Source organism: Boleophthalmus pectinirostris, unplaced genomic scaffold, assembly GCF_026225935.1.
Source record: "Boleophthalmus pectinirostris isolate CB_2022bp ecotype Guang Dong unplaced genomic scaffold, ASM2622593v1 HiC_scaffold_14, whole genome shotgun sequence".
NCBI lineage: Eukaryota > Metazoa > Chordata > Actinopteri > Gobiiformes > Gobiidae > Boleophthalmus > Boleophthalmus pectinirostris.
This window is the reverse complement of record NW_026571047.1, coordinates 11,555,092-11,624,111: the sequence shown is the minus strand read 5'-3', so window position 1 is coordinate 11,624,111 and position 69,020 is coordinate 11,555,092. Positions and strand designations below refer to the sequence as shown.

Below are 69,020 nucleotides of genomic sequence, written 5' to 3'. Positions count from 1 at the left end.
TTATACTTTACAAACACAATTGTTAAAAATCCAAGCATGCACGTATTTATAACAACACATGTATCATGGTTACTCCAGTAAATCAATCACGTCAAACTCCTCATTCTCCACATTCCAGATCCTACTACTGCTTACCAACTGAGATTTAATTAGTGCTACATTAAGGGCACTATAACTCCATGCCAACATACAGTGCAACCACATGTCTGACTTTCAGCTGAGTAGATGATGATTAAAATATAACATTCTCATTTTAGACTGTAGAAACAAGAGTGGTCTCATATATTGAGCAAGAAAAAATTCTCACCAGACAACTTCCTCATCAGGACAGAGTTAATTGCCAGGTATGTAGCTTGAGACAGGTAACCAGTGTCAGCCCCAGACTCTCCAGACAGCTAATTAGAAAAACACAAGTGCTGCTGGGCCACTAGAGTGTATGCACATTGACCAAAGCATATGCACAAACTGCTATCATCTGAATTTAGTGCAGAATTCTCTTGCTCTATTCAAAGATAGAAAAAATGGCATTGTAATTATTACTTGTTTGATGGATTGGGAGTCAGGGAGTCCTCTTGATCTAGGCTCTGTAATTTCATCGAGATGGTCACCATTTTTGGAAACTGGTTTCTTCAAAGTATATGTTTATATACAAGTGCATATCTGGCATATTTTGACAGGCACACATCATATATTAAAGGTGTCACTTCATGCACCAAAAGACTTGCATATCATTTTACAGTGCATAAAACGCTGCATTCATCAATAAGTAAAAACTCCTGGACAAGTGAACCTATACATTATATAATAACAACATGGCAGGGTATCTCATGTGTCGAAATAGGCTTTACATAAAAATCTAAAAGCAAAAATTTAAACATTGTGTTAGGACAAGGGCCTGTTTACATATGGTACCATATTTCCTGATCAATCACACCTTGTGTATATGACAAGACCATTCATTTCACTAAAACATGGTTTACACTGTTATATATAAGGTTTGACTAACTTGCCGAGTTTTATCTAGTTTTTAAATCTTGGTGAAGTTCATAACTTTACTTCCTGGTTGGACATGGGTAGCAGATGACATATGTAGAGGAAATTCCATAACTGTTACCTAGTAAACAATATTTTAACAAAGGCCAAAACCTTTCTAAATTGCACAATAGTTACAATATGACTAATAAAAATAAATTATAACTCTTAAACACTGGAACGACATTTTAACCCGCCAATGTGTTCATTGTGCATAATTTGGCTCTGCATTAAGGATGGAATTTTCCATTTTGATGACACAGGTGGAGGAATTCTGATTTAGAATTCAGCGTTACTTCCTGTATTTTTGCCCTTTTCCTTTCACATTTTTTCAAGAAACTGCCACTTAACTGAAGTAAAACTTTGATGGGTATTGACCACAGTTACTATCCCACCAAACCAAGTACTAATTAGAAAAACATGAAAATCTGTCATATGCAATTTAACTATTAACAATAAATGATCAACAGAGTTATGCAACACAAACTGAACACTGAGGAACCCTTAAGACAGACCTGTTACAACACTAGCCTTATTGCCTCACATACAAGTTTCTATGTCCTTGTCCACTGGCTGGTCTGGACTTGAAGATGATGACACCACCGCGACAAGGTTAAAGATGCGTATGAGTGAATATTTTAGAGATGACTGCTTCACAGGACGAAGGTGGACCTGACGAACACTCCCGTGGGAAAATGAGCATTTAAGTGTATTTGTCGACAAGTGGAGCATGGAACGCGATGTCATCATCAGGGATTTCATCATCTGACATTCAACTTTCCCCATACAACATATTATTGCTGTCTTATGGTATGATGGTCTTGGTGAACTTTTGCTCTTCTGATCTCATTATTGCTCATGAATTCCAGTTATAGTGAGTCCAGGGAATGAGGGTTCTAACTGCACTCATGGTTTTTATAGAATCTTCAATGAACCAACAAGAAAATCAGATTATGTTAGGGAGTGAGAGGAGAAATTTATATTAATTAAGTGTACTACATAATGACTGTAAGGGTAATAAAATGTTTAGGATACTATAACTACTACTACTGACACATGTAATACAACTTCTAATAACACTATTGTTATGACAGTCAGTTTCCACTCTAAGCAAGCAACATTACATGTGTACCTACCTATCACAACATCCACCACCACTATTAACTGTCACTTAGCCATCCAGCCAGTACAGTACATGACACTTTTAAACATAGATTAAACATTTTTACTTAATGGTGAAGTATTGGTTTTACAATTGACCATAATTTTGTTATTTGTAGGCTCTTATTACTATGACATTACGTTGGGGATGTTCTACATGCATTTCTATTGGCGGAAAGTTCAGAAATTAATGTGGTGACACAATCCACATCTTAGCAAACACAGACAAAAAAACGTTTAAGATAGTCTGAAAACTCAAGAAAAAATACAAAAGGGATTTAAACGACACATTTTCAGGAACCTGTGATTAATATGGGTGTTCACCAAAAAACATGCACCAGGGACTAGACGTGGAAATTAGCTCTAGTGCTACAACCTGGCACAAGGCATCTCTCCTGTTAAGGTTAATGTATATTGTGCACTGTCCCTGTCTCATAAATAAACAAATACATAAATAAAACTTGTTGGCTAATGCTAGCTATCTTGTGACTGTAATTTAATGTGTGAGAGACTTGTTTAACAGCACAAATCAGCTCATCTGTTGTAGTTCCAACTAATTCAGTTCTTTATGGTTTATTGTAAAAATTAAATTCAGATTAAATCATTCTAATTTGAAGTCTAATTTGAGTAACAACAGAGCTTCTAACAGAGCAGTGCTTTCAGTTAGCTTCACACCCCCAGGGACTGTTGATGACATCGGCTGCAAAGTATCAAATGTAGAGTTGTAATGTTTCTTTTACATAACCGAGTCAAAATCTCCCTTTCTATCTTCATCTATTTGAACTGGTGGGTGTGACCTCCCTCCGTCCTCTGGCACGTAGAACATTTGGCTGGGTTGTTTTTACAAGCCTAACGTTAAGCTGTCCATCAAATGCCAGGAAAACACCCAGGATCCATTGCGCCCTCTTCCCCGTATCACACACACACGTTGGCATACGGAGTCATCGATTCTCCGGAAACCTCAGCCTCTGCCGCCCCGTCCTGTGCCAAAGCTCTTAAACGCGTCGAAACCAGCCCTCCTCTCTCTTTACGGCCTCTGTTCTACACGATCCTTCTCATTTTACCACCAGTGTCCTATCCTCCTCCGATCAGTCATTACTCTTTATATAGCTCCCTAAATATCCTCTCTGCTTAGATACAGGCCATGTCAAAAGGGCCGGGGAACTGCGGGGTAGATGAGCGTATAGAGCGGGCAGGGCTCAGCTGGACTTGGCTTATCCGGAAATCTGCTTGTAAATGTAAAATGCAGCTTGACATGAGAATGGGCATGTTCCTGCAGTTCAATTTAGGAGTGACACAATAGGCTTTTGGAAAATATAATGTAACAAACCCATAAAAAATCTTATTACAAACTTTTTAGACCAATGCAGTTTAATAGGTAACTGAAGGAAAGTAATTTGAGTGGCTCATCTGGTTAGGAGCATGCCAATGAAAGCACACTGACCCGAGCTTGATTTGAGCTATTAGAACAATTTCCTCCATGTTCAATAGACCGAGAATCTTTATAGCACAATAATTACACGTCACATGGTACTTTTCATGTAGCCTAAACATAGAGTGTATAAAAAAGTGGACAAGGAGTACGGCGTCACCCATAGCGTCAAATGAAGCTCACGGAGGCTAGTAGTTATGGGGAAAATTTGGACCTGAGTTCCATATCAGGAATAGGAATGTATTTACAGACAAGAAAAAAAGCTAAATAAAAACACCAGGATCATGTAGAGTGGAATAGAACATTTTAAGACCAAAATGAGGAGACTGACAGCAACAGTTACAGAGAGAGCGGTGTCGTTTTTTCAATACAACGTGAACTGAAGCCGAAGTCGATGGAAGCGGAAGCGCGTCCATCCTCACTTCCTATTTGGAACACGACGGCTAGCGGGTCACAGTCTATGATGTTAATAAAGTAATGTTCCTTTTTTTGTACTCTGATGGGCTGTTAGCATGCTAGTTGTTAGAATTATGGCAAAACTCCACTCTGGCCTCTGAATAAATAGGATGCATTGCCAAACTGAGGATTAAGTTTGCGCATTTTTAAGAGCATTAAAAGTACAGCCCCTTCAAGTAAAACTACATTATTGTTCCCATATGGTAACTGACCATCTTAGTAAGTCATAACAAACAAATAAAACAAAAGTCAGGCTAATACAAGAGGATTTAAATGCCATAAAAATAATACAGAGAAGGGAGCACAGAGATATTACTTCATATTGTCTACTTGTGAAGGTATAAAGCAATAAAGGGCACAGTAAAAAAGAATTGAATGTTGGTAAATGGCTCCCAATCCTGAAACACTAATTAAATAAAATCATCAGTGCCCTCTAGCTTGTCATTAGCATGTTGTTTGGTTAGAATACACATGATTCTGAACTGGCAAAAGCTACACTGGTAAAGGTCATTTAGGAATAACTGCACCCACCTACTATACTTACTCTAGTCATACATTTAGACACGGGAGGGCTGTTTTCGGCATTCATTTACGGTATGCTTTTTTTTTTTATACTGCTATTTTACCAAAATGCTAAGAGTGGTAGGTATTGACATGCTGCGGTCGCCATCAACACTTCTTGGCGAATATCAGCGTTCTCAATAGAAAAGGCCCCAGTATACCTATATGTGCTCGTACATGAGAGGAGGCGGTATACCTGGGGAGCGCACACTACAGAGGGCCTTTGAGAAATGAAAGGTGGGAGACAAAGAGGAGAGCTAAAAGGAGAGGGAGCGCATCACAGGGGCCACGGAGGAGAGGAAAAACATCAATACGCCGTGCATTTAGACCAGCGAGGAGAGGGACGGAGCTCTGTTGAGTGAGGGAGAGAGAGAGACGGAGAGAGGGGGGGAGGGTGAAAGAGAGCACAATCAAGAGGGAAGTCTAAATGAGATTATCTAAAAAGACGTCGAAGACAATGAAAGCAGGACGTGGTGAAAAGGAGAGAGACAAAGAGGAGAGCGGAAGGCTTTCGATGGACTAAGCAGGAGAGATCCGGGCTCGATCGTCCCCGCTGTAGGTTTCACTCAGCTGCAGATTGGAATTTGGGATGCACAAGAGTCAAGGAAAAATGGAACCAGTTTTGTTCCAATATGGTTTTAATAAGGATCTACATGCATTCATTGTGTACCAGTTATTGAGTAGAAGATGAGACTCAATACAGACAACAGACAACCCAAACTACTACTACTACGATTACCACTACTATTACTTAATTTTGAAACTAAGAAACAGACTCAATACTCAGTACTGATTCCAATACTACAATGATAATAAAACACTAACTTAAACAATAGACAGCATATTTTATTTTCAACATTTAATTAAAGTACTTTCTTTTATATTACCATGTGGTCTTATATATTCTCTTTCAGTCTTCTAGGTAGGTTCCATAGTGGTCATGGGCGTCTATGTGGTCTTATACTTGTTCTGATAAGGCTCAAGTTCATTCTAAAGCTATTCAGAAAAGGTTAATTTCTGTCCTGTAAATGTGAGTTTGTTTTTTTTCGATATTGGTGCTTGCGCAAATGAGTATCTAGTTTCAATGCTAGTTTTAGTCTTGATTAGTATCTGATTGTGAATACTTTTGACAAGCCAAATAAATAAATAAATAATCCAAACTTTTTTATTTAGATTTACCATGCAAGCTTGTATTGATCACAAAATAAACAGTAAACATTGTTCCTCAAAAACCCATTTGAACAAAATAGAATCCGATGTGTGTTAGGAGACTCTAAACAGTAAATGATTTGTTAATTAAGGAGCACATTTTCTGGGATTCGCCAACCCCATTTCAGCTGAATGGTTACAATTGGTTCAGCACAAGTTTATACAACTGTGAAAAGATGGAATTCCAGACCCACTCTATATATGCAGAATGAATGGCTTTAATTTCCCCAAGATTGCTGCATTACAGCATGCTTAGGTATTGAGAGCATCATTCAAACATGTTCACGTATTTCAAACATTTTTGATTTGTTATTATTTGATCATGGCATATTGTTCTGGAGACTCCATGTTGCCATATTATAATACATCATTTAGCTGCCAGTTGTGGTTTGTATTTTCGAGTCGTGCCATTTAACAGCAGACCAACCAACAGTGCACAAATACAAAACTCTTGCGGGTACAAGGTAATGGCTGCAATCAGAAACATAAAAGCAAATCAAAGCTGTCAACATTGTTCGCTAAATAAATTGTGCCCATCATAATCTTCATATGCAAACAGAAAAGTATTTTGAACTCATTTGAAAGAGAAGGGCAATCTGTTGCAATTAATCAGCATCCCAGGTACCAAAATAATCACATCATTTTTATATTTATGCGCGTGTGTCGCAGAGTGTGTGTGTGTGTGTGTGAGGTTTCCAAGAGGTCACGTCAACACACTTTCACAGATATAATTGCACCTCATTAAGTCGTACAGATTGGCGCCTTCCACTCCCTCTCCATTTTGCTCGCTCCGGACGACCCCATAGGACAGCTGCCACTCACAAGAAAGTCATTAACCAATCACAGCATGGCATTTGTCACTAAGGAGGAAAAAATAATGATAATCGTAATCTTCGGGATCTCCTAGATAACTCATTTATTTCATTTAAAAGCCAAATGACGGTGTTTCAGGAGCGGCGTGGGGGCTAGCGGTGGTGGCACTCCAAAGCGGCGTGTGTCGGAGAGCGGTGTGACGCGTCTTCATTAACGCGGCGAAGTGGGAACCAAAGACTCGGCACGCAATTAATGCAACATCACAGCACCGGCGTTTGTCCCTCGCCCCCGTGGATAGACACAACAGTGCAGTGCTCATTACTGCACGGAGGCCCGGTCTCCACGCTCTGTAGAGGAGATGGGGCTGGAGATGAGGATACAGGTAAAAAGGAAGCAGAACACGCTGATTATGACCGCGGTTTAAAACTGTAAATGCCATATTCAGATCAGGGTTTAGTCATTTAAATTTTAATCTGGCAAAGATGGCAAATGCTTCACTTGCCGTTTGTCTTCTGTGTTTTTCTGCCTGATGCCTGTTATTTATCCAGGCATGGGACTGGCACAAGCTGTACACCTACACTACCTGTTGGTAATGGCTTAATTAGTCTGTGCTCATAGAGTAAAGAAATGGCAGTTTATGGTCTCTGAGAGGGAGAAGACTGTTTTTCCCCACTCCAATCCCTTCCAGTCCCTGAAACAAGCCAACCACCAGTCGCCAGCGCTGAGGTAGATGGCTGGTGGTTCAATTCAGAAGAATTGTCAAAAGATAAACATATTAAAGAATTAACCAACTTCGTCCAGTTTGTGATGACTAGTGATGGTCGCAAACCAGGATAAATAAGCACAGTTAAAAATATTACAAATATTGTACTGTATATAGAGTCAAGTATAGCTCTAAAGACAGAATGCTCCTCTGGTACATTCTCATCTGACCCATCATAGCTAACCCAGCACCATCATTTCATATCAGATCAGTAATTTCTTTGTGTGCCAATTTCTGATTGGAAGACCTGGACATGTCTTTAAGCCCAGTGTCTTGAAAATGTTATTCTAACAAACCAGTACCAGATGACTTTCTAAAAAGAATACAATAATGCGTTAGTCATATAAAGCGCTTTTCCAGACGTTCAAAGTCACTTTACAGTTTTGTGCTTTATTCAAGGAGAAGAGGGAAAGTTGGGTTGCTAGCCAAGCACATGTAAAACACACAATAAGAAATCTTACTTTGATAATCTATAATGAAGATATGAGCACGTAAAGTATTCTGCAGACCACAGGGGCTACACAGTAATGAGCAGAGTCGCTTTAAATGCACATGTGACGGGGTGGCGACAGGCACAGACATGGATACACCTAGCCTCACCTGCTATAGGGGATGGGGGTCTCTGATTCACTGGCTTTTATCTGCACGCACACACACGCACACACACGCATACACGGGGAGAGGGAGCATCATATCTTGATTAGGCGGCTTACGTGGTCACGGGGAAATACACTCGTCTCTGTCTGTCTCTCTCTGGCATGTTGCTATCTCCAGGGCCCAACTGTTTGGAGATATCTTCACACACACCTGATGACAAACAGCCCCAGTCGTGCTGCCGGCCTGTCCATCTTCTAACATGGCCCAGACCCACAGCCTGTTTACAAAGGGTCGCTCCCCACACACTATTTACCCTGTTTGTCAAAGGCCTTGGACAGAAAGGTAACAGCACAGGGGAAGCTCTACACTTTTAAATCCTCGTCCGGAAAATTGAATTCCAGGACTAAGCTAGGGAAGGTAGCTCATTTGCATTCAGTTTAAAATTGGAATGTATTGTATTGAATTGTGACCTACTGTTCGTTATGCTGATATATAAAATTTATTCAAATCACCAACAGCATTTGTGGAGGATTATAATTTTTTCTACTTTACTTTTCTTTTTTTTTTTTTTTTTTTACACATTTTAGTGGCCAAAAGACTTAAGTTTAATTATTCAAACCAGTTTACAAAATGCTATGTGCACACACTAACATACAGCTCAGCATTTATGTGTTAGCAAACCGTAACTGGATAAGTTTTTTAAGGAACACTTTTTGGCCCATTGTCAGTTTGTTCATTAATTACATACATGACTACAAAGATACATTTTTCTGGTCAGTCATGCAGACAGTAAAATATAATGTAAATGTAATCCAAGCTTTATGCAAAAGCAGTCCAACAGGTGCAGTGGAGTGTAACAGATAAAACATGAAAAGCCATGAAGGTTTTTTGTGAGATGTAGACAACAAAAGCATCATTAAATATAAGCCACTAAGGATTAAATGAAATATATGATTGATGAACAAACTAAATTCATAAATTATAGTTACAGAAAGACAAATTGACCATTTAAAGAAACAATATGACATAAATGATTTTTTTCTATATACCCCAAGGCCGTAAAAATAACAGTTTCTATATAATATGGAGAATCGCAACCTATAGCCACCCAGCAGTTTCCAGTCATTTTTGTCTGTAGTATGTATCACAGTGATTGGTTGAGGTCCCAAGTACTTTTACAAAATTACCAGTACACATATACAGTATATCACAATTTTAAGGAATAGGGATGTCAAATCAAAAGTATAAAAAATCTGATACTAAACTAGTATCGAAACTAGATATTTGAGCAAGTATCAATACTTAAAAAGTTATATTCATAGGACAGAAATAAACTTTCCTAAATAGCTTACAAATGATCTTGAGCTGTATCAGAACAAGTATAAGACCACAAAGACAGACCACAGACCACTTTGGAACCTACCTGGACGATTGAAGGATTACAAAGAGGGATTACAAGGCCACATGGTTATTTAAAAGAAAGTACTACGATTTAATGTTGAAAATTACTTTCTATAGTCTAAATAAAGTGTTTTTAATCTTCACTGTGGTAACGGAATCGGTATTGAGTATTAAGTCTATTCGCTAGTATCAAAATCAAGTCTTTTGTATCGTGACAACACTAGTAGGGAAGAATAGCCAACACTGAAGATGCCATATTACAATCTGTAAAGTCTGCCAGAAAAAACAAACCCCACATCTGAACAGTTGAAGCGACTGCAGTGATGCTACATAACACCTGATGAGGAAATTCCTGCGGTGTCCCGGGGAGGCAGTGGCAGGCGCAGTGATTGACACGAGAACAGCAGTCAGATAAAGGCAGATAAAAACACATTTGCTCTTTCTGTGTCTCACACTCACTCACACTGCGCTGCGACGTGCTTGAGTGCGCTCTGCTCACTATGTAATGACTGCGCTATGTGCTTTTTATTTTTCTTTCTCCCTTAAAGTTGACTCATGCTCCACTGCCTGGTCTGCGTGTGTGTAAACGCTAACAGCTCACTCGCACATTCACAATAGCTGACGATGGGCCGTGATCAGTGACTGGAGCCGAAACTATTGCACACACGTTTCAAAAATGAGCTTGAAAAGACACGGTTCAATTTTTCAACTGTCTCGTAGCTGAAAGCCGCAGTCGCCTGTCTAAATAGCACAGACAAACAACACACTTGATAAAAAAGCAACGCTAAGATAATTCACTTTGTCATCCACAATCTTAGTTAAGCTTTTTTCTCCTTTTGGCTCACACACACTAGCCCCAGCACTCGTGGGGACAGGTATATCATGCATTCTGGGCCTACAGTGCCGGGGCGTTCAGTAATTGAAAACAGGCCGAATAATCGAGGAGAATGACAGCGCTGAAAGATTATGTGAACTCAAACATTAACACAATTAAGTGTGTGAGCAGTGGAGGATGTCGCGGCATTAGACACTGTCTTAATAGTCCCCCAGCACAAAGGCAGAGGAGAGAGGGAGAGAGGGGAGAGAGGGAGAGAAAGAGAGGGGGAGAGAGAGGGGGAGAGTGACAGGCCGTGTCAGCCATGAAGAAACACCAGGAGCAGAGCGGCACATGAGCCAAGAGTACTACTGATGGTTCACACAAAGAACTGCTCTTCTCATACAAGTCATTTTCTCTTTCTGTCGGTAAAAAATGTGCTTTGACAAACTGGCAATATACATGATTACTCATCCATTTAAGCACAATCAAATGCAAATGTAGGTCCAACAACTGTACAAACTATGCAGCTTACCTCAACAGACATATTCACACACTATATCATATCATCGTCATTTTAAACAAAAATTAATATCGGTATCGATTATCAGCCAAAACAGCACAGGATATCTGTATTCAACAGCACTGATCAGTATCGGCTTAAAAAAATAAATAAATAAAAATCACACCATATCACACCATCACTAATAAAAAGCATAAGCAATTATTCTGTACTGGTCTCATGTGGTGCAGTTCGTGAGCATGGTTAAAAGGCGGAAATAACATGAGTAGATTTACAATGCACACACGACAGTCACCCAGATCCAAGCAGTAGGCTTACTGCACTTCTACCTGGTAGTCAGATTTAGCCAGTCTGGAGTTCTCTACACTGTATCTCAATCTGGTCATCACACCTTTCCTCATGTCTCAAACCAAACTCAAACAGAGCTGTGCATTCAGGTTTATTTATGTCTGTGATACATGGGAAAACAAACGAGGTCATAGGTCATCGCTTACAGGCAAGTCATCAAGTTTGTTCTGACATGAGCAGACCATGCATTTCTCTTACCAGTTAATCTGGTCAATTACAAGATTCGAAAAAATGTGTCTTGACTGACCAGACAATCCACCTAAAGGGAAGACATCTTGCATAATGTCAATTACAAATGTATCTCCAGCCATTGCCATAAGCTGTGAGGAACACATAATGTAGCCTTTGATTAAAATACTAAATATTAGAGAAGGGAACTGCTGGTCCTACTCCTTTATTTTCAGTGAAATATGTTGCCGTTATTCTATGCTGTCGCTGCGAGAGTGACTAAACAACAGTAAATAACTGTGATGTATATTTAAATCTAAGTCTTTTTATTACTAAATACATAAATGATTTCCTCCTTTAAACGTAATGAGAATGCCCATAACAAACACAGTGGTGATCCCAGCGAGTAGACAGACCCTTTATCAGAGCCTGAACAAATGCAGTGATTGTCTCCCGGTGGTGCACGCCTTAGCAACAGCCGGTGGGTCGGCGTGGCCACGGCCCAGTTCTGATTTATCTGGCGGGCAGCACTCAGGTGCTGTTTTGTTAACAGGATTGCAGCCATTTATAACTGTGTTTCATTACTGTACTAACAGCCGATAAGATGATCACTCACGCACATACACACATACAGCACAGCAACACACAGAAACTGAGGCGCTAATTCAATCCGCTGACAGGGAAACACGGCAAACAACATCCATTATGGCCTCAGAGCTAATTGGTAATGTGGAGGGGGAGAACAGGGGCGGGACTGCAGGGGGTGGAGGGGGTTTGAATTTTCACACATTTACAAATATCTTTTTTTTTTTTTACTCTTTAGCGATAGGTTAGTATAATACAAATAAAAACAGTGCACATGATCAGAGACATAGATAGAGGCTGCATTAACAGCATGCAAAATATTTACAGCCCAAATAAAAAGGGCCCGGTGTCTTCTTGATCACTGCGCTGTAGTGTTTTCCTCATGACAACACGGCAGCTTTTATGAATTTGTCTGGTTATGCTATATTAAGAACTGAAGTGTTATGCTTTCATTTATCTGTGGGCCTTATTTACAGTCTTTTCTCAGTGCATGATCTTTTGTAAGTAAAAATCCAAACTCAAAGCTTCAAATGCTTTATATCTAGTTCTTTATAAGTCTAAGTTGGAAGAAATTTCAAAAATTAAAAAAAATATTAAAAGTGTTTTTTGTGTGTGTGTGTGTTTTTTTTTTCCATTTCTCTGCTTTTGTCAGTTTGCATGTACAACCATTTAATAGCAATAGCAGTATCTCCCAATGGTAGACTCAAACAAATGCCACCTATGTCATTTCATTCTATCATTCTAGGTAGGTCAATCAGTAAAAATAGGTAGTCTATTACATGATGCCACATAAAACATTGTGTTTTACAATGAACATCAACAGGACTTTGTTTTTAAAGCAGCCGCAGCACCAATACAAACCACACAGAGGACTGGCCAATAACATGGACTTCAGCTGAATCAACAGGTGATGGGAAAAAAAGCACTGAACAGTTATTCCGAGGTAGGAATTAAGTTAGTTTGAAGAGGAGGCCATCTATGCAAAATCTGAAAAAGAAAACTGCTGGTGCAAGTGCAAATCTTGAACTGTAGACAGACAAAAAAAGACATAAAATTGGAGAACTTGACATTTCCCCTTCACCACTAAGCACGGTCGAAGCTATTGTTTTTAGCCTTATTTAAACTGGTTAACGTCAGTTCATGGACCCTCTGCTAGAATCAATTAAGTCATGTGGGCACAGAGCTCCATTACTTCATCCCGCTTACCACAGAAATACATTATTCGAAATTATAAAACATGATTTGAATACCAATTCTTTAAGATGTCACAATAGTTAACCTTTAAACCAAACTCAAATATCCCACTATCACGTTTTTTGATCCAAGGTCAAGCGAGATCTCCGTCAATAATGCAAACATCTGTGCCTGACCAGAAGCAAACAGCAAAGTCTAACACAAAGACTGCATCACAACCTCGGCTCATGTCAAACCAGCTGCGACATTTAATAATTCTTCCGCATGGCCCCTCCCTTCCTCCAATCACCTGACTCCTTATTACAATTACCCATCAATCTTCCCCCTTATGCCGAAAGATACGTTTGTGATGAATTACCACGGTTCATGCAAAGACAAGATCTTTTAGGATTCTTGGCTGGGCTTTGTTTATTTACTTCCGCCATCGCAGCACATCAGCCGCACAAGTGACGCTGGATGAATGGCCCAACGCAGACCGCCAGACAGATGGAGTCGCGGGCAGAAATAAATAAAGCTAGTGAAGGTGTTGAAAAGGGGAGCAGAGGAAAAATGACAATGAAGAGGGAGAAGAGTGGAAGAGAGAGATGCCCGGGGATGAGAGAGCGGAGCGCAGACGGAGGCAGAGCGATGGATGAGCAGATTAACAGGGCAACCGATAAGAGCTCAGATAAAAGCAGTGAGCAGGGAGGGGCTTTATGTTTACATGCAGCAATATGTTGTTGAACATGTTGGTGTACTTATGTTGTTAGCTTGAGCGCTAACACGGGGGATGGCGCGAGCAGGTACGGTGTGAAAACATGTGAAACCACTGTGTGACATCTGCAGCTTATAGAAAGGTGTTTTTTTTTATCATCCGCGAACCAGGAAGTAACCAGAGTGTGCAGTTAGCATGACAGTCGACAATGCTCTTGGAAAGTTGTCAAATGCGCTTATAAAGTCACTGCTGAGAATAAATAGCATGTTAGGAATGAGTTAGCAAAGTGAAAAATATAATTGGACTGGATAGGGATGGCATTCTTCAGATTACAAAAAGATCCACAGAAAAAGCAGTGGGCCTCTCTGGGCAGTTTTAGCATATCTGCAAATTTAGTTTCACAGATAAATAAAAATATTTGAAATCTCTAAGTCAGGATGTGCTTTTGAACTTTTGTAATATGGACTGGACTGAACTTAAGACTTTCTTTGAGAGTGACAATACTTGGATATTCTCATGTCTCCATAGACTTAAAATAAAATTAACTAACTTCTCTACATTTTGAATTAATTGTAAATCGTTCAGGAAATGATAATTAGAACAAAAACACTAAGTCCTGATAATCACAAAGGCCTCAGAACTCAATTTAGATATAGAAAAAGATAAACTAAAAATAATTAGACTTCTCCTAATTCCATGCTTTGATGGAGAGATGTAATGGATGACATGAAAACGAAACGAAAATGTTAATTGTCAGTTTTGTGGTTCACCTTGTCTATACAGAGTAAAGTTTTAAAATGTCCAAATGCCAAAGGTTTTCTCTCAACAGTGTTATAGTAACTTCTTTAGTATGCCACATGAATGCCTTGAAATAAGAACGTTGCCCACCAAAATGGCCCCATATTTTTCCACCGCTAAAGTCATACAAAAGATTGGTTGGACCCAGTGGACTCTTGTGACACCTACGAGCAAAGATGAAGATAGCTCATTATATCCTCTTACTTTTGTCCAGAGTTCGGGGCACGTCTTGTACAGTCATCACGCAAACCGTCTTTGTGCGCCTGCCTTGTCAACACTCCCTTTCTAAATGGCAGTTCTTTGAATACCAGCGTTTTGATACTTGCGGAGTCTGTTGGTATGGGGTCAAAGAAGGGTTAAGAGGTTGATTAAAATCCACAGTTATTTTTGACTCTGTATTTCAAAAATGTTTTGATTGAATTTTCTTTAGCAGTAAATGTTTGCTTATCACAATCGCTGAGCTTTGGCTTGAAACCACTTAAAATCCTGCCCCCTGCATCCATTAAACTGCAGCATGAAAGAATTTGGTGTTATTTGGGAGAAATGTGTTTTGGAATTTTTACTTATTCCATAAAAATCACCAAAACATCAACAAGTCCTTCAGCTCAACTACTATTGGTCTGTAACATGGTACTAGCCAACACAGCCAAAGTAAAGTTACAGGAACTAAAAAAATTAAATTTGTGTATTGTATTTTATCTTTTTTTTATTTATTTTTTTATTTATCATTATGGAGTCATTTCTAAAATTGTCCTTTAGAGTAACTATGTACTTTTTAATTCCTTCATACAAAATAATAATACAATTTGACTTAAAACAATTGAAAAATAGGGAAAAAACATACATTATTTTTTAGTGCTTGTGGTGTAAAAATGAAAAATGATCACCCTTCTCCATTGTGCTCAAATAACCATACCTGCCTTGCTAGGAAATTAAGATTAATCCAAATCTTGATTCAGAGTTTTCCTAACACACAAACCACAGATAGAATGGTGAATTAATTTGGTCTTGGGGCCATGGAGACAGTTCAGAGAAAATGGAACTAACACCAGCCATTATTGAGAGCAGGAGTAAAAACATCTGGTTTGTATTTATATCTGTGTGCATGTAATTTGTAGATGATAGGGGCACTGTGTAAACACATTTTAATACAAAGAAGGATCAGTTCTGAAGAGTGGCATGCTGAAAGGACTCAGGTTTTTTTATCCTTTCTTCATGACTAAGACGTACAAAACAGCAAACTCAGCATTATTTCTAGATATCTAAACCCCTTTAACGGCAAACCAAGAAGGCTACTGTTGACAAATGTGCATGGAGTCGAACGTAGAATCTGAAATGAGCTCACAAACCCCCCGAAGTACAAAACAAACTTGGCTGGAGCATATGACCATAACCATAAGAATGGGTACGTCGCACATCGATGCATGCTTGCACACACAAACATGCATGCATGGCCCTCTGAGGAGCCCCAGGCCAAGAGGGAATAATGGTTAGCAACCTGAAAAATGCCCTCATCACAAAAGGCTGCCGACAGTAATAAATGAAATGGTTGAGCCAAACACATTAATCCACACCAGCTCCATTGTGCTAGTGGTGTGTAGTTATGCTTTCCGCTGGTTTGTGTGATATACGCATAACAAGGCATACACTGTAAATGTTGTTACAGGCCATAAACCAACTGGAATTTTGATGAGAGAATAATTGATTGGTGTGACATATTACATTCTTACTTTACATTTATTTTTTATTGGTGGGCAACAGTAATTTTTATTCTACTGCTGAACACCATTTTCCTTCTCATGCTCTATAGTCAAAATATGAAGACTATTTTCAGGGGTTGTAAAAATGCACACCAATGTCAATGTCAAAATTAACTTCAGAAAGGAATGGTTTTGACCATCGGGGCAATTCCTTTATCTCACAAAATGTAGAAATCTTTAGGTTTGGGGACAATGCAAAAAAATTGTTAACCTTGAAGAAAAGCAAGGAAACCTAATAAGATGCCTACAGTGCTGAATTGTAGTATCACAAATAGTTAAATAGTTAAGTACAAAAACTTAACTTATCAAATGCTCTGTTATGAACAGAATGTGCAAAAAGAATTCAAAACTACAAACAATCTGTCTTCTGGTCATTATTTTACCAAAGTACCCACTTTTTTTTTTCAATAGCAGTATTTTAAGAGCTTACATTAGCTCCTCTGTCGTGTTAATGCATGTTCTGCCTCCTATTCTGCTGCCACTCCTGTCCATTAATTCCTAAACTGTATAATCCTTCCCTGTCTTTGTGTCTAAACTGTGTATTTTTAGTCACTCACCTTGTTCATTTCCTCATTCTCTTTACCTTGGCCCTGTCTCTCTCTCCAAACTGTGTATATTTGGGTCTGTCTGTGGGGAGTCAGGGGTCATTATTAATCTTGCGAGCTCTCCTGGCTCCAGGCGTAGCAGCGGGGCAGCATCTGTGTGTGTGTGGAAGTGAGAGAGAGCGAACGCTCACCAATGAGTCAGTTATGTCCATTCAACTGAAGGTGTGAGAACAGGCTTCTTTCTAGAGAACATTGTCGACGTACCGGTGTTTAGCTGTGCGTATGGTAAAGCAAACGTTTGGCTGTGATAGATCATGAGAGACCCACATTGTTAATGCATAGTCGCACAAGACAGACACCCATGAGAAATGAGAGGGGCAGTGTGAGAGGGGGCTCAGGGGGAGGGGACAGAGAAAGGGGTGACAGGGAAACTGAGCGAAGCAGAGAGAGTCCCTTTTCCTCCTGAACTCATTAACCGTTGTCCTCTCTGCCCTCCCTCCCTCACTCCCACAATGCCGAGCAGCGGCGTGCATCAATAACACCGTGACAGCACGAGGGGGACGGGTCAGACAAGCAACCGCCATCTCCCTGGCAACCATCGCTGCAGCCACCATCGCCACGACAACAATTGGCGAGCACACACAGGGGGTATCCCCCTTCCCCGCCGGCCGCGCTCCCTCCTGCAGCCAGCGCACAGCAAGGGCCGCCCTGCCCGCTGCTGCTGGATCACAAGCAGGCTAAATCCACAGCACGACGCCGGCACGGGATGAGGCGAGAAAAAGCTGACTGATCTGGATTCTGGGATGAAGTGAATGGACAGGGGCTTCTTTCTGAGCAGCATTACTGCGATTCAGCGAAGGAGGGGTTAGGGACATTCTCAGGCAGGATCACACAAAACTGGCATTAGTTTGCAAAACAAAAAATTACTCAAGCAGTGCCTGACAAGTCAGGATAACCTAAAACCACACACACAAACGCAAAAAAGAAACTTTTAATTAAAATAACATTTAAGATAAACATAAAAGTATTGAATCTGAGTCCTTGTCATCAGTTTAAGTACATTTTTCCATTTCATTCTTATTGATCCAAAGCAAATATTTGCATTTTAAGTTGATGCATTGGAAATGTATAATAAGCTCAAATATTCAAACTTAAAAATATCAACATTTATTTTTGAGGGTATTCTGAAATTATTGCTAAATCTGAGTCACTCTTCCGTATTTCTCTTGAAAAAGATTGGATCTGCTTTGCGTTAGTCTTACCCGTGTGTGTGTCTGAGTGTGCAAGAGAGGGAGAGAGCGAGAGCGAGAGAGATAGAGCAAGAGAAAGAGAGAGTGAGAGATGCACGGGTATTCCACACATTGTGGGGACTAAAATCTGTATACACATTCTATTCATCTGGACATGCCTCCCTTATGGGGACAAAAATCATGTCCTAAAGAGGTAAATCCTTAGCATTAGATTAACATCATAATTTTAAATTAAAATGTGTATTAAAGTAAGTAAAGATTAGGGTTCAGATTATGGTTAAAAACAGTATTTATGGTTAAAGTTAGGGTTGTATGCAGGAAATGAATACAAGTCACTGTAATGTCCACAAGCATGGAAACCCAACGCAAGTGTGTATGTGTGTGTGCTGTGTAAATACAAGTTCTCTGGAGCAGTATTTTATTGATCAAGATCCAATATTTTGAGGTGTAAATATAGAGTAATAAAAATTTAGTGCTGAGAAATTGTGTTACGTAATATTCCAAAATTTTAAGTAGGCTAGTATGTTAGTTAAATATTTAAATGATATATATTTTTTAAATAATGAATTTAGCCTACATTTTTTCAAATTTACTACATTTATCTTATTTAATAAAATAAATAATTTAAGGTCTTCTGTGCATTAAGAGATTTGCTTTCAGTAACTAATTTTGTCTACTCGTTAGTTTAAATTTAAGAATTCAATTTAAATTGTAGCAGCAGAAGAGAATTTAGGATTGTGATAATGAAGAAAACACATTTTAAAATTGCATGATTGGCTGAATCTTCAATATCTGCATTTATAAAGATTTTCCAAGTGATGTATTTCTTTAAAAATGCGTACTTTTTTGTTTTTTAAATAGGCCTACAGCTTTTATTATTTGCCATTTCCAGATGTTATTTTTTGTGTTAGGGTCAACATCTTCGACAGTCTTATGGCTGCTTTTTGTGAAGAAGCATGGATGAAATGTTTGGACAGCAGAAAGATGGACATGTTTGTCAGGACTGGAGCCAGGGCAGCGCATAACGGAGGTAGCCCACACATGCACTTCAGATTCTGATAGCAGCCAATATACTCTTTTGCTCACTGAAGCAACCATAACATTTTAACTGTGCCAATAGAGGTTGTAAACTTTAAGAACTAGGGGCGTAAGCTTTGCATTAAAATATGACTTTTAGGGAAAAAAATGGGCTTCTACCATTGTGGTACTGTTGTTCTATTTCTTTACCCTTTATTTAATATGTGGCTAAAACTAGCAGCCTAATAAATGCCATTGTTTGTTTACAAGAAATATGAGTGAAAAAAAAGGTACCTAAATGCTTACGCTGGACTAAAATGCAGTAAATCATGCCCAAACCTATTCATTTCAACACTATTTAAATGTAGCCTGCATGGTCCTTCACAAAGCTACAGTAAACTGGTGGTGAACGGCTATTTTTCCTTGGGAAAGTGTAACATGTGCGTGGAAACATAGGCTAACGGTGTGTGGGTGGGTGAGGCATGCTGTGTGCAGTGTGAGAGCGCAGCGGCGGGAGACTTTATGAACGGTACTGAACAGAGAAATGAGGAAACAAAGATCGACAGTACGTGTGGAGGAAGCTGGTGCAGAAACAATGAAACCAAATCTGCTTGTCCACAGTCTTAGATGCGGGTTAAATAAGTACTTATCGTGTCTCTGCGTTTTGTGTCGCTCAAAGCTTCGCACGGTGCGAAATGTCAGCTCTGTGTTCATGCGCCTCCATTAAATAAAGCAGCGGCGGCAACGCGGCTGCCGCGCGAGCCACGGAGCTCGCGAGAGGGATATTTCCTTTCCTCGCGGACGGAAAAACAAGTGGAGGAAGGAGAGGAGGGGCTGCGCGCGGCAGCTGGGCCAATAAAAGCAGCAGCTTCTCAACAGGCGGGTCTTGGCCGAAGGACGCGCAAATGAAGCTCCGTGGCCCCACGTGGGATGTGAGATCCCAAAGACAACGAGCGGGCTGTAGGCCAATCAAGTTTGGGCAAGGTGTTAATCTTGATCCCCATTGGCTCGTTGTTTTTCACAGAGTCCGCTCACTCATCACGTTTAGTCCGTTGTTATTAACTCTTTCCTACCACACAGGAAGGTGCTGTGCTGCCTATAAATCACACACGGCACTGTAATAGTCAAATGTGAATTAATAAATGATTCAGAGGCGGTTTGTTTTTAGAAACACGATACATCAGTTAATCCGAACTGTTTCAAAGAGTCGTTTCAGAGACACTGAAAGAAAAAGAGATGGTAATGCAGTGAACTACGTTGGAGCCCACAAGGCGACCAGCGCAGATCCTGCTGCAGCCTTTAAACCCTGCGTTGCCCTCATCATAATCAAATCAGCATGCACGGAAACCTATGGGATTAAAAGCACATGAGAGGAGCATGCATGCAGTGAGCTATAACCACATTCACACATCCAGGGTCTAAAACTGTAGGGTCCGAGCGGCTTCTGCCGGTCTCCTCTGAAAGCCACAGAGGCATCTAAGCTCGAGTGAAAATTATTATAACACAATGCCCCGCCCGCCGTTTGGAATTTAGTCCCGAGCTTTACAGCTGATAAGACTTTCCTTGTTTGTTGGCGTCATACAGTTTCTCCAAAGCACGAGACATTAAAAGCAGCCATTTTAAATAGCACTAAAGTCCTCCCCTCCTACGCTCTGCAGTCACACAGGCACCAACACTGACACACCAAGCATCAATCTTCTCTCGCTTTTTTTGAACCTCCAAAAAATATATAGGCAGCGTTCATATAAATGAGTTACACAAGAAGGTTAGTACTGCCCCTAAGAGGTGGCTTTCAGAACTGCAGGCAGCGGCGATTGGATAACCCATTATTTTACGATGAATAAAAAATTGGCTAAATAACTTTTTGGAGAGAAGAAGAATAACTAGGTCTAGGCTAGCCAGTAAAAAGCATATTCGAGACAAGAGTAGATGTTTTGTAACCATCCATGAAAATTACATATATTAGTGTGAACACAGCATATTGTAGTCATTTTCAGCATATGAAGATTTCTCCAAATATAGTTGTAAAGCAATTGTTCCATTCTCATCTTATGCATATAATATTTCAGCAAAACCTACTTGTTAAGCTACATTAAACCTACATTGTTTTACGGTTAATAAATATGTTACAGAGCAGTAATGAATTACCTCTTTTTTTTTAAGGACCTCTGAGATTTTCTGTGCTTTGGGGCCTTAAAATTTGGGCCCCAACCCAGAGGTAGAGAATCACAGATCTGGACTGGAAATACATAAACAGTGTCTAAGAAGTAAATGCAGTGCTAAAACAACAAGACTGAGCCACAACCCCAAAGACACGTCCCTTTTATTCAGTTCACAACCTTTAAATTGAAGCAACTAGATGAGAAGAGGAAAGTAAGAATTGAGGTAAAAACATAGCATGGGCCAGAAAACAGCCTTCAATCTGTGTGTACACGCGTGTGAGTGTGCTTGTGTGTGCGTTTGTGTGTGTGTGGGAGGGGCGGCTCCCAGAGCAGTGGGGCACTGTGGGGTATGAGGGAGCACCCCGCAGTCCCCAGTAATGGCAGAATAGAACTTAATAGGGTAGAAAAACGCTGGAGGCTGTTAACTTAGAAGCGGTCATTTTGAATTGGCCATTCTTTTCTTCACTCACTCCTTTTCTTTCCCATCCTTTCCCCCAAACAGCCACTACGTCTTAAACTTCCAGGCTTGTGTCATTTACTATCTCACACTGTCCCTTCCTTGCTACCTTGCTTTTCTTTCCTTTCCTTTTGCATCCTCCCTATTCATTCCCCCTCTTGCTCCTCCCTCCGTGTGTCTCCTTGGAGGAGGTGTAATGATAGCTATTTGAGTGTCATCAGAGAGCGCTGTAATGGCTTCTAAAGCACCATCCCACGGTTGCTACGGTGAACCTGGCATAGTCGCCATCTCAGAATAAGGGAGGGGGGACTAAAACATGTGGTAGGCTACGGACAGGCATCAGGGTTGAGACAGCACAGGAATATGAAGTCAGTGACGCAGCCCCTGGGGTCCGCAAACAGCAAGCTAATGATGCGTGGGATAGGATACATATGACAACTATAGTAATAGTGATAATAGTAATGAAAATAATAGCAATCATAACCATAACAGTTATGATTTTTTGTTTATAGAGTAATGTGCATGCCCTAGCACCTCTGCTATTCTGTTCTGTGTGCCGCTTTTACATGTTTGCATAGCACTGAATGCATTTATCTAACCAGGGCTGCACAAATGACAACAACAAACTATTCTTATTTGCGACAATGAAGTTTTAAAATTCCAATGTCCCCTCTTAATATTCATGAAAACGGGATGTGAAAGGGAATAGTTAAATGTTAGAATAAAAGTTAAACGTATGTCTCTTATAATATTGTGGTGATATCTCATTGTTTTAGTTCATCTGGATGCAGAGGAACTGAAAAAAAAATCTGGTCTTTCCAACATCTGAGTAGTAGGCTATGTGTCATTAAGAATGATTATGGAAAAATTTTGGGTGACGTTAGGAAGTGACATTTGGGGTAGGGGTTTAAAAAAATAATTGGATTGGAAGTCCATATACTCTATACTAGCCTAAATACAAGTATAATTCCGAACAAGCGAATAGTATTGCGATGTAAGATTAGTTTTTAGATCTGTTATCCAAAGGATCTATCTGCATCTCAGTCTGGGCCTTTTTTATTACATTTTGTCCGGCAGTTCAAGTCTGGGTCAAGTCAAGTAAATCTTTGGCTTGCTGTTTACGACGAACCTCAAGACCCTTTATTGACCTGCTGTGCGTGTGTGGCGTTGACATAAGTGTGGCTTTGGGTCAGTGCTCTTGTGTGCATGTTTCTATCCAGCGACAACCCTCTATGTTTGTGTATGCGTGTGCGTGTGTCAGAAGGCCAGGGGAAGGGTGGGGGAGGTCGTAGCGTCGTAGATTAGCCAGGTTGGAATGATTGGGTAGAGGGGATTAGATGGATTCGGGAAGAGACACGTCTGTTTACCTTCCAAAGAAGTCTTATAATAGGCTGATTGGCGGGGCTTGATTACAGACATACACAATCCCCCCATATGTTGATTGCTTTGTTATTGTTGCCTCCACAGACACCTGCCATCTCCGCTGTGTATAAAAGCTGGACTCCCCGGGCTCCGGCAGACACATTTCCCATTAGGACTGACCCAGAGAGAGCTTGCAATCAGAGAAGATGTGTAACCTAAGACGTGGCATAAACAGGTAAGGGGAGATGAACTGGCCTGAAGGCGCAGGGAGCGATCCGGTTACCTCCCGTGGTAAAGTGTGTGCATTGTAGGGCTCGTATTGTTACCTGTGCCGCAGAAAGAGGCAGGAGTGGAGAAAGGCAGGATTATACACATGGCGGGTTAGAAAAAGACGACAAGAAAAGACAGGAGGAGATGGGAGGAAAAAGCGACAGGGAGAGGCTTAAGATTACACACCTTTAGAGTTCGCCTTGGTGGTTCATGTTGACTTGAGCAATTTGCGGGGTAGGGGCAGATGCAGATGCTCGCTGATCAAATTGTCATCTGACGGGGCACCAGGTTTGATTCTGGAAAAAGAAGAATAAGATATCGTGTGGGAATGATTTTTACCATTCAATAATAAGCAACAAATGGAGGGAAGCCGGACAGGAGAGTGAGCGAACGAGTGAGCGAGCTGGGACAGAATAAAAGGTAAGGCTGGAGAAGTGAAGATAAGCAGTCAACACACAAAATTAGTCTACAGGGAAAAGAAAGCCCCAAAAGTCTGGACTGAGGAGAGATCAAGGCCGACTAGGGTCTTTGCTGCCTCCAACCTGATTAAGGAGAGGAGAGGTGGTGGGGAAGGGGAGCGAGGAGCCCAAGCAGTAGTAGTAAGAGAGAGAAGAGAATTACAAGAGGACGCCTGGTGAAAGAAGCCTCTTAAATCTGGGAGCTTGGAATTAGAGCCACAGAAAACTGCAAAGAGGAAGCCCACAAAACCACAGTAAGTAAATTAGGAGGCTGTGTGGCTGGAAAAACGTGTAATGAAGCCATAGGTGGGGGAGGGGATTTGCGGTCAATCAAAGTGCTTTATATATTGTACCTTATTGGATTGATTTCCTGTCTGTAAGATCTGTGCATGTCCACATCCTCCATGACCTCACATGCTTACCTTGGCTTTTTGAAATATGATTTACATGTGATTCTCAGAGCTCTGTCAAAACTCTTTTTCACTTAATTTACAGAAGGAGTCTGTTTCTTTCGTTGTTGTAGGTAAAGATGCCTGCAAATGGAAACCTTCCTCTGAAGTTGCAGTTTGGTCTGATAAACCACGAGGGTCGCTATCTTACCGCTGAGAGCTTTGGCTTCAAGGTTTGCAATAAACAAAATTCATCTAACTGGCTAACAGTAATTGTTTGTGATACTTTTATTATTATTCAAAGGTAATAAATGGAAACACATAAGCAAGATAAACATACACAACAATAAGACCCATCCCACTAAGGCTGGAAGAGTGGAAGTCCTAACTAAGTTCACTCTCTTTTTGTCTAAGCAAGTTTGTCTTTCCAAGTCAAAGTTAAGTCACAATGACACATTTTTGATAAAATATTGCAATTTAATGATTTCAGTTGTTATTTAAAAATGTCCATATTCACTTAATTTCAATCCCTGAGTGTCAAATAGAAATGTCCTACATTAGGAGACAATTGTCAAAGTGTGTAGAGTATTTGGCCGTTATCCAAATGTCACCCAAGCAGAACATACTGTTGTTTTGTTCCAAGGCCACTTCATGATCATCTATGACAAAATATGTGGTTGGATGTGACAGGGACACTACCCGGGGTACAAATCTGTCAAATCGCTGCACAAAGACTGAATGAAATAGAGATATTGCCGCTCCTTAAATCTTTCTTATTACTATCCTTAAAGACTATTAACATCTAGAATCACTATTAATTGTAGAAGTGATTTATTCCTGCTCCTGCGACCAGCACAACATTTTTTCTGTGTTTTTGCAGGTAAATGCGTCAGCGCCCAGTCTGAAGAAGAAGCAGGTGTGGACTCTGGAGCACGACTCCCAGGACTCTCAGGTGGTGTACTTGCGTAGTCACCTGGGTCGCTACCTGGCGTCGGATAAGGATGGCAAAGTAAGCTGTGAGGCTGATGGACACAGCTCAGACTGCCGCTTCCTCATCGTGGCACAGTCGGATGGCCGTTGGGCGCTACAATCCGAACCACACCTGCGCTTCTTTGGGGGCTCTCGCGACTACCTGTCCGGCTTCGCACAGTTCATCAGTGACACAGAGCTATGGGCTGTGCATTTAGCCTTGCACCCACAGGCTAATTTGCTGTCCGTAGCCCGCAAACGCTATGCTCACCTCTCCACAGAAGACGGGGAGATTGCGGTGGATATGAACATTCCTTGGGGGGTGGCAGCACTTTTGACCTTGGTCTACATGGATGGAAAGTATTGCCTTAAAACCTGCGACGGTCGATTTCTTAGCAATGACGGCAAGCTCTTGACGCAGAGTGGAAGAGGCACGGCGTACACATTAGAGTTTAAGTGTGGGAAGCTGGCTTTTAAAGACTGTGAAGGGAAGTACCTGTCTCCCATGGGGCCCACGGGTACGCTGAGGTCTGGACGCTGCTCCAAACCAGGCAAAGATGAACTGTTCGACTTAGAGGAGAGCCATCCACAAGTGGTTCTTACAGCAGCCAATGGTCGATTTGTCTCTATAAGACAAGGTAAGAAAAGAGAAGACATCAGTGACATTGAAAATTACTTAAGAAATAACTTGAGTGTTTGGTTAGACGGGTAGAGTGGTCACACCAGGCCTTAGATAATTCAAGTGACCTACACACATACATAATGAAGTAGAGGGGTTACTGCAGTTACTATGGCACCAACTATCAGGAGGTCTTATGCATACAAAACTATAGCGTGCACCACAAAAGAAAACTGAGCTAACCATTTACAGGAAGCACAATACCAGAGTGGACATGCTCAAAGAAATTGCCTGCTCTCAGCTGATTACAGTCTGATAACAGAGGCATTGTAATTATGGGTAATGTAGTGCATCCATCTGACATCACGGACTGAGGGGGAGGGTCTTTCATCAAACTCAGCAGAGATAAGAATCAAACGACTTTTCATATCTCAACTGGAAGATGGGAAGTTCTTATATTGCAGACCTTGAAAACTTGGATATAACTATTATAGATTATATTACACATTACCCACACTTAACACAACATTAAGTTAAGACATGACATAAACAGGGCTTCATGTGAGTAACTTCTGTATGTCCGCAATTCCAGAAACTTCAGAAAGCTGCCCAGACTTTCATCACATAATCAATCATAATGTGGTGTCTTAAACAACTCAGTTTCCTCACATGTTGCTCTTAGTGGTTGGTGATAATTGTGTTAACATTCTGTGCCAGTGCCCCTGGGCTCATGGAAACAGCTGCTTGTATCATATATACCACAGAGCAATGCTGTGTTGATACTATATTATGTATTTACTCAACTGTCTTTTGATGGAGCTGTAGGGGAGCGTTGTTTGATCAGCATGCAGGCATGGTGGCACAGTCGCATGCTGATGGATTACACCTGCTACACAGCAGCTTCAAAGTTATTTCTTGCCAACAATAAAAGTACAGCTGGAGTGGACAGTATAAAACATGGTCATCTCCACGTGTCAGTTGGTGAAACAGAAGGGCAGCAGAAGTTTCAGTTGGTCAGTATAGTTGAGTGGTCTGATTCAAGACTGGATTTGGGGCAGATTCGCCCACAACAAAGTGCTTGTCAGCATACTTGGCCATGACACCCATCTGTAGGCTGCAGATTCTTGTTGGGGGGATCGAGTTACCACAGCACTGGGTCCTGTAACAGAATCTGTCCTTGCTCATTGTTCCTGGTTAGCCCTGGGAACTGCCGGTGCAAACCAAATGATGGGAAACTCGGGGAGATGATTAATTGAATGGATGGAGAGATAAGGCGGAGTTAAACACATAATCTTCCTGATGTACTATAATGTACACATTTAGAGCTCTGACCACACGCAGAGAGCACACCCGGCCTCTTTCTTACTCCAGCTTTCTCCCTTTCTCTTTCTCCACTTGTTTGGCGCAAACAAAAGCTTTATCTTTCTTCCACACACTCGCCCACACACAACCATACTGTCCTGCTGCGGTGAGTGGTGAGGTGAGGTGTGATGAATTATTAATGCAGTTGGCCCCTGTTCCTGGAAGGCTAGGGGGAGTCTGCTTTCAGAAACCCTAGCTCCCTCTCACCTGGGGCCAAAGCTCCTGCCCTGCCGAGTCCCCTAATCTAACCCACTGACTCCAGTCCTATCAGAATGGTGCTGCAAATCAAGAGAACGCACTGAGGGAAATGCAAAAGGTTGAGATAACAGAAAAGTAAAAAATGAGTTTGCATTTGACATACTTTTTGAACTAACAGGCTAGCTTGCTTTGATAAAGGAGGTTGTGGAAGTAGAGGAAAGGGAGGATAGAATGTAGGATGCATCTCACTGGGCTATAAGACAGATATATGTGACAACATCGGAAACAGGTGGACATTTTTTCACCCCAAAACTTCTCTGTCCTAATAAATTAGCCTAGTTAGCTACTTTGTTGGCTAAAATGAAAGAATATATAGTGGAAGGGACAGAAACCAGGTAAAAGGTTACAGGAGTGAGTGTGTTTAGTTACAATGACACTCACTGCCCCGTGTTCCTTGTCTTTTAGGCGCTTTTGTTAGCGTTAGCAGCTCTTCCAGATCTGTCATCACAGTTCTCGTCAACTCCCTGAGTTTCCTTAAACCCAAGTGCTGCACTCTACCCTGAAACGGCAAAAGACCTGATAGTCCCAGACACAAATTTTCCATTAAAGCACACGGGATGTCACACATGCACACACATACAAACGTAGTGTACAAATAGGATGAACGCATGGGCAGACGCAAGCAGCCTCGAAAACAGATGAGCGTAAAATGAATAAAAGATTAATGAAAAAAACACCAGCTGTAGTTGTGCAGGGGTGATGGAATTGGGGAAAAGAAAGAAAAAGAAGAAAATGAGGGACAGGGGGATAGTGGCATCAGCTATCCATTAATAATGGATGTCAGAGCCATGCATGGTTGATGGATTAGTTAGGCCTGCTCCACTTGCAAGCTGCAGGTAGGACAGCAGCAGAAAGTGGAGCTGGTCAGTGGGTCTGCTGCTTTAACTTAACTGTGATGAACATCTGACAACATCTGATAATACGAGCCTCACCAACCTGTGTTTCAAAGATGGTCATCAACATGTCCATTGATATCCTTCAGATTGTGAGCTTGGGTTTCAGCGTATCCAATCTCTTTCTCTCTGTCGTGTGGTGCTTTCTCTTCCTGCGTCCTCCTCTCATCTGTCAGAGCAGGCCACGGCGGGGTCCCAGCTGAGCCCTGTCTGAACATCATTTCTGGGTTGAATTAGTGTGAAATGGACACGTGGAATAGGTAGACAAAGCATGACATTGAATCGGGATGAGAGAGAATGAGAGTGATAAGCCCCCAGGCATAAGAGCAGGACGAGGGAGGCCCAAACGTGCGCTTCAAATGCACAGGAGATCAATGATACTTTAACTAGTCACACAACCTTATGATACCAGTTTATCAGCTGTGAGAGAGAGGTGATTAAAGCAGCTCGCAAGCTTAGTTACCATGACATCTCTGTCACACTTTTGTTTCTTTGACAATTTAACCCAAATGCAGCAGAGGTAACTCAAAGAGAGCGACTATGAGGAGATTACTTCATTTTGCCATGATAACCTTGTTGAAATTATTTTTCAGTTTGCTGCAGGTGGTACATTGCAACTATACAGACCATCTTAAAGACTAGTCCTGTGTGCTTCTGAAGAAAACACAGTACAGCTGAGCAGGGCTGTTCTACTGATATCATTTTAATTGTGATTAGAGTTATGGTTCTAAATAATTAGTGAAAAACTTCAATGAATGCCCATTCTGCCCCTCAACTTAAGGCAAAAGCTCTCCAATTTACAAATCCTTTTTTAAAAACATGAATCTGAAAACCTTACAAATAAATTATCATAAGTAACAAATCTTAACTATTTAATTTATAACCTAAATAAATGTAACTGAAGATTTCTTTTCTATAATCAAGCAGCCCTGTTTATTAGCAGTGCCAACAAGGTCTATTCACACTCACCCAAACATTTAAAAATAACAAATTAATATTATCTTAAATATATAACATTAAAATTAAATACAGCATTAGCAATGTAATTTTTCAAGTCAGAAATTCAACTCAAGTTTACAGTGCAAGATTGTACCCCTCCCCACAGGTTCAACCTCCCATGGCATGACTGTATTGTTAAACTGTTTCTATAGTAGCTCCAAATCTCCTCTCATTTATTCACAGAAGTCCCCTGACAGCCCTGGCCTATAGACCGTTACCATGGCCTGTTCACCCTATCTGTCCTCATTCATGACCACATAGGCTTAAGGTCTGAGAGGGGCGGGTAATTATCTGTACGTCCCGCTAAGTGTGACTACAAAATCCTCGGGTTCTTTCCTGTTTCTTTTTTCTCAGTCTTTCATTGAGAGGGATTGAGGAATTGGACTGGTAGCACTCACAAGCTGATTATATGTGAGGCCTGCTGTGTGGAGGGCAGATTGGAAGGGCCAGAGGTGGAGCCACTGGGAGCCTGGGGGGTGGGGGTCAGCAGAGAGAAGGAATGTAAAGAAGAACTCGCCAAAAAGAAGAAAAGTGCGTTGTGGATTCCTATGCTGGCGGATTACTGTGGGCTGCATCCAATTTAGGTCTCTGGCATCTTCCTTCCTGTTCTTTAGTTATAATTACAGATTTTTGTAAACCTCAAGAAAAAAAAAAAATATATATATATATATTTACCAGAATTGTATATTTAATCAGTGAAAATGTAATCGCAGTGAAAATATAATCGCCCTAGACGAGTTGCCAGTACAAAGCCAAGTGCAGATCAAGAGCACAGTATGAGACAAAAGCACTTAAAAAAGACCAAACATCCGTGGATCAGACGTGATTATCAAGTTGTGCATGCTGGGCTAGGCTAAATGCAACTATATGCAAGCTCATTAGTGAGCTATTGTCTGTTTGGAGCACAGGATTGGAGGAGTTTGCCAAAATATAACAAGATGGCTTCATTTTAAAAAGACCAAATAATAAAGCTGGATCCCTCAAGATTCGATAAGAGTCTCACGATACGACAATATCAACGATATATTGCACATGATAATCTATGGGAACTGTTTTGAATTGGAGAAAAAAAAATATTTCTTTGTTAATCCACTAAATACATATTCTGTTGAAATACACACATTTTTTAAACAATGAATATGCTAACCACATTCCATAAACATATTTACTTTCTTTAAATAAGCAACTCAATTGTAGCCTCAACTTAGTTTAGAAATACTGTATCAACAACAACTACAAAATACCACTACCGCAACAAACATGTTAATTATTGAGTCCAGTAGTGTTTATTGCTGTATAATTGATGACAGGATACTTTGCCTTTTCTAGGAGTGAGTCTTGCAGCAAACCAGGAAGATGAGACAGACATGGAGACGTTTCAGATGGAGATCGAAAAGGAGACTAAAAAGTGTACGTTTCGCTCCAGCCAAGGAAACTACTGGGCTCTGGTGGCCCACGGAGGGATCCAGAGCACTGCCACTATTGTGTGAGTAAAATAGACCCTTTGTTGTATCAAGCATAAGAAAGATTATTGAAAGACCCATTGTCTAGTTATTATATCTCCCATTATATTAAATATAGTATGCAATTCTTTTTTCTAATGCATTTTTAGAAACTTCTTTCTTTTACTAGATGCTGATGTGAATGTGATGTGAATTTAAATAAATGTATTTTTAATTTGGTTACTTCTGTTCTTTGATAGCAGTAATAAGCCAAAAAGTACATCCCTATTTCGCTTTACTGTGCTTATCTTCTATTATTTACTATAAATAAATAATCCAGCTCTGATTCTATAACAGATCAACAGATACAATGTTTTCAGTGGAGTGGCTTGGCCAGAAGGTGGCACTAAAAGCGAGCAATGGAAAATATGTCTGCACTAAAAAGAATGGACAGCTACTTGCCGTTAGTGATTCTGTGGGTAGGTTTTGGATTTCCAGTGTCACAAGTCTTCAGTTTTAACATTTTGGTTGTTTTTGGTCAGGTGAGGATGAACTTCTGTCCATAAAAATGATCAACCGGCCCATGTTGATCTTAAGAGGACAAAATGGTTTCATCTGTCATCATAAGAAGTCCAACACACTGGATGCAAGCAGATCTATATATGACATTTTTACACTACAACACAGCAACGGGGCATATCAGATTAAAGGTAAGTGGAAATAGTAATAGTTAAAGTACAATGTTAAATAAGACACATTATGGTGCTGTTCTTTTTTCAGGTACCATTTAGTATTAAACTTAAAGGCACAGTAAGTAGCTTTCAGGAGGTGGTATGTCACCTGCTATATTCCAGGGAAATAGAAAGTTAAAACCATACTTTGGAATCTTTACATTGACATAGATGTCTTTTATTCCATACTGTGCCAACATAAATATAGAACATTTCCATGAAAACAAACAAGGCTCTTCTGTAGGCCGAATCAGGGTCAAGCCTGCTCAGATTAAGAAAGCATCTTTTTCACTTTGCTTTAGTTTTGTTTGGCATACATGCATTGCATACATACATGCTTTAAATATAAGCAGATCATTAATACATACATTTTGCTCATTATAAACTGCAATATTTATTTACCTTCAGGCATTCACTCTTGATTTTCACCATAGCAATCATTTTTGTTACTTTTTTTAACTGTTTAAAAATTACATTTTTGAACCCTACCTGTATAACTTGAGTCTACATTTTTTGAAGTATAAGTAAGTACAATGAAGTAGATGGAGATAGGGACTAGGTGAAAACAGCTATTTTTTGAACACTTCAAATGCAGGACAATACAGGATTATTCAAACAACCAGGAATCAATGGAAATAACCACTAAGTAAAATGTGGGACCACAGTAACATTGAAAGTTGAAAGTCAATTTTACATAATATGCTCCCTTTAATATGTGCTGCTTATTACTCACATATTGTCCCATGCAGGTGTGACTGGTCGGTACTGGTACGTGAACAGCTCTCTGGTGGTGTGCTCCGATGGGGAGGTCCCTGAGGATTTCTCCATTGAGCTTGTGGAACGTGGGCGTCTGGCAATCCGGGGCAAAAACGGAAAGTACCTGCGCGGAGACCCAGGAGGACTGCTGAAGGGAGACGGACTAAGTCTCAACAACTCTGTCCTGTGGGAGTACTAGTCAAAAACAATGGTTAACAGACACACGAGAAATGTTCTTTGGATCCTACTATGGGAAAGTGCAAGCACAAGAATTCATCAAGTAGCCAAGACAATGAACCTAAAATCTCAGTATTTTATAAAGAAAAATGAGTGAAATTCTTGTGTTTAATAAATCTCTCACCTTTTTGCATGACACAAAGAATAAAGACCATGTTACCTTGTCTAATATTTCAAAGCATCATTGTGACCTACAACTATCTTGTTTCCTCTCACCTGGATCATGTCGTACAACAGGTGTAATGACACTTGTCAGTGCTCCAGTCAAACCTACAGTGAATTAGGGTGTCATTTGAGACGCACAGTTACCGGGACAAGTGAGGTCAGCGTTTAAAAGCATTCATCAATGCGGTGTGGCTGTCTGAGTGCCCTTATAACTGCATACACGCTTGGGTTACATGTTGAAACAATAGAAACTTGTTCCTCTATAGCACTTAAATCACCATCATGCAAAGGATGGTCTCACTTCAACTACAGAGATTTACATGGTTTTGTTGCTTTGTGACCATAGATTTGAAATTAGATGAATATTATGCAGTACTCGACCTGGAGTCAAAACGTGTCATCAGAAAACTAGGATAGATATCCCGATGAATAGATCATAATAACAATAATACATAACACTTGTTATGTGCTTTTCAATTTTCCATGTCAAAACTCACATTTAGATGGAGCAAGTCCTTAGCTGCCCCTTTACTTTCAATGGTTTTCAAAGCAAATTATAATAAATTATATTATTATTGATAAATTATCAACAAATTTATTGCAAGAACATACTCAATAAGTAATGAAATGTAAATTATTTAGCTATAATGGCAAATGAGAGTGCCTTATTATAAATTCATTTTTGTCTACACAAAGAAAGGCTATCTAAAGCTTGCCTAGGTCTGAGGTCCCTTTGCGGTTCTAAAAATACACACAGGCTGTGTGTCGATACTCACCTGAAACTAGATGTTACTGGACCATAAAGCCTATATTAACAAAGATAACTATTTCCTTTAATGTAGTGTAACATCAGATAATTTATTCTTTTACAATGCAACATACATTTATATTTGGTGAAATGTCCGATATTTAAGGATAAACCAAAACATAACATTGACCAATACTTAAGGGTCATAGAGTCCTTTGGGGGTTTAAAATATGACCAGAGGATGTTGGCGTAGCTCCTGGTACACCTTTAGAAGTGACCGGGTCACATGGCCTGAAGACACACCCACACCAACCACTCCGGAGATGCGACTGTCCTGGACCTGCTGCAACAAGTGCTGAAATGGAATATTACACAACACTGAAATAAGAATGGATGAATTGACATGCAAATGAAATAAGCAGATGTTTACAAAGGATTCATATATCCATACTGTCATATTTTGCAGTGATGTTTAAAAGAATAATAATAAAAAGCTTTAAAACAATGCTTTATTAAAATGAACTTTTAAAATAATTTTAACTCCACAAGTTACTTCATGTTTGCTGCACAAATGAGTCACTATTGTGTCATCTCCACACCCAACAATATGAAACAAGTTTATTTTTTTATCTATAATTATATCTATATAACGGTCAATTGGAGTGTTTTGGCTCTATAAATAAAAGTACTACCTCTGCTCGCAAAAGTTCTGGTCTTAAGCCAAAGGTCTCTGCTCTCAAAGCGGAAAGCGTCTTGGGTGCCCTCTTCACCAGAGTCTGTAAAGCACAATAATATTATAAAAGTTCAACATAATGTTTTAAGCATTATGTTTACAACTGTCCTGGTTTGAGCCCAGATTAGTTTGATGCACAATAGGAAAAATCCTCCAGGTAATCTTAACTAAGCCTAGCTGAAGATCTGGAGATGGGACTGCTCCTGACAGGTTGCCTCTGCAGCACTGAAGGATGGGTCAAATGTAGACTAAAGTCCCTGTAGGGAAATAACCTGATGTAGACTTGGTTTGGTCCTGTCCTAGCATGGATGTATTCCTGGTCCAGTCCAGCTTTAGTTCTGAATAAAGTTCAGTTTTAGTCCCACTTTCGATGTGGTGTATGTGCACAAGTTGGAACATAAAACAAAGTTCACATATTAAAGACAATCTACCTTGTCATTGCTTGATCTGATCTGATCTTGGAAGTCAAAAGGGGTTGAGTGTGGTTCTTGTTCTTGTTGAGCAAACAAATGTGTAATATGCACTTTGATTTTTATAGGGAAGAGTTTAAAATGCTTGCATTTTTAGTTTTATTTTAAAGTTTTATGTTTCATGTAAGTAGCATAACTTTTATTGAAAGGATAAGTACATAAAACTCTCTTAATACCTGCATCCTATTTACGATGGCATGGTGTAATCCACACACAGCAGCCAAAGACAGACTCTCCACCTGCGCCTCCACAACTGCCAGGATCTCATTTCCAATGCCAAAATTTACCTACAATAAAGACAATATTATAATTAATTTAAATACGTAGAGGTTATGATGAAATAAAAACTTTTTATTTACCTCTTTTGCAACCAGTTTAACCAGTTGGCCATTTAGGCATTGTAAATGTAGCACTGCAGTGTTTGTTGTTCTTTCCCACTGGTGTCCTGTCACGCCTCTGTGTGGCTCAGAAAAGAGCCAGCTCAGAAAAGTAACACAGAGATTTGGTGATGTCTCCATATTTGCATTTTTTGACGCAAGAGTATGTTTAAGCAAATCTAATGATATCTTTATACAAGCTGAATAAGGTTTGCTGTTCACTTTTTCAACCTTATTTTTACCTTTTGATGTTAAAAATCGTTCTACACCATCCACTGAGGAGTTGACTCTGGTGTGAATAGCTACATTTTTCTCACTGAAAGATGTTGTTAGCTGGAGTGCATGTAACCAGTCCACTGCCAATGTGTTTAATGGCACGCTAATGGTACTATTTTGCCCTTTTAATAGACTTGCTAACTGCCTCTCATCAAACACAGCCTTAAGTGAAAAAACTAGCACACAGCTAATTGTTATGGGGAAAAGCTTATCATCTGCTGCAGTTAAAGGCAATGTCACTTCAAATGTCTGTCCCGGATAGAGACTGCAGAATGGGAAAGAATAATTAGTGGATGTCTTTTGCTCTTGTGAGGAATCTGACAGAGGATAGACGGTAAGATTCAGAGTCCAGCCTTGTTCCAGCGAATAAGAACTATTGTTTTCCAGGATACATGTAAGGTGTAAGGAGTCCTTCAGAAGCAGCCTGGTCCAATGGACTGTCGCAAGGCATCTGAGTGGCTGTTCAACACCTTCAGTGTTATTAAACAAAAGGAAGCTGACATTCGCAACTTGGTTTAGGTGTCGTAGAATCTCGTTTTTGGATTTGATGGAGGACTTTAGGTTGGACGCTCTGTTGAAGAAAAACAATATGATTATTTTTCCAGAGTTTAAACATTATGCCAGAATTTGTGCCATGTCGTTATGCCAAAAATTTAAGAGGTATTAATAACCATAAAACCAAGAATTAAATCTAGATTTTAAAAGTTTATTGCAAATTCTGACCTTCAGTTCTGTTAGGATCCAAGCATACCTTTGACAAACATCGCCTATTGCGGACAGGAGGTCCTTCACACTGCGGCCCACCCGGGTTCGTTGTTGTACTGATGATTCTCCACCTCCTCCATTTTCAGGAAGAATAATGTTCTGAAGCTGCCCTTTGTCAGACAATCCGAGAAGCTCGACACCCCCTAAGAAAAACAAAATATGTATATACATGTTAAATAATCGCACAAGACAATGTGCATTAAAATCAGAATGCCATAACACCAAACTTGACTGGATGGAAAGAAACAAGAGACAGAATCCCTCCACTCAATTCTTATGCCTGAAGCAAAATATTAATAAAATAAACTCTCTTATAATAGATATTAATAAACTATTTTGGTTCCTATGTTATTAACTAGTTATAACCACAGCATTTAAAAGTCAATAGCCTTTTCCAAAAATGTTACAAAATATACAGAAAGATTTTGTCAATTAAACCTTTCCAACTTTTTCTCCATGTTGTACAATTATAATTCAGTTAACCTTACACTATTCAAACACTACTTCATTTTGAGTGCATTACCTGAATTTTTGGATGTAGGTTTAGTCAAAGCGATGACTCTACACACATTCAAACTGGTGGGACTCAGAAGACTATTGTTGTGCTTCCTTGCTCTTTCCTCAATCAATCCACTTTTCCCACTTGATTCTTCTGCCAGGTTGATTGACAGCACATCAGAACCAGTGCTTAGATACAGACAGCTCTTATCCACACAGGCTGACATCACTTTCCCTGGCACACAACCTTCGGTGAAACTAACTTGTCTGGGGTCCTCCTCTGTGGCTCCTTCACACGTCTTTATGACCACCACTCTGCCATGTTCACCTACAGCCACTAAGCAGCAAGCATCGGGGCCTGGTTCCGTTTCCATGGCAACAGATGCTCCGATAAATACCACTGGCTCTTCTAGGCTGTGAACAGTTCGGATTCCTGGGAGATGCAGAGACAGGGAGCACAAACGTCCATCTGGGAGGCCACATAAAATAATTGGAGATTTGATGAGGGCGGAGTCGATGCCGAATAAAAGTTTGAAAAGTGTAGGCTCCAAGTGGCTATCTGATAAGGATGACGAATCGCTCAAGTGTACACACTCCATCACAGGTCTTCTCTCATCTGTTCCATCTGAAACTGCCGGTATACTAAATGAACAAAGCCTTTCAAAGATGTCAGGTTTCTTCCGTGGTTTGTTCGCAGTCAAAAGCCAGGATGAGCCTCTTCGGGATAAGGTCACTAGTGTTGTCCCAACTGTAAGAAGACACAACACTCTCTCTTCTCTTATAACAAGGTGATCTGAAGTTATTTTGAACTCTGTTGGGCTTGAAGATTCAGTGGCGGCCAATCTATACAGATGATAGAGAATATTAAAAGATTGCAGGATTTCTAAACAAGTTGGCATATATTTTATACATACCTGAATATCTCATGAGGTAATGTGATGCTATATACTGCACTCCTGCAAGCTGCAAAGAGATGCTGGTTGTCTTCACTCTGGATCAAGTCACTAACTGAAGTGGGAAACTGCAAGATGCCCTACAAAATAAACACCATTAATAACTGTTACCTTACAGTTTTACAGGTATAACAGAAACGATTGTTATGTTGTTATTCGCAAGTTACCATAAGTTTCTTGTCTTTTAGGTTAAATATATAGACCTCCTCACTTCCACTGTAGATAAATGCATGTCCTCCAAAGTCTAATGTGATCCCTGATGTGTTCGGTGTTGCCCAAACGCCTAACTCCGCCAGAGACTCTACAAAACATCGTCCCGACATGACAGGCACGAAACTACACACGAGACATGAGACAGACAGTTCTTACGCGTGAAAAGAACGTCTTAAAACAGACTGTTTAGTTGGTGCTGATTGTTGACACTATAGCATGGCCAGCATGGCAGGAAAACTTCCGCGCCTCTTCTGAACCAATAATCGTAAGGACTACATTTCCCATGATTCAAGGCTTTACGCAATGCTTTGTGCTTTTATGGCTTTACCACCGTCTATGTTCTTTACGCGCGCAAGAAAAAAGTGATCACGAGACATGACTCCTCTTATGTATTGGGTATAAAGAGAGTATACTAATAAAAATGCAAAACTAAAAGTACAAGAAAAGGACAACGAATAATTCTGGTAATTTGGGCTTGGTGTCGCTTGAGGGCGCTCATACAAATGAAATGACGTCATTGTACACGAACAAGAAATTTCGTCCAATCAGAACAATAAAAGGAAGTAGCCACAGAAATTTGAAAAGGCCCTTTAGCGGAGCAAAAAAAGCTAAACGTCAACACGACAAAAATACAACAAGAACACAATGGATGTTCACAGTGACAAGGACCTTAAGATGTACTTTTATGAAAACCGGTTGAAAACATTTGAAGGATGGCCCTTCGACGAGGATTGTGCGTGCACTCCAGAGAATGTAAGAAATATTTAACTTGTGTAACGATTTGCCAGCGGCATTACCGTAACCCATCCGCATGTGAAAGTTTTCGAAGCCTCAACTGCACAAATACCTATTATTATATTACATTATTGATTTAACCTAAAGTCTAACGCCATGGCTGTTAAAACTGTAGGATATATTTAACTTGCATCTGGTTTATAACATTCAAACGCAACAACGTGTTGTCACTCTTCATACATCATCATCTAAAATGATTACATAAAGTTTTGTTTGTTTATTTTTTTCAGATGGCAAAAGCAGGCTTCATCCACACTCCTTCAGAAAACAGCCCAGATATTGCTATGTGCTTCTTCTGCCTCAAAGAACTGGAGGGATGGGAGCCTGAGGATGATCCAGAGTAACGAAAAAATACTCTTTTTAAATTTTGGGGAATTTGAGTTTTGTTGCAACACAACCTAATCTATGACCATTGGGCAGATGGTGAATAGCAAAACAGTGCAGCAATTAAGGATGCAAACTGCTTGACTTGGCGTTCACACAAAATTACACTGATCCTTTTGTTTGTAATAGACCTTCATTTATCAAAGGGCTGTTTTGTGGCTCATTTCATAATTTAACATTTTATAATATAATGTATTGCACTTGTAAAGCATTTTACAGGCTTGTCAAAGCCTCTCAAACGCTATACACTGTAGTACTAGTCATTATGCATTTACTCCACACTTGATGGTGTTAAGTTATGTAGCCACAGCTGCCCTAGGGTAGACTGACTGAAGCAAGGTTGCCAGTCAGCGCTATCATCACCACCGACCACCACTAATCTCAGGCACACACCACATTCATACTAGGCAAGGTGGGTTTATACTGTTGTGGCTAATGTCATGTTACTGTGCAATATGCATCCAAAAACCCCACCTTTATTCAGCATTGGCTAAATTAACTAACGCTTGCTGTTGTAAATGACTGCATTAAAAATGTAATTCCTGTGACATGTGATGTTTAATGTAAAGCATTTCCATTTGATTTTCTGTCTTGCAGAAAAGAGCATAAATCTCATTCACCTTCCTGCCACTTCATCTCCTTGAAGAAGAAAATTGAAGATCTTACAGTAGAGGAATTTTTCAAACTTCAGAAGGAGAGTCGGAAGTTTATCATTGTATGTAATCTAATGAACTGTAATACACTAAACCAAGTTCCATGTTACAGCTGATGTCTCTCTATCACAGACAAAAACATGCAATGAGGCCATTAACAAGTTTGAGGAGGCTTCCAAAAAGAGGAGAGCCGATATCGTCAAGACAGCTATGGGAGAAGAATGACCTGCATGACATCTGTAGTGTCTGTGTATGTGCTTGTTTTAATGTGCAAATGTACTTTTATCTGTGTCTTTAAATATGTCTGACTTTTTCTGTCCTTTTTACATTAAACGTCTTACAACTAACTATTTGTTTTATTTTGAACCAAGACCTTGATGACATGACATGAAAACCAGTTTTTGTCACATGATGCAAAAATGAGTTACAAAGACTTGGTTATATGCACACTAATATAAGGGCAAGTGAAGGACCCACTGTCAAACCCGCTTATCTGCATAGAGAGATGGCTTTGTCTGGAGTCTACCACAAAATGGCATAAAACTAACGTTCTTTATTGAGACAATGTACATGATGCCAACAGGTCAGGGTTTTCAAAATATCTTTTAGCAAATAAAAAAAAAAAGTAGATTTAAAATGAAGGTCCACACCGTGGAATATCCCAGGCAAAACATGGACATTCCATGAGACCCACTCCCAAAGAAGTTTAAAGTGTCTGGGAGTCATTAATTAAGAACCATTGTGCTGGGACCCTGATTTTAAACTTTACTTTGTCTATGAAGAAGTGATATTTAGTCAATATGTACCGCATGTCCCAAGGCTATACATTTATTGTTGTGCGTAAAAGTACGCGCCTTCCGAATTGCAAGTCCCTCCCCAAAATCAGAGCCGTTCAGGCAGACTGCTCTCATTCTCGTGGCATCTGCATTTATTCGCTAAAGGAGAGGCTGTCCTTTATACGTGAACCCTTTCCAGAAATCTCAACATACGCATTACCTGGACCTTTATTTTTCTTTTTACGCATTTGGAGCGGCAGGCACACGGATTGCCAGTTACGCACCAAGGAAACAGACCGTTACGCGTGAAGTGCTCATCAATTATGAAAGTACCCTTTGGTTATTTGGTGATTGCTGCCGGTGTCTGCGGGGTTCTGAGCTTTGCGTTTTTAGCTACGGCTCTCGGAACCGACTATTGGTACATTATTGAGATGAATCAAGTCAACACGAGCGACTTGGAGGATATGAGCTCCCATTCTGGGCTTTGGAGCATTAACGAAGGTACCACTTCACTTCTGTCTTTTAAAAAATGTAAGTAATGACTATTTTCTTCTTGGTGCACGTCAGGTGGTAAGACGCACACAGACTCCATCGACTCTTTCAAGACAGACTACTCCAAGTTTTCTGAGGTGGAACAACAGATGCTTAGTGAGTTTCATCCTGTTGTTCATTTGTGTTGCAGTTGTTTTCTCCCCTCTTTATGACACTAATTAAGTTGAATTATCAAGACAGACATAACTCCACAGCTGCCCCATAACCCATATGTTCATCGCACGCAGACATGCACAGCGCCATCGTGGTGCTCCTGCCTCTCAGCCTGGTTCTGTTGCTGCTCGGGGGTATCTGCGGATTGGTCAGCTCCCTGGCCCGTAGCCCCATCCTTCTCACTGGGACAGCATCCTACTTTTTCCTCTGCAGTAAGTCTGAATTCAGTTGCACATCCATTATCCAAACTTGTAATGTGTTCAGTGTGCACTGAGAGTTGGCGTAATTGGCAACTATAAGCTGGTTATTGCGCACAAAAATGATTATACAAATCCAATACTGATAAAACACACATGCAAATTATTGTATTACATGATAGAAAAAAACATATGCCCACCACTTTATTCTGTATACAATAAGCAAACTAAGCAACTAAGTGAAAATGTTTTGATGTATGGTGTTAATAAAAATCTAATGAACAAATAAACAGGACTAGGGGAAAGAAGTGACTCCCAGAATCCCCTTCCTCGCTCCAATCAGTATTAAATTAAGATAGGCCCATTACTAGGTGGCGCAAATGAGGATGAAAATGCCTGGGAACACTCAGACGCTAATTTCTTGCGCATATGGAACTGTGCAAGGCGTCTTCTTCACACACAGAGCCTTATTAGTGATATCAGCAGTGCAAGGAACATGGTGATTAATACAATTAGATAAATGCATTATGCAAAAATATAAACCATTAAAAATATGTCAAAGGCTACATGGGAATATGGTAGATGGGTATAGGCCTACTTCTCAAGGTTTTTCCATGATTGTAATAAATGCTTAATTCAATCAATTTTATACTTAATGACATATACAGTATATGGTATGTAGCATTGGCCTTGGTAGATTTAATGGGATAGAGGCATTGCTACTGACCTCACTCTTCAATCGACCTCCTGAGTCCTAACAGAATGCGTTTTATCACTAGGCAGGGCTGATAGGCTGTAAGATTGGGCCATATTGGTTAAGTATGCATGAAGGTGCTGTGTGTAGGTGTATTGGTTTTTATGTGTGTCTGTGCTTCACCAATCACCACACCAGAGCTTCATTCTGAACGCGCCGGATGAAATGAGAGTTGTTATTGGTCTGCTGGGAGGAACAAGCAAGAAGTCAAATTGCTTCCGCCACATTTAGTATCTTTCGCACTCTGCAAACAAACAGATATTGCACAAGCTACAGAAATACTACATTTTCGAAAAATCACTATATTTGTAATATTGAGCTCTGTGTAGGTGTGTATAAACCAGTTTTTTCATCCTCATTTGCGTCTCACACCATTTCACTTCACATAGGGTCACAAATTTGTTAACTTTTTTTGCTCAAAACCCTGATTTGGAGCAATATCAATTCAAAAGTCAGAAAATTAGATATGACAGTTAGTAAAAGAATGGTTGGATTTCAAAAACTTATGAGGCCTGAATAAACTCTTGATGATGGGAGAACAAATGCATCATTTCAACAGCTTCATATTAGTCTCTTGAATGGATAGAACATTTCCCAACCCTTGCGGACTAGGTTCATTGTTCCCAAATTTCACTTCAAGACTTCACTGTGATCTTGTCATAAAGATAACCAAATTAACAGTTCGACTGTAGAGAAAAGTTACACTTAACCTGTTTATCTAAATGAAGGAAATGGTACAACTCAGTTAGTGTCACGTCTGCTCTAAAATGTAGCTATATGCTTCACTTGTACAGAGACAAACCTACAATCATGAGTTTGCCCTAAATACATTTGACTACCGTTATACCTTCTCCAGCAGACCGTTAAAATAATAAGTGTCTGTAGTAATGAAATAATGTGCCTTATGACCTCCCTGTGATGAATAAACACCATTGAACTGGCTCTTTTTGGCCTTCCTCTAATTGGCAGCACATGGTACTATGTGCAGTAGGATAAAGGCAATGAATTAAATTGTTATCTTGTGAACTTGTTGACGATCCAGCTTCTTACTAACAGCCAACTACATGAGTTTTGTGTTCTTTTCCTCTAGTGTTCTTTGTTTGGTTATAATTATTGTCTTTCTTTTTACTCATTGCCACTGCAAATCATCTTTAAGAATTCTTACATTTTAGGTTGGCTAATTAATTCCATTAATCAGAGCTTGAGATCAGCACAAAGTGTACACTAGTTTGTTAGCTAATGATTTTGCAGTGTTTGCCAATGTTATATGAATAGTGATTCAATACCATTATTAAATTTGTGTTGCTAGAACCAGTACATCTGATAATATCAATTGGCTGCATGTACTTACAAAGATCCAGGCTTTCTGCACACGAGTAGTGGCACCCAGGGGTGGGATCATAACAAAATGATTATTAGTTCCGTCCCAGATGCTTCTGTGCACCACTTGAAACTCGGGGCAAGACGTCAAAATTAAAAGCGTTACCAATGGCAACCGTATGTAACTGCTGAGAGGAGCATGAGATTATTGTTTTTTATGAATTCTCTGATAGATGACAAGTTGTAACATGCGTCAGTGTGCTTCTAGTCTCTTCTAAAGTGAGATTTACTTGTAATGGCCTTTTAATAAGAAGATCTTTCCTGTGTATATTTCCACAGTATAACTGCTACAGCAACATATTTGAGCAACATCATTCTCATTTTTAAATGAACAGATTTTTTTGCAAACTCAAATAATGAATAGTTAGCTTTACGAGCTGATGAGATTCTGTCCTCTCTGTGTGCTGGAAAAAGATCATTTATTCATCATTTGCATTTATAAATAAACATTCATTTTCAGCAATTTAATTTTCATTAAAGGCTAAAGGGGTCAGAGAGGTTATGTGGCTACCATACATAGTGGCATACATAGTTAAATGTTGTCAGTCCTAGTTATCCTAGGATTATGACAGTCTGTCACAATCCTAGGGCAAGAAGAGAGCTAAAATGTTTGTCACTATTTGTTTCATTATTTTTCACTTTTTGTAGTTATTTATCACTTGAGATTATTTCTCTGTCTTGCATCTATGCAGGCCTGCTGACCCTGAGTGGAGTGACTTTGTACATAGTGTACTCACACCAGGCACTGGTAGAGACAGAGAGGCAGGTGGGGCAGGAGCGTCTATCGTACATTCACACGTCCTTCGGCTGGTCTCTGGCTCTGGCCTGGCTCTCCTACAGCCTGGAGCTGCTCACGGGGGTCCTGCTGCTGCTGGCTGCACGCACCCCTAGACTGAGGCACAGCAGCCCCTCTCTGGCCTGACATAAGGCAGAGAGCTGAGACGGGACAGGTAAAACACACGTGATCCAGAAACACAGGAACCACAGCAACTCAGCACAGCAAATGGGACATTGTATTGTACAAGAACACTATTGACAAGTAACGCCACCCTCTGGTGACTTACAACATGTGCATAGCTGACTCAGCCTAAACTACATTCTATGTACAACTACGTTCTGTGCATGTTCTTTGGAACATTTAAAATGTATCTTTTTTCAGTTACGTAATATTGGCCAACTAATTCCCTGTGGGCTCAACAGTATACAATGTAATGTCACATATAGATTTACTATAGGATATGTCGAAGTGATTTGTTTGTGAGGCTTTGGGCTTCCATTATCCCACATTATTCACCTGGTTTACTTTTATCTCTGTTAATCAACATCATGCAGTTTGAGCAGCAACGTCCTTACAGCATTTAGAAATACTGCTACACAAGTTACTGCAATGCTTCCCTCACCTTATAAGTAATGAGTCCCTTGTTGTGTATAGTGTATCCTATAGTGTGTCCTAAGAAACAAAGGATAACCAGGAATGTCGATGACTAAGTCAGATTTGAGAACAATTGGTTTTAGACCATAGATTTTAATGTGCTATTTAGCATCAGTATATCTACAAGTTTACAAACAACATTTTAAGAATATAAGGCTTATAAATCTCATTCATCCTCATGAATCATTGCTCATTATAGCTCCTCTTCTTTGTCTTTTGAGGTTCCATTACTGCCACTCTTCAGAACCCCTATGTACATACTTCAGAGCTCTGTCTGTATACATTTTGAATAATTTCATTGTGAGAGTTTTGTCACCACTGTTGACTTATTTATAAAAAATACAGAAAGGGGAGTCATTTAAAAAGTAATCTTTTGTTCCATGACACATCTTAAGTAAGTCACTTGTTATGCTCAGATACAAACCATTTGGACGGATGCCTCGTTCACATGAGCTTTTGCTTTGAGCAGTAAGTTTAACTGCTTCTCAGTTATGCAGCCATTTCAATATCAGCAGTACAAAAGAGTAATCCTGCATTTAGGCTGGTCCTTCTCTCAAAAAACAAAAACAACAAACAAAAAAGTGGTGTATGACATCATCCTGGTAGGCACACCTTTCCAGCAAACAGCAGTCCAACTATGGTGAAGAATATGGACAGGACGAAGAGGACGTATGAGGAGCCCACCCCAGTGTTGTTGGGAAGTTTGTACGGCTGACCCCCGACCTCACTGATGTAGAAGCCAATGGGGAAAATGAGTGCCGCCATACAGAAGAGCACCACTTTGACAAAAGACAGAAAAATGTGTTTAGTGTTATTTTCAAAACAGAACATCAGTAACTTTTGTTTTGCTATTTTATAAAATGACCTTGTTTAGTTGCACAAAGAGTTCTTTAGATTGCTATGATGCACTAATGTAAAAATGTGTCTTCTTACTTCCTGTGAAAGCGATCCAGCGGGCGTACCGCGTGGCCTCGGGGTGCCAGTGGGACATGACCAGGAGGGTGCAGGTTAGGGTAAGGGAGATGATGCCCATCATGATGAAGAAAAGTGTGGTGAGCCACTCTGGGGGCAGCTCAGGGGGGATGCAGATCCTGTCCCGCCCATGAATAGTCTGGCACTGCCGGGATAATCCAACGGTCAGTGAACCTGTACAGAAACGGATACTTGGGTCTAAAGGAGTAGATGGGCTGCTATCAACAGGCATAACAAAAACTAATTATTAAATTTTTTTCTAAATACCTGAGCACATAATATTTAATATTATCATATTATAAAGAAATTACCCTCAAGTCCAGTAACTTCAGGTAATTTGGAAAGGGATAAGTGGTTTAATACAACTACTAATTGATCTCTGGGGTCTTGACTTTTTTTTTTTTTTTTTTTTAATGGCTCAACCACCTACTCATTTGTAGCATAGCCTACCACTGAGTGCCCATGTGACTGCAGCTTGTTCCTGGCAGCCAGTCAGTACTAAGGAATTTGTTGGTATGGAAACAAAACTGACCTCAGGTGGTTTACAGTGATGTGTACCAAGTTCAAGGCCTCACAGACCCAAAACACAGAACAGCTAAGAGTGTGCTGCTGGCTCTGTGACATAATGGGGATGATGAGGCTGTATATGTTCCTTACATTTAGAAAACCAGCCATTGCACCACAACTCCACTCTAATCAGGTAATACTAATGAACTAAATTAAATCCCCCACGCATCCTTTTACTCCTTTGTCTGAATGCTTTTATAGAATTATCTTCTGTGGGCAGTCAGTCAAGGCTCACTATTTTAGGGATTTATAGAACATAATGGAAGAAATTAAAAACAGCCATAATCACAAAGAGACCTCAAAAAGTAGAGGCTGAGACTGACGTATTTTAATTAATGAAAACTGATTAAAAATAACTGCATATTACTAATGGGTCTTCGTTTGTACTTGTGTGGATGTTCTCAGACAGATTGTATGGTATGCATATAAAAATGGATGTACAATTCTTTCATTCAAAAATGTTAAATTAGCGTTCAGTATTTAAGGTGACTGTATACTTTATTGTCTCTGTAGGGGCTAACCTGTCAAAAGCAGAGGATGAGAGCAGTACAGCACCCTTACCTCCAGATCTAGAAGCACAGTCTCAGCCAGGAGTACCTAGCTGCGTACATGCATTAAATAGGTGGGAGTGTGGAAACCTACCCAGACGCAATTAGAGTATGCAAGAGCAACACAGAAAAGGTCCAGGAATCAAACTCTAGACCATCTCCTTGTACACTGTTATATCAAACGAACTGAACACCAATCTATGTCTGTGTGACAGCCCTTTGACTTGCAGGAGAGTTCGAACATTGTCCAGTGTGGCCTGAGGGTCTGTGCTGCAGACGGTTCTGCTCAAAACGTGTATGAAGAATGCAAAGGAGGGAGAGTCACAAACAGACACATGTAATGACAATGATATAAAGCAGTACTGGTAATAGCCACAGAGAGCAGGATGATATGGGTCTCGAACCACATCCTTACTGGACTGTTCTGCCCCCTCCTACGCAGGATATCCTGTTCCCTGCTCTCACAAGCTTTCATAAGGAGGGTGGGGACAATGTAAATAGTGCATCCATTTCCTTGCATATTTCAAATCACTATCTTGTTAGTCCAGCCTTCCCAAAAATCAGAGGCACTGTATACTTTTTGACAGGTAAATATAGTAGTTGTTGTACAATTAAACGATTTACTAGTACTGGGCTGGTAAAGTAAAAAGAGACTCTCCAATAAGTTGTCCTGTGGCTCTGACAGAGTTTAATTCTCCAGGAGGCAGCCATTACCCTCTCAGGGGCCCAATTACAAGTCACACCTCAGTCTTAAACAACACTTCCTGACTTAAGGCGATTATTCTCCGGGTAATTAAACACAGACTGTGAGGCTTTTAGTAGATTAATTTCATACTGTTGTTGTTTACAATGTGCAAAATAAGGTCAATGACATAAAAAAAAGCCATTCATCTATATCAAAGTTATGGGATTATAAGATAAAGGTAATGCAAATTGATGAAAAGAAACAAAAAGTACAAATTCTTGGAACATACACCAAGGAGCTACATGTGATGCAAGTATTAAAAAAATACTGTAATATAATAAAGTGAGAGTGAGAATCTACACCTGTTTTAGTGCCGTTTTTGATTTTGAAACAAAACCTAGAAATAATTGATATTTGGCACACAACCTGGAACTTCCAGACTAGACTTCTATACTATTTAAAAAGCAATTTATAGGCTACTATTAAAAAAGGAACCTGTAAAACTGCATTTACAAATTGACCAAACTAAAAAAAAATTTAATTGACTCCTGAATTTTGGCATTACCCGCAGATTTGCCTGTGTTGATCCAGTCTGGATTGGCGATGCTTGCGATGGCGAAGATGTCTGCAGCGAGGAAGAGGCATCCTGAAATCACGGTGAGTTTATCCATGATTGTGGGTGAAGGGAAAGTGTCTGATACCCTGGACGGGACATTGAACCCAGTGTCCCCCTGACGCACTTGTCCCACTACCCTGAACACCTCAACGAAACTCCCAGGTCACTATTTATCATCGCTGGCTCGGACATGTTGTGACACAGGAGTAAAATCTTCACCCTTTTTAAGTTGTTGTCGTCAAAGCACACACCGAACAGTGCTGGGAGGAGATCGAGATGAGATGTATTATTATGCGAGGAGGACGAATTTCCAGCAGATAAGACAGATCTTGCATTTAGCAGACTTATTTCCTAAATACGCGGAGCATTTTTCAACAATCAGGCCCGTCATGCTAGCAGCACAGCACTTATGGAGTTTTTAATACGTCCGTGTTGCATCGTTTTTTATTAACCAAAAGCGTGAAGATCAGGAAGAAAAAAGTCGTTGGAGTCTTGTAAAGGCGGTGATGGTCTTGTTCGGCACAGCTCAGCAGCGCAGTGGAAACTAAACACTGACCAGTCCAGTTCACGCCTCCTCCATCATTGTACTAGGTAAATCTCGCGAGACTATGCGTGATTGAAGAGACTGCGAGTTTTCAGAGTTGCCCAGTTTTGTTCTGCATGTATTGTGGCACTAAAAACCATAAATAGTACCTTGTGGCATAAAAACACAGCTGCAGTTCGTATATTACTTGCACCTCGTAATAATAATAAATTTAGCACCAAATTGTAAGATATAATTTATTACTTTACAGCAGATATACAGTAAACAGACGTTTAAAGGGGAATACATTTATAGAATACCCACAAATAGTGATGTTGAGATATTCGTTTGAATAACATCACTGCTGGGTAATGTGTTTGTGTTTTGTTATAATCAAAATAGAGATGTTTTACAACCTATTAAGTTTTAAATGGACAATGAGAGATTTAGAGTTCATCAACAAATGGAGTATTAACAAGGTTGCCACTCGAAGCCATAGTTTTCTTGCCAGAAACAAATGTCTTTGCAGCCTGAAAACATAAAAAAAATTATTAAGAAACTTGGGTCAAAGACAAAGTTGATAAGAAATGTAAGGGGTCTTACGTTGGCAACATCGGTCAGGGAGACATTGTCGATATTTTTAGAAATTTCCTCAGCAGAGTTGTACGATCCCACTACCAGTGCCTGTGTTCCAATAGCTTCCAGCAAACCCTCTGAACTCTCCAAGGACATCAGGAACTGCGCCTTTAGCTGTGCTCTGCAAATAGTATGCCAAGAGATTTTTTTCTCTACACGCTCAAAAAATAAAAACATGAAAAGAATAAACCCTGTGATGTTTTTGAATCGAGTTGTAGTGTTTTCTCTACATTTCAAAGACTTACTTGGCTCGAGTAAGATCTGCAGCTGTGACTCCTCCATCTGCAACAGTCTTCACTTGGCTTACAGCAGCCTTGATCACCTGCATGGTTGTCACATGTCAGCATGTATCAATGCATTATAAAATTGGGAGCCAAAAATAAACTAACACTCATTAGGTTTGCTTTGTGGATATATTGCTGTGGCTTGTAGTCATTACCTGGAGACTGATCTTAACCTTATTTACAACTGCCTCTTGTCTAGTCTTCATTGCCCCATATTCTAACATTTAACTTTAATACTATTGAGGATCTTGACAATTTCTATGTTAAATCAATAATGAAAGCTAGATTTTGGCTCCCAAAATGGGCTAAGTCCCCACTCACGCACACACACACGCTTAAAATGATAGTGATACTCACATCCCGAGCAGCTGCAGGTTGGGAAATGGTGTACACTCCAAACAAACCAGAGTCTGTATAGCTCACATTGAATGCACAGACCTATTGATGTAAGGCAAATGATTAAAGAATTAATAAAGGGACATAGTTTCTAATTAATTCACAGAATATCATGTCGGATAATAGACAATCTTAACTATATACAGCTTCCATAGAACGCAAATTTAAAGGTTAAGAGAGAAACTCACGTCAAAAGGATCTGGGGTGGCTTTGGCTACTCCCTGGCACAGCTTGCTTGTGATGTTAGAGCCCCTCTTGACATGAGGTCCTGCTCCCAATAAATGCTGCAGCACCCCAAACGACAGTGCATTGCTGCCCCCTGCAGCAGCCCCTTCACTCACCACCACTGAGTGCACCAAGCCGCTGGTACTGGGAAGGCGGACTTCACCTAATTCATTGATTTAGAGGTATTAGTAAGGGTGCCACATAACATCACAATGCTAAAATGTGTCACAAATTTAAGGATGGGAACTTAAATTTAGTCTTAAAGGCACTCATGTCACAGCCTGATGTTCAAATTCTGTTTTAAGAGCCTTAGATGTATTTGAGTGTCTATTTAGTATCACTGAGTGTAAATAATATTTTAAGATTAATTGCATTTTCATGATAAAGCAAACAACACTCACCCCCACGGTACTGAGCTTTAGCACCCTCTGCCCCTGTACCACTGCGAATGTTCAAGAACTGTTCTCCAACTTGTTTCAGTATACCGTGATCCACACCTGTTGAGCATTATTCACACACAGGCCCTCAAAGATAAAAACTAAATAGATTCCCAACTCTTGTGCAAATAATCTTACCAAGTCCAACAAGAGCCATCCTAGCACTTGTGAAGTTATTCTGCACAAAGTGGTGCAGCTGGTGGTGGAAAAAAATATTATTAATGCTATAAACACAATTTATCTCCAGAAGAAAGTTGACATAGCAAATCACTCACATGATCAGACTGGATGTTTCCAACCATGTGGTTGGGGCAATACAGGGAGTTACACAGGGCATTCTTGTAGGCAGCATCATGTAGACCTTCAACTACACCTGACATTAAAATCATACACATTAACAATATTTGGGGTAAATTGATTAAAATGTTAATCTACATTTTTTTGTAAATTAATGCATTTACAAAAAAAATTAAAGATTACCTATCTGAGGACTGTGCGCAGCTTGGGCCTTGTCCATCTTTACCCTGGAAGTGAGCTCAGACACCTCCCAAGGTCGAAACTCAGGGGCAGTGGTCACATTAATTAAGTACTCCATCACTGTGTCACTGCAGAGTGAAACAAGTTTTAATAACAAATAAAATGATCTTCAAGTAGAATTCACAAGATATGTTATGTGTGCTGTCAAGCAAAAAGGTAAATAAAATAAAAACACAAATTACATGTCATCTCTCAGGCAGTCGACAGTGTAGATCATATTCTCTCTGGTTGATGTCACACTGCAGAAAAACATAATATTTTAAATAATTTATTCACATACATAGTAAAAGTCTGTTATTGTTTACAAACCTTAGACTTCCACCCACTGCTTCAACTCCACGGCATATCTTAAAAGATGATGCTCCTTTTGTGGTCTAAAAAGTAAATTGTGGTAAACAGCATTAAGATAAAATAACTTGCAATATCCATTTATGAAAACAGAACATGTAATACGATGCTATTTTAGAGAGCAGTGGTGTCCAAGTTTTAAACAAATTCATTTTCTATGCCCAAATTGTTTCAAACTAAATTCTATAGAATATAGTGATTGTATACCAGGCTGGCAGCAAGGCGGAGAAGATGAGTGACTCCTAAATTGTCTGGAGTTTCATAACGACAGCCAGCTTTGATAAACACTCCAATCTTGGATGCAGGGGAGTAATTCTCTTGTGATGCAATCACCAACCCACTGGGAAGCTTGGTGACCTGAAGACACATTATATTCAGTTATGAAAATTTGATAGCTGTGCTCATTTCACCAAACTTTTAATGTCTCAGAATTACTGACCTGCACATCCTGTGGTTGGAACTTGACATGTTCAGCCTGAACCTTTCGAGCTGCCTGGGCAGCATAAAGCCTTGACTGCAAAAATAGATAAAAGTCAACTCAAAATACAACGCTTTGATTTCACTTAATTTATTATTATAAAGTCAGTGGATATGACTCAATTAGTGCTGTGGTAGCTCTCAGTAGTTTCATAAACACACATTTTTCACTTATGCTTAGTGCATAAAACATTATGATGTTACACTATGAGACTAACGTTACATACATACTGACTGAATTTCCCTACTGTGTAGCACTGCTAGTGAGCAGCTCAGTCACGTATTGTGTTCATCGGTGTTTTTTACTTATCACCTTTCCATATTTTGTGGAAAATCGACCATGCATCTAACCAAAATATGAATGTTGTTGTAGCAAACAATGTATAAAAAGAGGCATTTTTTAAAATGACTTTTATTTGTATCACGTTTTGTTGAGGCTCTGGGGGTTATGCCAGGTTACGAGTGACCGCTTCCTTGAAGCACCAGGTATTTGTATGAGCCCTGACTTGATACGTTCACGTCACTATCAGTCTCAAAGTGTAAAGTTATGTGTTTGCTGTTATCCGGACATGTATAAATGTTATAACTCTTACCGATAATTGTGATATTCCCCGAATCCCCTTCATCTCCCCTCTCTCCTTCACACAGGACGGTAGAGCAATATGGCCGACTGAAAGTGCCCTACCCAGCATTCTGTGCGCGGATGACGCCATCGACGCTAAACCAAACATAGTGCGCCCTCTATCGGTTTTACAATCAAATAGTCACCGCCATATTATAGATATGGCTTTAAAATATCTTTTTTTTTAAATCAATAAATGCGTTTATAACCGATATATTCATTGGCATATGATCTAATACATGCATAAACAAACACTTTCAGGCAAAACTTCAAAAAAAAAATCATGCTAGAGCACGGGACTTCCGTTCCACTTGCGCATGTGCACTGTCCCACACGTGGGGTAAACGTTTATAGTTCTATGGTTTGAACGAACCGCATGCGACAGTAGCTACATACCTGATCAGGCTTGTGTGAAGCAAATTTTACATTTTATTAGTATTTCGTCTTTTCTTCTTTTCTAGTCTACTCGGAATTAATTAGTCCTCCGTGAAGCATTTCGCCGAGAGGGCCGGAATATTTTGAAGTCGAGTGAAAATGGTAAGTCAAGGTAGTGCCGCATCAGAAGCTAAAAGTAACCATACAGAAACAGGAAATCTGCTTAATTTCAGGGTAACACTTTGTCCTGTTTCAACATTTGTATTCTTAAGTTCTAAAATATAAAGTTTTTGTTGTCTTTGCATTTAGACTGAACCCCAAGTCAACCCCAAGGCCTACCCTTTGGCCGACGCCACGCTGACCAAAACCATCCTGGATTTGGTGCAACAAGCTGCAAACTACAAACAGCTGAGAAAAGGCGCGAATGAAGGTGAGCAATCTTTGGACTAAAACCTATAAAACTTTATTTCTAGCATAGAGTGTGATTTCTGGATGACTCTTTGAATAACTTTTGAGTTTGTTAAACTTTGAAGTTATGTTGAATGTGCTGTATTTTGTATTAAATGTAACTGTATATTTCCTCATGTTCATAAATATTTTTATTTGCAGCTACAAAAACCCTGAACAGGGGCATCGCAGAGTTTATCGTGATGGCTGCTGATGCTGAACCACTGGAGATCATTCTCCACCTGCCATTACTGTGCGAGGACAAGAACGTCCCATATGTGTTCGTGCGTTCCAAGCAGGCCTTGGGCCGGGCCTGTGGGGTGTCTCGTCCAGTTATTGCTACCTCAGTGACCATTAAGGAGGGCTCCCAGCTCAAGCCACAGATTCAGTCTGTCCAAACTGCTATTGAGAGACTACTTGTGTAATTCTTTTGTCCTGTGGATGATGACCACGTCTCTTCTGGAATAAAGAGACAATTCCAAAATAGTTCTTTAGTTAAATACAGCATATGGCTTGATATGATGGTATTTTATGTTGATGAATAGGGTTTTTACTTTGTAAAAGTGTTTCATTTTGTAGTTTTACAATATGATTCACAATAAACTTTTTTATGTCATATGTGCAAGCTTTGTTTTTTAATACAGTGCTCACACAGCACAATCAAGATCTCCTGCTTTTAGTTTTTTCCCCCCATACCAACCAAATATGACAATGGTCAATGCATTTCTTGCATAAAATGAAGAGATATTTTCTGGCATGAAACAATTTCACACATCCAGAGATGACCCACATTAATTAATCCTGTTTAAAGATGCTCTAGCCACCATTAAAGTTGTCTTTCATGTTTTCAATTACAAATAGCCTAAATAAATGCAATAAAAACAAGCATTCTGTGAGCGGCCTCCACAGATTTTACCTGTAACTTGGCCTGGTGATGTCACGTGTTTTTTAGACATGCCATAAAAGTTAGATGCCATACAATGTTTCTGAGATTTCAGCCTAAACGCCCGCGGATTGGTTGTTTGTTCAAAAGTATATTTAGAGGCGTTTACATATTTGATACATTGCCAGGTAAAGTTTGAACATACAGTCAGTGCTTTGAACTCCCTGGAAAACCGGAAGTTGTCCAAAGTGTCAATCCCAAGTGTAACATGGCCGAAACTCCCCCTGTGATCATTTGGGAAGATGAAGTTCGCCGCTGGTTGCACTATAATGAACTAATTCCGCGCCTTGAAACGGCTTTGGGCAAATTCTCCAATCGGAACAGTGCGGAGGTGATTCAGCCTGTGCGCACCACTGTCCCCCTGCAGAAACACAGTGGGTATGTATAATCGAATCGAATCTGGGGTAGGCCTATATCTGGAGTAATATTTATGCAGTGTATTCTAAAATTAGTGGTCTGTCATTGTTCTTACACTAATAAAACACAAGACATTCGAAACAGAGACGGTTTTGGTCAAATTGCGTTAAAGCCTGCATGAAGCTCTCACCAGAAGTTAATCAATGTCCAAACTACTTGCGCAGGTTTCTTGGACTGATGCCTTGCTACATGGAGAAAGACGGAATCCTGTGTACAAAGTTGGTGAGCTTCTACAATAGACCGAGTGGGTCCACTTTACCATCAACACAAGCCACTGTGATGCTTATGGACCCTGAGCATGGGAATGTTAAGGCAGTTAAGTGTGGGTGCATATGCGTTTGTATCACTATGCACTTTGAATAACTAATCACAGGTTGCAATGTGCAGGTTATGAATGGAGAAGTTATCACATCCATGAGGACAGCAGCAGTCTCAGCAATCTCAGCTAAGGTCTGTACAACCAAATAATGTAATGTATCAGCCAGGGGTGGAAAGTAGTAAATGCATATTGCACTTTTAGAATTTGCAGCACAACATGTAAGAGTAGGCCATTCTTCCACTGTACAGTGTTTGCTTTACTTGTGTCTTTACTTGTGTCTTTTGCAGTTGCTGATGCGTCCTGATGCAGAGGTTCTGACCATTTTGGGAACAGGCAAACAGGCCACAAGTCATTACAATGTTTTCACAGAAATTTTCCAGTTTAAGGAGGTGCATATATTAAGGCACTGACACAAATAGCATTTACAAAACTCTTTAAGTTAAACACCTTAAGTTATTTCTTCTATTCAAGGTGCGTGTTTGGAGTCGCTCAGTGGACAGAGCGGACACCTTTGCAGGCTCTTTAAATGGTCCAGTTACAGTGTGTAAGTCAGTGGAGGAGGCGGTGAAAGGAGCTGATGTTATAGTCACCGTAACCACAAGTACAGAGCCAGTGCTGTTCGGTCAGTGGGTCAAACCAGGTGCTCATGTTGCAGGTGAGATTATCTCATTATGAAAAGGCCCCAACCAAAATGAGATGCTAAAGCTGATTTCATTAGGGAGCAATACGCTGCATCCACCCATGTTTATCTGCAACACCTTATACAGGCGGTGCAAAAAAAAAAAAAGATTGTATGACAGCTCATTGCTCATATTGCACACTGTCGTATCGTTTAATCCCTAGACAGTATATACTGTATATTTTAAATGTGCATCTGCAAATATTTTTTCTTTGCTCATTAAGACTGACAAATGCCCATGGATTATTTCAGGTCTTCCAAATAACTATTGTAGTTTAGCAATAAGACATGATCAAACACCACTTTGCATAGGGCCCCAACAAAGCTAAATAGGGCCCTAGGAAGAGGATCAACACATTAAAGGTACAGGTGTCAGTCCTCTTCCATACTTTCACTACTTTCATAAACATTACGCCTCTTGCCTAGCATGCCTAGGTATATCCCTCCAATTAAGCCTTACGTCCATAAATAAAATGGTAGATTAAGTGATGCTTTTGTCAAGCATTCACAATATTTATTTTTTGTCTTATTGAGTAGCAGTGGGAGCTTGCAGACCCAATAGTCGTGAACTGGATGACAATTTGATGAAGCAGTCAATTGTGTATGTGGACAGCCAGGAGGCAGCAATGACAGAGTCTGGAGACATCATCCTCTCTGGGGTACTTATACCACTGCAGAAATAAAATGTTTATTTGAAGTTGGCTATTTAACATCATTGTTTCAGGTTGACATTTTTGCTGAAATTGGAGATGTAATCAATGGAACAAAACCAGCTTGCAGAGAAAAGACCACTATATTTAAATCCTTAGGTAGGTGGCAAACTAATACAGTATAATAAGTATAAAGTGTACTACTGTGTACATAAACCCTTTTCTTTAAAAACAGGTCTGGGGGTTGAAGATGCAATCTCTGCTCAACTGGTCTATGACAAATGGAAACGTAATGTTGATTTATAGCTCTACATAACATTTAGCTTAATATCAAGAACTTTCTGTAAGTAGGTTTCCAAATAATTCAAATGACATTAACATTCTAATAAACATAATTATCAAACAAAAAGACAATATTGAATAGAATTTCAAAGATTTTATTTACTTAAAAAGAAATTTCTGCATTATACTATGTGAAAATAAAACCAGGTGTAGCAAGAGTAAAACAGAGTGTGAAACACTGTTAAAATGAATTTGGATGTACAGCAGCTCCCCAGAGCACCCACTAACTTTGATCATTGCTCTTCTCAAAAAACGTTCATCGATCTGGACTGCAGAGGTTGTATCGCACATGAAGGGGTTAACATTGGGTGCTAATACACATGGTTCACAGACTGGAAGAATACAGTAATAGATGGGATCAAAATGACAGGTTACAATTCAGCAACGTGATGGTTTAAAATGCTTTCTACACAAGCTCCAAGACTAAAACCGGCATACAAAATCCGACGAGGCGTACGACAGATACACCTCACTTTTAAATTGTGTCAGTTCTCTTAACATACAGTAGAATAACATGACAATGGGCACAGAGATAATAATGGCCATAATCAAAGCAGTGGCTACAACACTTCTTATTAGTAATTTTTAAGAATACATATTTTTACAAATGGTTAAACTCACTTGATGACAGAAGATTAAAACTATTAAACACATTAGTGTTTCCCATGGTTACTACAGTGTGGTGACCGCTGACTGAGTTTTGGCAGTACATCAGTCTAGTCGAGTGAGAAATGTAAACAAATCATCAGCCATAGATTAGAGACTGACAACCAAAAAGAGGAGAAATTATATTTTCCTACAACAAAATAATAAAAACAAAACATGTTTCATTAGTAAAATGTCTTCAAGGCAGCAGGAATTTCTTAGTGTCAAGGACTTTTAAGTACATCAAAGGATCCCCTTAGTAATTTTTAAGTAATTTCAAATTTGTAACTTTTCTGATTTTTTATTTGTTTGTTCTCCCTCTTTTTCCTGCATTAACCTCTAAATCATTTACACACCATAATTTTCACCAGGCCTTATGAAAAGTCACTTTATTACAGTTGTCTGAAAGAACAAGACAGACATAAGCAATCCTTTAGTGCGAATGCTCAGATCTGTGGAGCTCTTTCAAATGAAGTCTAATCTACCACTATGTAAGCAAGGACACCAAGTGTGAACTGAAACAGTGGGAGTTATGTCTTCCCTCTTAATAGGCAAGTTTGACTGCAATTGTGTAGCATACTCCCTGCAATTCTCCATTACAATAAAAGGCACTTTCTCCTCTTCTTCTTCATGGGTGGAGGGCAAAGGACTGCCCTGATGGCTTCATCAAACACTGTCTTAAGGCCACGTTGGGTCAAAGCTGAGCATTCCAGGTACTTGACTGCAGCTAGAGAGCACACCAAACAACTAGTAAGTTTAGCTGTTCCATTTAAAGTAAACAACTCAAAATAAGATGCTTTTATACTAACTTATTTCTTTCGCCATAGCCAAGCCCTGGGGATAGGTGATTGGGATGAGTTTCTTTTCCTTAAGCTTATCGATTGTGTCCTTGTCATCTCTTAGATCCAGTTTGGTGCCCACCAAAATGATTGGAGTGTTAGGACAGTGGTGTCTTACTTCAGGATACCACTAGGAGTGAAAAACTGTCAATATTAGGACCTGGAATAATACAAGTTAGTTATTAACACACAAGCCCTAGTCTCACCTTGGCACGGACGTTTTCAAAGGAGGCAGGACTCACGACAGAAAAGCAAATGAGGAACACATCCTATAAAAACAGATGGATTACTATTACTTTTGTAAATGTCAACTTAAACATGTAAACATGAACACTAAGTAGCTCCTTGTAAAACACTAAGTGAGTCTAACTGCAGGCCACACAAAGTCCAGTTTGTGCTGCAGACAAAGGACACGAACAAGAGATGCTATTCACTTGTAGACATTGTAGAGGTACTGGGAATACAAGTCACTCACTACTACCAAGTATGAATGCAGTCCATAATTCACCCGCGCAAGTCAGCGTTGTTAATATTGCCCACCCCTGGCACAAACGATCTTATAATGTATTTACCGTTTGTGGGTAAGACAATGGCCTAAGCCTGTCGTAGTCCTCCTGTCCAGCTGTATCCCAAAGGCCAAGATTCACGGGTTTGCCATCAACCATAACATTAGCAGAGTAGTTGTCAAAGCTGTTGACACAAAGAAAATGAATAAGCATACATAATATCACATTTTGAGTCCTGTTCAATCCATTTGAACATATTGCATAGTTGTCATTCTTACACTGTGGGGATGTACTCTCCAGGGAATGCATTGGTCGTGTAGCTGATGAGTAGGCAGGTCTTACCCACAGCCCTGTAATGGGTACGTAACATAAGATTAAAATAGTACAATATAAATGACTTGGAGTTTTTCATTTTCATTTCCTCATCCTTGCTCAACAGGTCGGAGAGAAGAAGAGGCTTATCATGATGCTAAGCCTTTGTTATGTCTGCCACAATGTCAACCGCAGTGGACACAAACATATCATTATTATCATTTAGCTAGTGCTTCTTTATGTTTACAATGCATTGTTAGGTTACCATTCAAAGCTGTAAAGGATTTCTGATAAATCGGTCTTAATCTCTCTTCCTGGAGCATGTGAATTGTTTACTTAAACTTTGTAAGACACACACATTATTTATTTATATATATATATATATATATATATATACACACACATATACACATACACATATACACATACACACACTTTATTTCATGAAACAGTTTTCCATCCAGTGTTATGTGTGGTTTTGAAGGGAAGACTGTTCTCATGCCACAACTCCTACAACAAGTTTGTATATTATTCCACAGATCTATCCAGTTCTTTTGTTGCGCTAATCCTTATTTGGCATTAAATTACATAATCTTATGCACCTATGAATTCATGATATAGGATTAAATAACTTGTACACTGCTCAAGAAGAACGGGTAAGATGAGCTCTTCAATGAACACATCGTGGCCTTTTGCGTAAATTAATCAAAAAGACGACTTGAATATGCGCTTATAAGCGGCCATTATGCCCGAGTCACGTCTGGGAAATGACATGCCGTGGCCTTATAGTCACACCTCACCCGGAGCGTGTCGAGAAATCAGTGTGACCCAGCTAGACTCAAAAGTAGGCACAACAACAGCTGTCGGCATGTTGGCATATTATCTGAGCCTAGTTAGCTGCTAGCCAACTGTTGCTAACTGGGTCAGCGTTTAAAAACCCCGTTCCCGATAAAAGTAAACATATGTGAATAAATTAAGCACATAAGTGGTTAAAGAAATAGAAAACATCTGAACTTACCCGTCCCCCACAACCACACACTTAATGGCCTGCATTGGACGGCTCTTTCGTCGGCTTTATCGCAGCTTTCGTCAATTAGCCACAGTTAGCTAAAGGCGGCTAAGGGACCGCTCCTCTGTCGCCTCAAAAGTACAGCGTGAACAAAGTTCAGAGGCCTCGATGTTTTCGAGATATTTTGGATATATCTCGAGCGGAAAGTGCCGCACTTGCCTATAGTTCTTCTGAGATGCCTACGCGAAACTTAAAAACTTGTAAATCAGAGGGGCAACACCCAAAAATTGAGGAGTCAAGATTGTGGAAAAACGCCCACAGTAAAGGCTGCAGCGCTGAGGACTGTGCAAGTCATATCCGGTCCGAGCAGCGCGGACAAAGACGTCCTCCTGTGGCCAACGCAGGAATTACAACAAGAATTTTGTCAATTTTGTCAACGCCACTCACAATAACACAACTAACAGTATAGTTTCAGCGACAAAGTCTAACCATTGTTTAAATGCAAATAAAACTCGTGAGAAAAGCACAGAAATATTCAAGTCAAACCAAAATGTTCACTCATTCGAACCTATTAACCATGCATAGGGGCTATAGGAAGCCCATGACTAATGGTTTATCTATCACGGCTCCAACATGATGGCTACTCCATCATGAATTTCAACTTTTAGTAGGGTTGTGCTGTCGTTGTTCTTATGTACACTAGAGGGCAGTCTCTCTCCAGCGGTAGGTGGCAAGTGTCTGCGGCTTGAACCATGGATCCATTGAACCCAGAGACTGTACAGTCACGTTTTGAACTATAGATTACAGGGCCACAGAGGCAAAAAAAAAACAAAAAAAAACAAAACAAAAAAAAACAAAAAAAAACACCACCACAGAGAGTGAAGCTAATGACATACTATTTGCACTTTGGAGATGCTGTAAGACAAAACAGGGAATTCAGAACATTCAGCTGAGAATACACATTATGCCTCATCTGTCTCCTCTGTCCTTTCATGTTTTTATCCTGATATAGTAATTTTACATATTAAAATATGTGAACATATTTTACACAGTACCTTTTTATATCATGTCAAAAAATTAGGTAGGTTACTAAGCAAGCACATTACCATATCTTTTCTCACAGTTTAATTATCACTGTCCTTCAATTTTACTTAATTTTGGTTACTGACAGTTTTTTTTTCCTATTTCCATTAGTTGCAGTTGCAAAAACTTTTGCTTTGTCTCCCTCTACAACAACAGTTTCCTCTCTGTTCTTCACCATTGTGGGTGCCTCTCTCACCCATAGTGAGAAAGGAAACGTGTCACATTACTTACACATGTGTTTAGATTAGCAAGAATGTGTGTGGGACTGATCACAATTGCCACATGTCTACAGGCCTCTTTAGCCTCAGCTGCAACTTGTTTATTTTTAGACAAGTAAAAGTATTCTTGGAACTGTTTATTTTTACAATAATGTATCCTATTGAAATGGCTACCTCATTGTGAGTCAAGGGGTCATGGAGTAGTTTTTTAAAATGGTCGTAGAAGTGTTGCAGCCAAGAGATGCACTGGGATCCATAGAAGATATATAATGACTCACAGATCAGCAAGTGCAGATTCTCACGCTGCCTTTTGAGAAATTTTACAGGAATCATCAACCTGTAGGTGAGAAGAGAACACTATGAACTGTAATAATCGTGTTTAAGCATTTACTCTCTGACCAGATAGTCATCAGGTTCAATCCCAGACACAAGAACTTTTCTGGTGGTGCTACTCGACTCCATAGAGATAATATTATTTTGACTGAAATGTTGCTGTATGGCATTAAACTTGTTTTTTTGCTCAAACATATCTTGGAATAAAAAATACCCTGAGCTGTGTAACCTCTCTACAGAACTGACCCATCTGTGTGTCCTTCTTGTCTCCATGGAGATAAATATATTTCATGCCATACTGTGGAATGTCCTCTGCAAAGCAATAACATCTCCATTGAGACAAGCAGGTGGCAGACCCTCCACCAGAAAAGTTACACAGTGGATCTTTAAGCATTATTTTACTTTGATTGAACATTCTAACTGACATGTTCTATTTTGTTCATCTGTATGTCTGCTCTCTGCACCTTCTCAAAAGCCTTGTACCCTGTGAAAGGAGTTGGGGTCTCCTTGGTAGCAGCTGTAATCAGCCTGAAGAACATGAGTATGTCCCTGACCACTCAGGAGAGCTCAGGGTCAGCTCAACCTCTCCTTGGCCCTGCACATGGGGGGCTGTGATTGGACATACCCTTCACTCAAGCACTCTGCTCCCAATCAAATGACATCAGGTAGCAAAGAGTGTTTCTTCTGGAAAACTAAACATGCAGAGTAAATGGTAAATTAATGCTTCAGTCATGGACTGGGAGTTATGGTTATTCAATTCTACACACAAAGTACCACTTAAGAAAATATCTGACTCTCTGAGTACCACCAGATTTAAACCGAGGCTAAGCCATGTCTCAATAGTTCTAAAAAGGGGCTAACACAACAACCAAAAAGTGAATGTAATTGATTCCAAAATAAATACAGACTGGACCTACAAAGGAGCCACCACCTTGATAAAACCCAGACACAGTAGGAACATGCAAACTCTATGCCACCTATGCCTTAGCTAACCGCTATGCCACCATGCCTCCAAACTATGATTTGATAATTATGATTATATGATTACTGTGCAAGCTGTTGTCCTATGATTAATGTGAATTAAACTGCTTGGCTTTTAGTGCTATAGTATTTTTTGTAAATAAATCAAACTTGTTGAAATAATGAGGGCTTCCATTCTGTGTTAGGAAGTAACTAAATACATGCTGAGAATACTTATTCTGAATACAAAATTTGAGTAACTGTATTCCGGTACAGTTATTTTTTCATTTGGTAGTATTCAGAATACACTTTTCTACAATCAAAGGAATACATATGATTTTAATCATGTTAATTAGTCTTCAAACTGCACATAATCAGTGAGAAAAATAGACAACTCTACTCTTGTGGTGAGTGCAAGTGTGATTTTCCTTCTCCAGTGAGTGATAAGGAAATGCATAACAAGCGGTGAAACAAACATAAGAACAAACATACGTTTTTAATCCTATGTTGCGCCTTTACACTATAATATAAATGCAACTCGATGTTAAAGTATTCTAAGTATTCAGAATACTGAATGGACCATCTATCAGCATACATTACAAAATACATTTTAATTCAGGTATGGTGTATTCTGAAACTAAAAACATTTTCAAAGTACTGTTATCATCGCTGCTTCCATATCTTTTACTTCTGAAATGACTAGGTTGAAGTTGAAATTTACAGAATGGTGAAATTTGTTGCCAGTGCCAGTGATAAGAAATGCTTGCTTGATTTCCCACAGTGACATTGTAAGTCTGAGTAGTTCCAAATGTGGTGCACAGTGGGGTCATTGTATTCTCTTGATGAATTAAGTCTTTTTGTCAGATGGAGGGAAATCATTCAATTCAATTATGGGGCCCTTTCTGGTCTCCACCCTGCATGGTTCTTTTGAATAAAGTGGAAATGGAGCCCCCTTCCTGTTCTGGACTGCAGCTGATACGGGAACTCCAAAAAAGTATTCTACAAAGTCCATGTTAACAACTGTAAAGGGTTTTATTTACCAAACTGGTTGACTGTCTGATGGCTCTGAGCATGCCTCGTCTGTTTAATGAGATGGGAGGCAAATGAACCAGCATTTTTGTAGAATCACAGTTTGTTTATGCTTTGAGTTTATGAAGAGGTAAGGTTGGGCCATTTTAGTTCTAATTTAGGAAAAGAAAAGTTTTTTTGAAAGCAGGAAGAACTATTAAAAACTATTATGTAAGAGTTTGGGATGAGCATATTTGATGGCAAAGAATCAATACGATAAAGAGCCCATATTACGCTATTTGTTGATCTGTTATAATGTTGTTTCCTCACCAGAAACATGTCTCGAGTTGTGTTTTGTTTCATTCACACATGTTTAACACACACACACACAAAAAACATCTTTTGAGGTCATGTGGTAGTACAAAAAGTTCTCCACTGTATTTTTAAACTCCATAGACCTTCCCTAGAATTATTTGGATGATTTCAGCCCAGGATTTGTCTGTCTCTACTCAACAAGAGGTAAATGGTACCTGTTAACTTGAAAACTACCATTACATGACATCACAAGGTGGAACAGCATTTTGAGCCTTGGAGTTGTAGACAGACTAACAATAAAGGGTTACTCAAACATGTGTGAATGAAACAAAACACAAGATTCTTTTTGAAGAGGTAACAACTTTATAACATCACTAATGTCACTAGAGTCATTTTTTGTGTAATATAGGGCCTTTAATCTTATTCAGCTATGGTACAATGTCTGACCATTATAACATAATGTATATATTGTAAAAAATGTACATGTGTAAGTGGAAGCATCATGGTGATATATTGGGGAAGTCCATTTCATCAAAGAGGGAGTGAATTGTGTTGCATGACAACACTGATGCAGAGTTGTTATTTTGGTCTATGACAGTCAGAATCCTATTAGCCTACAGGAACAACAGTGTTGGTTTTAGGCACTTGGTGATTGGTATTCCCTATTTATTTTTGTTGCTATTTATTGTTAATTTGCTTTAGTGATAGCTTCCAAAACAAATTTATTTCTTCCTTTCCTGATTAAAAAGATCACATGGAAAGTGTACAAGCCATTTTATGTCATAATCAACCAAAGAACTTTATGCCTCTGGGTCCTATTCATAATGACAAAAGCAATGGCAGCCTGACAATTGCTTGATGTAACTTCTACAACACAGTTTTGTAATGTCCTAAAGAATAAAAGTGACATAACGCATGGAGGGTGGAGGAGGAAAATTACCTTACATCACTTCCACTTCCACTGGCTTTCTATTGTCCCCCGTAGTGCTGTTCAAACTGGCCCTTTCACCCCCTCCTTTCCTGGACTGCCCCGCATGCTGGATCCCGCAGTGGGTCAGTCGGCTGTGGCCCATGCATTCCCGTCAAATACAAGCAAACATGAGTCACACAGGGCAGGGACAAGACAGGACTGATCCAGTGGTTTATTTATTTGAAGCAATTCTCAAACACAGCGTCATTTCATTATCACCATAGTAACGGATATGAGGTAGTTGTGAAAGTTATAAATCAAAGGCAAATCAAAGTGATGAAAACTAGACAGTTACTTACCGTGAGCATAACATCATATAATTTTACCAAAAATTATCCTATCCATTTTCCCATTAGTGAAATATATATTCAAGACTGGGGAATGCTATTGATTTAGGCAAATTGTAAGGGCTAATAACCTTAAACAGGCCTTTTCAGTTTATAGTAACATTTATGTTACTTTATTTTGTGATATCTGTTATAATGTATAATGTATAATTATAATTGTTTCCTCATTACAAACACACCTGGAGTTGTGTTTTGTTATCTTCACACATGTTTAACACACAAACTCTGCATATTTAGGCTGACTTCTTCTCTCAAACAGAAAACATCTTTTGAGGTCATGTGGTAATACAGAAAGAGCTTCACTGTGTTTTTAATCTCCATACACCTTCCCTAGAATCATTTGGATAATTTCCGACCTTGAATTGCCAATCTCTACTCAACTAAAGATAAAAGGTAGCTGTTGAAAACTACCACTACATGACATCACACTGTGGCACAGAGCATTTTGAGCTTTGAAAACGCAGATTGAGTAATAACAAATGGTTACTTAAACGTGTGAATAAAACAAAACACAAGTCTAGGTACGTTCTTCAATAGGTAACAACATTATAACAAAGCTTAAAGCTTTTTGTGGTTGACTCTTGTTAATATTATAGGCCTACAAGTGTGAAATAAAACTTTATGCTATATTACAGCCATAAACTTTGAGCTCGTACGCCTATGTAAAAAAGGCAACCAGTTTGTTTGAATTCTGAATCTGAATTGTTATCATCACACAAGCGTTTTTCATCTTATGTTACTTTAGTCATCTTGAAAAAAGCCACAAAAGTACTTCCTCTTTCAGTGGTAGAAACACCCTTGGTTGGCCGGTGGCTACTTGTCAACAGCTCAAGACTACTGATTATTTTTGAACAGGCTTGCAATTTGACTCATCAAATACTCGAGATAAACCTAGAATGTTTTAGGACCATTTACACAGAGTTTCGTTATCATTTTGTACGTAGATATCTTTGCATTAGCTTTTGGGTAAAATATCCAATGGTTATTTACTTGGACACAGCGGATTCCCTTGACAACACTTATTAAACTTAAGGGTTAATGATCATTAGCCTCGTGTGCGCGCCCCCGGTCAGGGTGCGCGCTTGTGTAGGTGTTGTGGGTGGGGGGTGATGTTGTGTTGTGGGCGGGGCTTGGTGACGTCCCCCCTCGTTTGCAGCGTAGCGAGTGTTGAATGCAGACGGAGCGGCGGAGGATGGAGCAGAGGCGCACAGAGAGAAGAAGATCTTATCCTCTCTCACACTCACCTCAGAGACATATTTATCTCAATAACTCATCTTAACCATATTTTATTTTATTTTTTTCATGCTGACATCCGCCCACGGGTCTACTTGAGGACATTCTGTCACAGCTACACCGGTACCGAGGGGAGGAAAATCATCCAAACACCTCGCGTAAAAAGCTTTGGAGCGTGGTTTTAAACGGACACGTCTTCTGTTGGGATTTTCTGTCACTGCCATAGCCAAAATGGACGAAGACAATCATGGTAAGGATATTTTTCTTCTCACCTTCTACTGTAGGCTATTGGTACTTGTGAGATCTGGCACTATAAGCAGGAGGATGGGTGGAGGGAGCGGATTGGATGGATGTGTGAGTCAGAAGCTGGAGGTGTCAGTGTCCATGGTTTTCACAGACCTTCAGTGAAAAGCAACCCTGCAGTTTTTATTATTTTGTTATTATCACTTTACCTAGAACACACACACTGTAGCATTGTATGCATGAGTCTCCATTCTAAAGCTCTTGGCACTTATTATCACCAATTTATTACCTGACTCCCTGACTCCAAAGTTGGTGCCCCTGTCTATCTGAGCTGTTTGAAGGGTCCACACGGATAAGATAACCAGTGGTCTTTTATGTGGGACAAGCCAGAGTAAATACTTTTCACAGAAACAGGAACTGAGTAACACTTACGCACCATATGATGTTCAAAAGCAAGTGCAACAAGACAAGTAACCAAGAAGAAATACAAACGTGTAAGTTTGTAGTGTAGACAAATGATTAACTAACTGCTAATGCACATTTTGTTTAAGGTATATGTTGAATGTAGCCCCATGTGGGATTAGGGGACACATGCTAGCTGCAGAGTGCCTTATCTGTCATTTATAGTGGTCAAACGTATTTGCTGTAAGCCTAAAGAACCGATAATGCAAACCGCCCCCTTAAGCTTTCAAGCCAGTACACTGTAAACAACAAGTGGCCATTATCTGATAACTGTCTGTCGGTTAACCTACATGCAATGAAGCCAAGGAGACCCCCACCTAAAGTTCCTCTTCTCACTTCCTTAGTGTGAAATCTTTGCATAAAAGCACCATATTTTTCTTAAAGATGCACTGCGCTTTTCTGGTGGAGGATGCGCTACTTACTTGTCTCTGTGAAGATGTTATGACATTAAACATATCCATCTAGGATTTATTAATTTATCCATGGGTGTTCCTATTGCTCAAAAATATATTTTTTTTTCTGTGAACCAGGGGTGACTCTCCACAGATCTGAATTGTAATGCAGCGTAGTGCTGTAACCTGCTTGTCTCCCTTGTAATAGATAGGTGTAATCTATTGTGGGATATTCTAGACCAAGCAATAACATTTCCATGGAGACAAGCAGGTGGCGGACCCTCCACTAGAAATCATATGCAGTGCATCTTTCATTCACCATTTACATATTTTGCTGTTCCACTAATCTTTTAATAATGTGAGAATTTGTGGTTGTGTAGTCATATTTTCAACAGAAGTCACATTTGGTAATTTCTGTGTCATTGTTTCATTTTACAGTCACTGATATAGTGTAACAATGCAATATGTTTTCAGATCTGTGCTTCACTGAATGCAAGTGCACTGCCTGGAGATAGGGCCAGTGACAGGATACGGCTGGTCAGTGTGGGTCATGTGACAGGATATCAACAGGAGCACAGATGGGGGCTATATCAGCATATCTGTAGTGCTTTTATAATGGTGTGAAGAATTAAAATAACTTACCGTAAATGTGCATATGATGGTGCACTCTGATTGCTTGCTGACACCTCTCTTAACATACTCAACACAAGCACACCTCGATAAGCAGGCACATATCCACACAAGTTAAATCAGTCAAAGCAACAACCTAGAGGAGCAGATTTAACCGGGTCAAAGTGCTCATTCACCTCATTGCTTTTCATCGCATTTAGAGACAAGATGTAAGTTGTAACTGCAAAGTGCCTCTGTGTGCTTCAAATGCATGTAAAATCTTCATTCATACAGAAAATGTATTCGTCATGTATACACGCTTGGATCAGTGCACATTCACGGCCTATTGGAATTAGTTGTGTGTCAGTGCACTAACTAGAACAATGGAGATCTCATAATACTGTTTAAACTTAAAACATAATATAAATACTACAGACATTTTTACTTAACTACTTGATGTTATTGCTTTGCCTGGAATGTTTCACAGTAGAATTTTTCTTATAATAATTGTTAATTCAATGCATGGAAAAACCTTTCCATAGATCTGACCTGGTGGCGTCACCAGCTTGTAGTCAGGTGGTCAGAATTTCCACATTTTTTTTCTCTTACAGAGCTTAAAATGAAATTGTGTTATCATAAAGTCTGTAGTTTTGCAGAATTTAGATTTTATCACAGTAAAACTTGTAAAACATTAGTTTTTACTGAATAACTGCAACCCCCCCCCCCCCCCCC

The 69,020-nt window shown here is 39.7% G+C and overlaps 10 protein-coding genes across 11 annotated transcripts in view; 6 read left to right on the top strand and 4 right to left on the bottom strand.

Moving 5' to 3' along the window:
• Positions 1-24,359: 24,359 nt before the first annotated feature.
• Positions 24,360-32,447, top strand: fscn2b (fascin actin-bundling protein 2b, retinal). The gene is made up of 6 exons (XM_020924257.1): positions 24,360-24,452; positions 25,100-25,826; positions 30,649-30,805; positions 31,119-31,240; positions 31,304-31,471; positions 32,242-32,447. Exons 1-6 carry the CDS (start codon positions 24,360-24,362, stop codon positions 32,445-32,447), a joined length of 1,473 nt encoding a protein of 490 aa, XP_020779916.1.
• Positions 32,448-33,494: 1,047 nt separating this feature from the next.
• faap100 (FA core complex associated protein 100) lies at positions 33,495-37,939 on the bottom strand. 2 transcript variants are annotated; one of them, XM_055150265.1, is made up of 8 exons: positions 37,638-37,939; positions 37,432-37,550; positions 36,543-37,360; positions 36,006-36,162; positions 34,961-35,825; positions 34,778-34,888; positions 34,091-34,174; positions 33,495-33,753 (listed from the first exon to the last, which is right to left on the bottom strand). In XM_055150265.1, the coding sequence occupies exons 1-8, from the start codon at positions 37,791-37,793 to the stop codon at positions 33,622-33,624; spliced, it is 2,442 nt and encodes an 813-aa protein (XP_055006240.1). In that variant the 5' UTR covers positions 37,794-37,939; the 3' UTR covers positions 33,495-33,621. The 2 variants fall into 2 exon arrangements, with proteins under 2 accessions (XP_055006240.1, XP_055006241.1); XM_055150266.1 differs by having other exon boundaries at positions 37,682-37,937.
• Positions 37,940-38,230: 291 nt separating this feature from the next.
• On the top strand, positions 38,231-39,862 carry birc5a (baculoviral IAP repeat containing 5a). The gene is made up of 4 exons (XM_020924264.2): positions 38,231-38,436; positions 38,709-38,818; positions 39,460-39,577; positions 39,648-39,862. The coding sequence occupies exons 1-4, from the start codon at positions 38,329-38,331 to the stop codon at positions 39,738-39,740; spliced, it is 429 nt and encodes a 142-aa protein (XP_020779923.1). The 5' UTR covers positions 38,231-38,328; the 3' UTR covers positions 39,741-39,862.
• A 752-nt stretch (positions 39,863-40,614) lies between these two features.
• Positions 40,615-44,249, top strand: tmem235b (transmembrane protein 235b). The gene is made up of 4 exons (XM_055150520.1): positions 40,615-40,792; positions 40,859-40,939; positions 41,071-41,208; positions 44,020-44,249. The coding sequence occupies exons 1-4, from the start codon at positions 40,615-40,617 to the stop codon at positions 44,247-44,249; spliced, it is 627 nt and encodes a 208-aa protein (XP_055006495.1).
• Positions 44,250-44,832: 583 nt separating this feature from the next.
• On the bottom strand, positions 44,833-48,741 carry LOC110159669 (uncharacterized protein C16orf52 homolog A-like). The gene is made up of 3 exons (XM_020924263.2): positions 48,097-48,741; positions 45,693-45,905; positions 44,833-45,538 (listed from the first exon to the last, which is right to left on the bottom strand). The coding sequence occupies exons 1-3, from the start codon at positions 48,200-48,202 to the stop codon at positions 45,354-45,356; spliced, it is 504 nt and encodes a 167-aa protein (XP_020779922.1). The 5' UTR covers positions 48,203-48,741; the 3' UTR covers positions 44,833-45,353.
• Positions 48,742-48,913: 172 nt separating this feature from the next.
• Positions 48,914-52,738, bottom strand: LOC110159665 (cytochrome b-c1 complex subunit 2, mitochondrial). The gene is made up of 14 exons (XM_020924258.2): positions 52,604-52,738; positions 51,973-52,047; positions 51,741-51,890; positions 51,495-51,559; positions 51,368-51,424; positions 51,129-51,253; positions 50,924-51,021; positions 50,787-50,844; positions 50,613-50,708; positions 50,175-50,374; positions 49,948-50,028; positions 49,552-49,628; positions 49,274-49,427; positions 48,914-49,200 (listed from the first exon to the last, which is right to left on the bottom strand). The coding sequence occupies exons 1-14, from the start codon at positions 52,721-52,723 to the stop codon at positions 49,117-49,119; spliced, it is 1,440 nt and encodes a 479-aa protein (XP_020779917.2). The 5' UTR covers positions 52,724-52,738; the 3' UTR covers positions 48,914-49,116.
• Positions 52,739-52,951: 213 nt separating this feature from the next.
• Positions 52,952-54,072, top strand: snu13b (SNU13 homolog, small nuclear ribonucleoprotein b (U4/U6.U5)). Its single transcript, XM_020924266.2, has 3 exons — positions 52,952-53,169; positions 53,317-53,437; positions 53,617-54,072. The coding sequence occupies exons 1-3, from the start codon at positions 53,167-53,169 to the stop codon at positions 53,877-53,879; spliced, it is 387 nt and encodes a 128-aa protein (XP_020779925.1). The 5' UTR covers positions 52,952-53,166; the 3' UTR covers positions 53,880-54,072.
• A 509-nt stretch (positions 54,073-54,581) lies between these two features.
• crym (crystallin, mu) lies at positions 54,582-56,860 on the top strand. The gene is made up of 8 exons (XM_020924260.2): positions 54,582-54,775; positions 54,979-55,129; positions 55,202-55,264; positions 55,421-55,522; positions 55,605-55,788; positions 56,350-56,471; positions 56,537-56,621; positions 56,698-56,860. The coding sequence occupies exons 1-8, from the start codon at positions 54,606-54,608 to the stop codon at positions 56,766-56,768; spliced, it is 948 nt and encodes a 315-aa protein (XP_020779919.2). The 5' UTR covers positions 54,582-54,605; the 3' UTR covers positions 56,769-56,860.
• A 23-nt stretch (positions 56,861-56,883) lies between these two features.
• rac1a (Rac family small GTPase 1a) lies at positions 56,884-60,466 on the bottom strand. Its single transcript, XM_020924262.2, has 6 exons — positions 60,125-60,466; positions 59,073-59,144; positions 58,861-58,978; positions 58,495-58,557; positions 58,259-58,418; positions 56,884-58,176 (listed from the first exon to the last, which is right to left on the bottom strand). The coding sequence occupies exons 1-6, from the start codon at positions 60,157-60,159 to the stop codon at positions 58,046-58,048; spliced, it is 579 nt and encodes a 192-aa protein (XP_020779921.1). The 5' UTR covers positions 60,160-60,466; the 3' UTR covers positions 56,884-58,045.
• Positions 60,467-66,501: 6,035 nt separating this feature from the next.
• LOC110159666 (cytohesin-3) overlaps positions 66,502-69,020 on the top strand; it is a 30,569-nt gene continuing 28,050 nt past the window's right edge. Inside the window, exon 1 of the mRNA XM_020924259.2 lies at positions 66,502-66,832. Within this exon, the coding sequence (XP_020779918.1) occupies positions 66,814-66,832 (19 nt within the window). The 5' untranslated portion in view covers positions 66,502-66,813. The remainder of the gene's footprint in view (positions 66,833-69,020) is intronic.

Coding starts and splice junctions, on each gene's coding strand:
- fscn2b (XM_020924257.1), top strand. CDS start 24,360: ATGCCTGCAAATGGAAACCTTCCTCTGAAGTTGCAGTTTGGTCTGATA. Junction 24,453..25,099: donor CTGAGAGCTTTGGCTTCAAG/GTTTGCAATAAA, acceptor GTGTTTTTGCAG/GTAAATGCGTCAGCGCCCAG. Junction 25,827..30,648: donor ATTTGTCTCTATAAGACAAG/GTAAGAAAAGAG, acceptor TGCCTTTTCTAG/GAGTGAGTCTTGCAGCAAAC.
- faap100 (XM_055150265.1), bottom strand. CDS start 37,793: ATGTCGGGACGATGTTTTGTAGAGTCTCTGGCGGAGTTAGGCGTTTGG. Junction 37,551..37,637: donor TAAAAGACAAGAAACTTATG/GTAACTTGCGAA, acceptor TTTATTTTGTAG/GGCATCTTGCAGTTTCCCAC. Junction 34,175..34,777: donor CCATCGTAAATAGGATGCAG/GTATTAAGAGAG, acceptor TGTGCTTTACAG/ACTCTGGTGAAGAGGGCACC.
- birc5a (XM_020924264.2), top strand. CDS start 38,329: ATGGATGTTCACAGTGACAAGGACCTTAAGATGTACTTTTATGAAAAC. Junction 38,437..38,708: donor GTGCGTGCACTCCAGAGAAT/GTAAGAAATATT, acceptor TATTTTTTTCAG/ATGGCAAAAGCAGGCTTCAT. Junction 38,819..39,459: donor GAGCCTGAGGATGATCCAGA/GTAACGAAAAAA, acceptor TCTGTCTTGCAG/AAAAGAGCATAAATCTCATT.
- tmem235b (XM_055150520.1), top strand. CDS start 40,615: ATGAAAGTACCCTTTGGTTATTTGGTGATTGCTGCCGGTGTCTGCGGG. Junction 40,793..40,858: donor GCTTTGGAGCATTAACGAAG/GTACCACTTCAC, acceptor GGTGCACGTCAG/GTGGTAAGACGCACACAGAC. Junction 40,940..41,070: donor GGTGGAACAACAGATGCTTA/GTGAGTTTCATC, acceptor CATCGCACGCAG/ACATGCACAGCGCCATCGTG.
- LOC110159669 (XM_020924263.2), bottom strand. CDS start 48,202: ATGGATAAACTCACCGTGATTTCAGGATGCCTCTTCCTCGCTGCAGAC. Junction 45,906..48,096: donor CAACACAGGCAAATCTGCGG/GTAATGCCAAAA, acceptor GTTTCTGTACAG/GTTCACTGACCGTTGGATTA. Junction 45,539..45,692: donor CTGGATCGCTTTCACAGGAA/GTAAGAAGACAC, acceptor CTTTTGTCAAAG/TGGTGCTCTTCTGTATGGCG.
- LOC110159665 (XM_020924258.2), bottom strand. CDS start 52,723: ATGGCGTCATCCGCGCACAGAATGCTGGGTAGGGCACTTTCAGTCGGC. Junction 51,254..51,367: donor GACTGCCTGAGAGATGACAT/GTAATTTGTGTT, acceptor TTCACTCTGCAG/TGACACAGTGATGGAGTACT. Junction 49,201..49,273: donor CCCTGACCGATGTTGCCAAC/GTAAGACCCCTT, acceptor TTATGTTTTCAG/GCTGCAAAGACATTTGTTTC.
- snu13b (XM_020924266.2), top strand. Junction 53,438..53,616: donor GAGAAAAGGCGCGAATGAAG/GTGAGCAATCTT, acceptor TTTTATTTGCAG/CTACAAAAACCCTGAACAGG.
- crym (XM_020924260.2), top strand. CDS start 54,606: ATGGCCGAAACTCCCCCTGTGATCATTTGGGAAGATGAAGTTCGCCGC. Junction 55,130..55,201: donor AGCATGGGAATGTTAAGGCA/GTTAAGTGTGGG, acceptor TGCAATGTGCAG/GTTATGAATGGAGAAGTTAT. Junction 56,622..56,697: donor CACTATATTTAAATCCTTAG/GTAGGTGGCAAA, acceptor CTTTAAAAACAG/GTCTGGGGGTTGAAGATGCA.
- rac1a (XM_020924262.2), bottom strand. CDS start 60,159: ATGCAGGCCATTAAGTGTGTGGTTGTGGGGGACGG. Junction 59,145..60,124: donor TGTGTGGTTGTGGGGGACGG/GTAAGTTCAGAT, acceptor TACCCATTACAG/GGCTGTGGGTAAGACCTGCC. Junction 58,979..59,072: donor GGAGAGTACATCCCCACAGT/GTAAGAATGACA, acceptor TTGTGTCAACAG/CTTTGACAACTACTCTGCTA.